At 37.8% G+C, this 72089-nt stretch overlaps 1 protein-coding gene across 1 annotated transcript; it reads left to right on the forward strand.

Moving 5' to 3' along the window:
* Positions 1 to 1455: 1455 nt before the first annotated feature.
* On the forward strand, positions 1456 to 33326 carry LOC100377051 (sideroflexin-5-like). Its single transcript, XM_085504707.1, has 12 exons — positions 1456 to 1538; positions 4087 to 4155; positions 4447 to 4551; positions 6155 to 6209; positions 6490 to 6569; positions 8127 to 8183; positions 8436 to 8501; positions 9379 to 9469; positions 9823 to 9938; positions 10408 to 10493; positions 11563 to 11680; positions 32608 to 33326. The coding sequence occupies exons 1-12, from the start codon at positions 1467 to 1469 to the stop codon at positions 32683 to 32685; spliced, it is 993 nt and encodes a 330-aa protein (XP_085360833.1). The 5' UTR covers positions 1456 to 1466; the 3' UTR covers positions 32686 to 33326.
* Positions 33327 to 72089: the final 38763 nt, after the last annotated feature.

The following is a 72089-nucleotide window of genomic DNA, read 5'->3' on the forward strand; positions in this document are numbered from 1 at the left end:
AGTCCCGGCTAAATGGTCAAAATAATGCAAGTGTGGGGCCAGGATTACAAAGCCCCATGACTCTGTCGAAATCAAAACTGGCATAAATTATACCCCGCTATACTATACTATATGATATAGTATATCATAGACAATATTTATCTGCCATACAGAACGTAATCCTAATCGTGTTAATATGGCCGTTTACTGTACGCGTTTACTGGTTTTGGGAACATTAGTTGAAACGTCCACAGAGTGGCCAATATTTTATCTCAGTCCCTACACTCGCAGCCCAGTATGGTCATTCGTTTTTATTTCAGAGCAAACTGCATGGTCTCCCGACGTCGATGGAGATCGAGAACAATTATGTCAAAAATAATTCTAGATTAATTGAAGAATTGATGTTAGTGCACTATGGATCCATGACATACTAGTACATGGCCGTAAAGTCGTGGTCAAGACAAAGTTCGATTCGGACAGGCTTTATATACGGCTTTCATGAAAACGAATCACCATGTCGTTGATGGCGCCCTAAAATACACCAACCAGTGGACAATGTTCCTCGCCACAGCGGCAGCAGATTACCTCCGTCTAAATGCAGTAACGATATTTTCTTCTCACTTTAAATATCATAGATTTATGATAACAATAATAAATAAAAATGAGATCGTCTGACTACTGAAAAAGGATTAATTAAGGTTTTAATTTTGCCTACTTCGCTGACTGGGAAATGCGCTAAATTAAAACCCAGCGAATATGTAAAATTTAGCATAGAACACATTATCTAAATGATAAAACCGTGAATTTAAAACCAACTGAATATGCCTGAAATGGTAAATCAGCTAAATTTAAACCCATTGAAAATTAGTCATTTTACAGTATTTTTAAGAAAACAACAAGAGTCCGAAATTGTATTGGCAAATCGCAAAATTTGAATTGTATCCGTCTATTTTCATTGGTTTCTATGCAAAAAATAGAGATATATTACTTCCCGGGTAGTGCTGCTATCTGTTTTTTTTAGCTTTCCTTCTCATGTTTCATGTGTAATTTTTTGCTTTTCAAATTTGTCATCTTCCCACAGTTCCTGGCCACCACTAATCCGCGATTTAACATTTATTATTATTAATCCAAGTTTTCGTGGCTTAGGGTTATAGAGTTGGGTATAAGGCATGGTAACCTGTACCGCACTATATTCTTTTTCTATTCCTAGGGTACGCAAACCACTATAAATCAAGTTACAATTTGTATAATTTTATTTTTACTGCCTTGAATTTAATTCAAGGGCAAAGATTATGACGTTAAACAGATTTTAAATTCATATATTGGCTCCTGAAGATCATGATTACTAAACTTGTATAGACTTGAGATGTCTAAAATTACTCGGTCCACAAATATGTTTGCCCTGATAGGCTTTCGACTTCGACCAGAAAAAGTTTTGTTTGCCGAAATGTATTCTGGGTATTTTATATGCGTTTAACAAGACCAAGATGGCTTCCTATTCACAGGTTGATGTCGATGGCTATCCCGCATTTCAGTTAGGAGGATCACGCTTCGACCAGGTACCACCCTATTCTTAACTTAGGCATACTTAGCTCATAAATCGGTAGACTGTGCGAACATCGACTGTAAATGTCGATGGCGTCAACCCGTTGAAAACGTGCCTGTGTCAACACAACTAGGCCATGTCTGCCCCGCCCCGGTTCATAGTATGTTTAGCGTACTGGGGTGTACTGACTAAACGTGATTTTTATCACTATTACGCTCTTCTTTTCAGCAATTGTAGCATTTTATATTTTTTGTTTAACTGTCACAATAAGTTGTTCTTTTTCCCCCTACATTCATTTCATGTAAGGGACGACGTCAAAAGATCGATGTCGGATAAAAAACTTAATTCCTTTAGTTTTTTTCCAAACCCGGGCCCCCTACCCCCCACTGAAACTTAATTGATAAATATTGGTCATGGCGTCAGACTACATTCACCATTAAATGCAAATTGATAATCGGACAGTAGTATTGCATAGCAGTTGGTTGTCGGGTGGGTGTAAAAAGATTTTACAAATGCACCTCATTTGACGCACAGATTTACACTCGAACCAAACCATTTTTCTGTTTTTTTTCCCTTTTCGGTTATTTCTGTCCATGATTGGATAGAAAAAAAACGAACTACAAATACTCCAAGTTTTTCTTGACTTCATTAAAAAATAAAATTGTTTTTGTAGGATGGAAACTTTTTGAGGTTAAAACCCCCCACCCCCAAACTAAAGGAAATAAGTTTTTTATCCGACATCGTCCTAAGTTGTTTAAATAGTAATACATATTTTTGCAAATTCAACTATTTTTAACGAAAAAATGAAACAAAAAATGGGATTTAGATAAAAAAACAAAACGTTAATGGATTGTTTTGTTTGTTTCATGAACCCTTTTCACTAACTGCATTTTTTAATGAACTTTACTCCAAAATACATATGTAAACTGAGAACAGACTTCTCAAGGTAGAGTGAACCAAGTGAGTATTGGTCACCAGATCCGGGAAGAGAATAACACACTGGAGAGGAGCACTTGTAGCCAAGGTGTTTACTGCTCAACTGCTAGGCCCCGAACTGAGTCTAAATACTCATGAGATGTTCCATACAATGTATCAATATCATTATGCAAATAACTAAACTAAATGTCATAGCCTCAAATCATTACAACACACTTTATATAGATGTGTTAATGCTTCTCTACACACCATTGGCTTTGGCTGTCCGTGGAGGTTTCTCATGTATTATGTTTTTCATCCACAAATGTGTGTACTGTAGAATACTTTATTTTAGCTGGAATTAATTTCCACTGAAAAGACTTTTGGTGTCTTTTGTATGGAATTTATTTTGTCTGCTATTTGACAAGTTGAATGTAAAATACAATATGTATAAGAAAGAAAGTATATTCGCTAGATTTTATTTTCACTTCAGCGAAAATAGCAGAAATAAAACCTAAGCGATAATTAAGTATTTTACAAAAAATCTTAATATATTCATTTTCAAGATGTCTCAGCTGGCATTTTTATTTCAGAGTTCATAAACAGAAAAAAAAAAAAAATGTAATCTAGATTTTAATCTCATATAGCCATGGAATATGTTGACAAAAATACAATGGGGGGAGGGTTAAATACGATATAACATACACAGACGAAAAAGCAAACATATTCTAGATTCTAATCTGATTGGACAGTAACCTCATTTAGCCATGCTCTACTTGCTCTCTGAATCACAAGATTACTATCAGGGATGGACCATTTAAAATTTTAGGGAAATTCTGTAGTGTTACTTGAATGACATTGCCCCCTTTTGATGTGATACAATCTATTTGTTAATTTAGTATCAAAGGTTTGGATTTAGGAAAATACAAATTTTTTAGTTACTTTTCCATTTAAAGAGTTAAAATTTTTATTTTATGTATTTCTCCGAGGTATGCGCAGTTTGAACCAAATTCAAATTTTGTCCTACTGAGCATGTTACTGCACATATATTCAATGCATTATGGGATAGAAAATTCAAATTTTACTCTACTGAGCATGTTACTGCACATATATTCAATGCATTATGGGATAGAAATTCAAATTTTACTCTACTGAGCATGTTACTGCACATATATTCAATGCATTATGGGATAGAAATTCAAATTTTACTCTACTGAGCATGTTACTGCACATATATTCAATGCATTATGGGATAGAAATTCAAATTTTACTCTACTGAGCATGTTACTGCACATATAGACAATGCATTATGGGATAGAAATTCACATTACATATAATGCAAACTAAAAATACCATACCAGAAACTCACTCATTTAAATCTCAATTATGTGACTACAATTTTGTTCTCTTTTTCAGTATTTTAAACCATAATGATCAAAACATGAAGACGATAGCAAAATGTCTTTAATTCAGTTCTCAAACTAAATAATTTTAATCGAGAAAATTTCCAACACCCAGAATTACAAGTGCAGACCCTAATTAGTTTAAACTCGTGTCTAATAGAGAAATATTATTTAAAATCATTGTAGTTTTCCAATTTTGTTCATTTTTGTGGTAATTAACAAAATTATAATTTTATTTTCTAGTCAACTGTTCTAGGTCGATACAGACATTTTCTTGACGTTGTAGATCCCCGAACCTTATTCACAAGCAAGGTAAGTCTGTAAGTGGTACTCAGTAAATCCTTTTTTCCACTTTTCCACTTTTGACAATTTTCCTGGTCTTCTTTTGACCAGGAATGACAGCTAGTGACTTTCAGGAAACTGGATTTAAATAAATAGAATGGACCTAGATGCTATCAATGCAGTGTGGAAATTTGGCAGATCAAGATCAAATAGCGCCCCCAACATCATCCTTGCCCCTAAAATCATTTAGGAGTACTTGTACTGTTGACCTTACCATTATTAGAGGAAAGACTAATTGTGCTATTTGTTTTTCTTCAACAGACGCAACTACAGAATTCAATACAATTGTTAGAAGATTACAAAAGTGGGACCCTGTCCTCAGACACAACAAACAGACAACTATGGCAAGCACAGAAAGTCAAACAGGTATATTAGTACATGTAACCGCAAAAAAGTTCTGTTCCTATTTGTTCCCTCTCATTGAAGGGGGTTGGTCGTTGCGGCACGCATGGGTCTCATATGAACAATGATGGCGATTTTGACTGTTACGCAGACCACAAGTAGAAACTTAGACTTGGTAATTATTTTGGTGATTCGAAGGTATCGAATGAGTCATCGATAGTACTTAGTGCATGTCGCGTTCAAAACTATTATTCATGAATTCCATTGGAATAGCGCATTGGATTGTGGGAATATCAATGTTTATAAACACAAATGTCACACATGCGCGGTACAACGACCACCACGATGATCACCGTCCTTTACAGTTGCATTCTGAGAGCATTTATTCAGGTCTTGATTATTATACGAAATGTTTAATGGTCTGAATGTGTACAGGAAAAAACAACAAGCTCTCCCCAGGATTCCAACAACACCTCACAGTAATTTAGAAATCCATGTACATTGAAAGCGGATGAAATTCAAACAAACAATCAAATGGAAATCAAAATGAGTGCCAGCATTCAGAATGCCACTCTTTGTGTGTCCAATGTTAATTTGTATTTTATAAATTCAGGCTTAAAAAAAATATTTTTAACATAATTATAGTATTTTTTTGTTTTTGATGCACCAAAAGTTAAAACATCGCTAGAGGGCGATCTATTGCAGTGGGCAATGTTTCTAATAAATACAATATATATTTGCCACATTTAATCCACACTATTAAGTAAACATGTTACATAATAGTCCCAAGACTCCAATTATGTTTTTAGAGTACAATGTCAGGAGGATTCACTTTTTGTTCGTAATATTTTTAGTATGGTAACATAAATACGCAGGTGTTAGAGTTCTCAAGGTGCATGTCATGCATGATATAGTGTTTATGTGCAAAGTGCACCGTCATCATCAACAACAACAACTAAATAACTAAATAAATAACTAAATAAATAAATAAATTAATTGCACTATTAATTATTTAATAGTTAATTAATTATTTAATATTTCATTCATTCATTCATTCATTCATTCATTCATTCATTCATTCATTCATTCATTCATTCATTCATTCCCTTTTACCAGATCAGTTTTATACAGTTGGTTTTCTATGACAAATGTGAAGTCAAATTCAAAAGGAGATAATTGTCATGCAGTGTGTGTTGAAATTTTTGTGTAAACATTAGTCATTAATATGTCAGATAAAGGACAGTGCATGTACATGTAGCTGACTTTTGAACTTTGGAAGGTGACACAACTGATGATGAACTTTGACCTACTTGAAACTCTTGTTCAAACCAAGCAAAATGTGAACTTTGTTTTGTTTGTAGTTAGCTGAACTTTAAATTACTGGTATTTCAGAAAATCTTTTAATTTTCAGGTCAGGTTTCTTCTTCCTTCATGATAAATTTTTACAATTGAATATTAATATTATGAAAATTATTAGGGACGTGATTAGATGCATAATTTGCAGAGACACTTTGATTAATGGTTTTAGGAACATTCACTGACTCTAGTTTTCAGTGGAGTATGAAGCGTAAATATTGCACAGCAGTGCCCCCATGTGGTGATGGATATGTCTACTTTGTTTTTATAGGCTATTATTCATCCGGACACTGGTGAGAAAATATTAATGCCTTTTAGAATGTCGGGTAAGTCATCTTTTTATTCTCCAGTACTGTATAGGTAGATATTATTTTTGCTTACAGAGCCTCACAAAAAAACAATGTTTCTGGTGAAATAGTTTTTCAAAAATGGGACAGTGGTAATTTTATTTTTTCTAGAATATTTGACGATACACAAATTCTGCATTCAATCTGCTAAAAATAAAATGCCCAGTGAATACATCTCCCTGCACAATATAACACTGGTTTGCCATAGGAGTTTACAAACTGACACAACCCATATTTTTATTTTTTTTTTATTTCACAGGTTTTGTCCCATTTGGTGCTCCAATTGTAGTTGGTTTACTTCTTCCAAATCTTACTCTCAAGGCAACTGTATTTTGGCAGGTGAGATATTTTTTACATGCATTGTCACTTTAATTATTATCTGGTTTTTAATTTTGTTAACTAAAATTTGCTAAATTAAATAGTAAAAATGCTAGGTTTGTAAACTTAAAACATCAAAATGCCAATGAAAATACTAAGTTTTACAGTATATATCTTCTAGAAGGTTTATTAGTCCCCGGACGAAGTCTGAAAACAGGGACTTATAATTCGGTCTCCGTGCGTCCGTGTGTCCGTCTGTCCGTGCGTCAGTCTATCCAACGTCATATTTCAGAATCCTGTGGACCGATTCCGTTCATTCTTTGCATGTGCCTAGTACCTTATGTGGGACATATACGCGTGCAGTGGTTTAGCGATTCGATTCAAAATGGCCGACTGGCAGCCATCTTGTTTTTTGAAAATGTTGTATTTTGGACATGCTTTGTCAGTTGTCATTCAAACTTGGTTCATATATTATACATGTTAGGATACATGTCCATGACGATTTATTTCGCAATTGGATCAAAGATGGTCGACTGGCAGGCTTCTTGTTTTTGTTTTTTTATGCGGTATCTTGGACGTGCTCTGTCAGTTTTCATTCAAATCTGGCTCATACATGTACTTTATACATGTTAAGATGCATGTTCATGACAATTTGTTTCAAAATCTGGTCAAGGATGGCCGATTGACAGCCATCTGACTTTTTGGCCTTACTACTATATTTCCACAATTTATGTACCATTTTCATTCGTATTTGGCACATACATCATACATATCAGTGTGTTTCATAATCAGATCAAAGATGGCTGAATAACGGCTGTTTTTATTTTGGCCATATTACTATGACACGAAACACGTGTTTTGATGTAAATAAACAATCTGTTGTATACGCCACTTGGAACTCAAGTTTCAAGGACACGCTCGCGACAACCCCTCCGCTTTAATATGACGAGCACAAAGAGAATTTAACAGGGACTGTGTCATTTTCAATGACTTGTTAATTTTAGCCTTGCGAAAAATCCAAGTTTGTCCCCTCAACACAGAATACCCTCTCAACCCTCCCACCTTCTCCAAACATAATAGACTGAATTACGGTAGTACTCACAACATTCGCAAGTTACATGTATCAGAATATGACTGATTAATTAGTCCCTGTTCAGACGCCATCTGAAAACAGAGACTTATGGATTGACCTTTGTGTGTGTGTGCGTGTGTGTGTGTGTGTCCAGATCTGTATCTTAGACATGCCTGGACCAATTACAATCAAACTTTACACATACATCATACATAATATTATACATATGCACATCAATTTGTTTCACGATCTGATTCAAGATGGCTGAATCTCAGCCATTTTTGTGCTGAAATCAAGTTTTTTATTGGGGACAACAGTTTCAGTGATTCAGTGGAATTGTTGACGTTCTGAGATCACACCTAAAGCTACATAAATGCTCGGCAATTTTCGTTTATTTGCGAACATTTTGTGACCCATAATATCTGAACGTTAATACTGTTAATTTAAAACTGAAACAGTGTATAATGTACAAAATGTAAAATAAAATAATAAATGTTTTGTTGCAGTGGTTGAATCAAAGTCATAATGCCTGCGTTAATTATTCAAATAGAAATGCAACAAAGGTAAGCCATTGATTTTTGGTAAATTCTGAGAACAATATTGCAAGCCGATACTGTCATTTTTTATGCATAAATTAGAGATTTTTCACTAGATGGCGCTCACTTCCTGTTTCTAGATGCATGCTTGACAAATTCTTCACCCGAAAGTGTCAAACTATACGGCGTATGTAATGAAATGCACCTGTATAGACCAATATTTGACAACAATTCAACTTTCAATTTTACAGTTTCCTATTTTGTTTTATTTTTAAATAGCCAACCCCGATGAGTAAATTTCTTGGAGGATATCTGGGTGCTATTACCAGTGCATGTTCCATAGCAGTAAGTACGTCCAATCATTGATCACCTGTTTATCCACTGAAGATTTCAATTATTCACATGCTAAGGCTTATTTTAGTATCCTAGACTGAAGTAATTGCATGCTAAGCCTTGCATTAACATTCAGAAGTATTCGAACACTAAAATTTGCTATTAGCATTCAGGATGTAAACATTCAAACACTAAAATTTGCTTTTAAATTTCCGGATGTAAGCATTCACATACTAAGCTCAGATAAGCAGTTGTAACACAGGACAGCTACTGAATGCTTATTTGTAGCCATTGCATTCTCTTGAATGCTTAGAAATAGTTAATTCAACATTTTTGATTATTCCTTACAGTGGATTAAGTTGAACTTTTGGGGAAATAGATTTTTTTTTCATAAATTTTGTGAAATAAGGAAATGTGTATGTTCTAGTTGGTGCAAATAATTCATTCAAATCCCTTTCTTATGTAAAACAGCTTCAACCAATATGCAAATTAAATCTATTTAGTTTCTCATTCAGTCAGGTTATGTAAATGTATGGTGAAATGTTTACACATAACTGGGTTTTGTAAAATAACTAAAATTACGCATCAAATACATTGTACGCATCAAGAGATCATCGATAAATAAAGACTACAATGTCAGTTTTTATAATCAGAGATTTTTTGAGATATGTATTTTTTCTTGTTTTATTTTCCTGATGCTTAATAGTTCATATATCAGGTTATTATAATGTATTGTACCGGTTGTAGCTTGTACCGGTAGTCATAACCAAAATGCCAGCATGAACATTTCACTAGATTCGTGTCTGTACAAATAAGACGTTCTGTAACACTGTTGTCATACATAGATATTGTTTTCATTGCCAGATGTATAATAACTATCATTATTCAGGTGGGATTGACTGTCTTGGTCGGCAAAGCACAGAAGTTTAGTCCAGCAACAAAGATGATAATACAGAAGTTTGTGCCTTTCCCTGCAGTTGGTGAGTCAGATGAAGAGAATAATAATTCTGTGGATGGTCCACATCTAATTTTGAATGGTCCACCCTTAATTTTGTATGAACTACCTCTTATAATAAAATAATAATTTTTCTTGGCCAAATTTTGGTGCAACATATGCACATTTTAATGTATATTTTTTTTATAATTATTTTGTTAATTTTGGTCAACATTCTAAATTGGGTAATGGTCTTGATCAAAAGTTTTGAAAAATATGAGAAAACTTTTAACTTCATTTTTAATTTGTGAATGATGACAACATATTGACCTCTGTGACCTTTAGGGGTTATGCACAAGGTCCTTTCCATCTAAAGTATTTTCTACATATCTATTCTAGCGACTGCTAGTGTGTGCAATGTTGTATTAATGAGAATTAGTGAACTAGGAGAAGGAATTGAAGTCAGCGATGAAGACGGCAATGTGGTTGGATGCTCCAAAATTGCTGCAAAACGTGTGAGTACAAATTAATGTTAAATGTTGATCACTTCATGGCCTTTACCTTCTGATCCCTCATCTGTTCTTTTACCCAATGACTGATACTCAGTGCTTGAACTTTACTCCTTGACCTAATTTCATACTTATCCTCATTCCATACTTGACCTTTACTCTCTGACCTCATTCCGTATTTGACCTTTGCCTTCTGACCCCTCATTTGTCTTTTTACCTGATGACTGCTATTCAGTGCTTGAACTTTACTCAGTGACCTCCTCCATACTTGACCGTTGTCCTCTGACCTCTCATTTGTATTTTTACCTGATGACTGCTATTCAGTGCTTGAACTTTACTCTCTGACCTCATTCCATACTTGACCTTTGCCTTCTGACCCCTCATTTGTCATTTTACTCGATGACAGCAAATCAGTGCTTGAGCTTTACCTTCTTACCTGTAAATTACTTTCAATTTTGAATTGTTTTCGTCCTAGGCCTTACAAGAAACAGCCATGACCCGTGCAGTATTACCAGCTCCTATACTCATACTACCACCCATTATTATGACACTGTTTGAAAGGTGAGGTATTCCTCTAAAAAGGTCAAACATCCAAGATTCACTATAATTTATTCCCTCTCCCCAACCCACCAAAATGCAAACAGATGTCATTCAAGTGAGAATGCTGTTTATGTTTAACATTATGGCACAAATTTAGATACAATTTTAGAAATAATTTTAGGACTACATTACCCAAATTAAATTCCAGAATGTGTAGGGTATGCAAGGTGGATATGCATAGGTACCAGGATGTGTGACCTTTGGAGGGGTCATGCATAGGTACCAGGATGTGTGACCTTTAGGGGTCATCCATAGGTACCAGGATGTGTGACCTTAAGGGGGTCATGCATATGTACCACAATGTGTGACCTTTAGGAGGTCATGCATAGGTTCCAGGATGTGTGACCTTTATGTGGCTCATATGCATAGGTACCAGGATGTGTGACCTTCAGGGGTCATGCATAAGTACCAGGATGTGTGACCCTTAGGGGGTCATGCACAAGTACCAGGATGTGTGACCCTTAGGGGTAAATGCATAAGGCCCATTTTTGCTGGGTATTTGTTTTCAATTATTTGTTTTTCTCAATAATTTGTCTCATTTTTATCCCCCTGTCAAAATGTTACAAGCATCCATTGATATGTCCGTACGTAACCAGGGAACTATTGCGGATGAAGACAAATGACACAGTGTTATATTGAAGACATTGCACACTAGATCTGATCAACATATTTAATAAACATATACGGTCAAGTAACCTCATTAAAAATAGCTATCATATCTGGAACACTATTGCAGATATAAACTTTCAACCAGTGATTACAGAGGATCTGCTATCTCTGATTGCTTTCGTGTTTAGATTTTTTGTGTTTCTTCCAATTCGTTCATATCCTTTTTTCTTTTCCACATTACATTACTTTCATCTTGTGAGTTTATGATGCAAGAATGGTTTGCGATTTTTCAAAATTGTCTTGTGTATAAAAACAAACCATTTTACAGTTTCTCCTAATTGTTCTTTGCCGTATAGCAATCACTTTCTAAAAGCTAGAATAAGTTTATCTAACAACCAAATTCAAAATTTGTTCTTGTTAGGACTAACTTTGTGAAGACAAGACCTAAGGTACATCTTCCCCTACAAGCTACGGTTTGCACGCTGTCATTTGCGTTTGCTCTGCCACTTGCACTGAGTTTATTTCCACAATTTTCTAAGGTGAGTGATGTTATTTCCTGTCCCCTATATATGATTTGGTCATTATTGAATTTAATGTTTTGTGTAATGATTGGTCAGTAGATGTTTACGTGGAAACATTGAATTCCAGATTATGTGTTGTGATTGGTCAGTTTATAGTCACATGGAAACACTGAATTCCAGATTATGTGTTGTGATTGGTCAGTATATGGACACATGGAAACACTGAATTACACTGAATATTTAATTATACTGCCCTCTGTGTTGTAATTTGCCAATCATTTGAGGTACGAGGGCGCTGTCACTTATATCACTGTGTACATACACCAAATAATAGAATTCCTTTGTAGAGATTAAATCAAACACAAATTATAAATTGTTATATTGTTATAAATTATAGATTAAACGAAAGACAAATTTACATGCTAATGTTACTGTAGACAAAATGCTTTAATTTTGCTTATTGAAATGTTATTAAATTGTTCTTTACTTCAGTACGTAGTCACCGTTTTTTTATTTTCAAAATTCTTCCCATTTTTCACTTATTGTTTCTCAGATTAGTTTTCATTGTCAACTACTTGTGAAATAAATTCTACAAAATTACAAAATAATAGCAAACAAGAAAAAAATATAAAAATAGATTACCCGTATACAAAATGAAAAATAGTGAAATAAATATCTTCAAATTTGACTTTTTTTTATTTTTTATTTATTTGTTTTTTTATTTTTTATTCCATTATTTATTTACTTGTTTATTTACTATTTATTTATTCATTCATTTAACTCACAAATTGAATCAAAATATCTTGTTTTGCCACCTCATTTCAGTTTGAATCGTCAAGGCATTTTTTATTGGTTTCTTAACCCTGTAATTTGCCACCAAGTTATTGTTGGCTGGTGTTTCCTCTACTTAATTTTTTTTTTTTTTTTTTTTTTTTTTTTAAATTAAAAAAAAAAATCTTTGAATAGTTGACATTACATCATCAGCTCAGACCAATGTTTAATAATCACAAAAATAATCATACAAATTAGTTTTTTTTGAGATGCGTTCCGGTTGATAGGAGTCCACGGCAACAACTGTAACACACTAACCTTGTTATTTGTGCACTACTTTGAAATACGTGCCTTTAGGCAAAATTTATTTATTAAATAAATGAAAATCTGTTAAAATCTAATTATTTTCCATTTAAAAAACATAAACAAATGGTACTTGTAGCAAAGAGGATTGTCGGGAAAGGCTGCTGTCTCCATTTTTTTAATATTCGATTTTTCTCCCTTTACTTTAGTATCATTGATTTGATCGTTGATTTTTTTATTAAATTCTGCTCTCTTCCTCCCTGGTTATTATGATTGTTACCTGTCACCATAAAACTGAATGCTACTATTATAGCTTTTAAAAAAGGCTTAAATGAAAGCTGACACAGGTGGTCACATCCCCTGTTAAACAATGGGTTAGCCAGGGTTGATTAATTTTCTATATTTGATATCTCAATTTTATTTTTAAAATTATTTTTTTTTGCAAAAATATTAAACAAAACAAAAATATAATTATGTAGTATTTTCATTTTGCAATGTTTCAGTTTACTTGATATGCAAATAGACTGATTAATATGCATCATTTCTTTTCTGAAGTTGATTTACGACTGTTTTCCCATGTTACACCTGATTTGAAAGCTATCAAATCATTATGTTTTCTTGTGGTGGACGGGGGTCTGTGTGTCTGTCTTCTTGTATGGTTTCCATGGCAATCCATGCTTTAGATTACAATCAGTTTTGGATTGCAGAAGCCAGTTGTAAGAGTTGATAGGGATATCAAATACCATCTGAAAATCAGCAATTTTTTTTTAAAACTGAACATTACTGTGAATAATGTGGATGAACTATTATTAAGGGAGCTAGGACCCCCCCCCCCCCCGACAATTCATCTTGTTGTCAACTTATTATAAATTCACGTAATCAATTGTTTGCCGACGACCGGTAATAGTCAAAATCACTGCAAAAAATAACAAATAATAATTGTGTGTGTGGGGGGGGGGGGCATTTGTCCTGCGGGGACAGTTGTGGGGGGGGGGAATTGTCCCCAGGGGGGATTCTCCTAATACCATAATTAAGACTTGTACAATTTATGAATTCTTGAATTTTCAAGATTTCCCATCAAATTTCTTTTCCTTCAGAAATTTTCAGATAAGGTGGAAATGTGTGTCACATGATGTACTGTCACATTTCATCCGTGTTTGATCGTATGCCATCCCTGACTATTGGAATTCACATGTTTTCCATAATCGTCTTGATACTGTAAATCACATTACTACTATGTGGGATAAAATTAAATGGCTGGATGAATCAAAGGTGACTGCTATGTGGGATAAAATTAAATGGCTGGATGAATCAAAGGTGACTGCTATGTGGGGCAAACAAACACCTCTTCTGTAATTATCTGTACCCAGCTCCTTATTCTCTTCTTTTACTCTACCGCATAAATATTTCTGCTTTTTCTGCAATATTAACTCCTAAAAAAACAAACAAGTATAAACAAGTTTCGGTGACAATTATTGGACGTTTTTGCTGACAAATAATACCAATAAACCCTATATGTAGGTTTTTTAATAGCTAGTGCTAGAAGTGTGAATTAGTTAAATTTCGTACCCATCACGGAATTGGTACCATGAAATATGTGAAGGCTTATGGTTCCATATACAGATACGATGAGCAAAATAAGACAGGGATATTTGTTTTTTTTTCATTCAACCAATTTAGATCTTTTATTTGATGGTCAATATGGATTCTGTAAATTCTTTGTCATCAAGCGTTAATTTTCAGTCCAGTTAGGTTTCTGCACACAGTTGTATGTTTGGCACGACACTAATGATATACATGACTATTGTCTTAAAGTGGAAACTTCCAAGCCCAGGGATTGCATAAAAGAATCATGGGACACTATTGTTTATGTTGTTTACAATGCTAATCTATCTTTTGTTATCCATTATTTTTAATCCAGAAAGTAAATTTGTTGTGAGATTAAGCTTAACTGGAGGTGCTCCTTTAATTGGCAATCTTTCTCGTCTGTATTCGACGAAAGATGACAACTTGAAATGTGATTGGTGCAGAAAAATTCCAGTTCTCCATACAGCTTTTTAATAATTGTTTGTTTTTACTTTTATTTGTAAAATGGCGATATATCTCACCCTGAGAAGTACAAATAGCAAAAATAACAATTTATTTACGAATGAAGAAAGAAATTTATTTGCATCGTATACTGGCAGTGAGTTCAGTGGTATTAAGTTGTCGCTAACACTTAAAATATAAAATCAGAAACATTTATAGCAACCATATATTAAAAAAATATTTTCTGATAGTATGTAATAGAAGGAAAAATTGGAAAATAAATTTTTAGATCTAGAACTATTGGATATTTTGTTAAAAGAATTTCTTTGTGCATTGTGGTACTCCCATGAAGCATCTGACCATGGACAATAGACAGATTAACACCATGTTTAGGAAGACAATAGAATGTACACATTAGAAGAGAATTTGATGTCATCAGTCCTTTATGCTCAGCTCAGAAATGTGTTATAATTCCATTGTCTTTCACGACAGGGTGCTGTACCATCTGGGAGTTCCACTGTCCACGTAGGGTTTCATACAAAATAGTGATAGTTTGATATATTTGAAGATAACATCAGTGCTGTACACCCAAAATAAGTTGTTCCAGGCATGGAGGTAAAAATGGAAGGAGTCACAGCCAAAATAATCCTCCTAAACTTCTTTTGTTTTAGACATGTTTAATCCTATAATTCCCTTTGTCTAATCGTCCTTTCACCCCAGGATCGTCGCCGACGCGTCTTTTACTCTCATGTGTTGCTGCGCACAGTACATATTCCAAAGTCTTGTTTTACGGTGTCGCAGTAAATGTCAAAGGACATAAAGCATGCGCAGATCTTTTATACGTAGAGGAATCGTGTTTGTGAGAACGGGAAAGTTGGAATTTTGAAAATCAGAGAATTTCTTGTTAAGTTTATGTAATTTTTCGTTTTTCAGCACATTTTCCGTTGTATTTTTGAATCAGCAATATTGTAATGTTTCGAAACCTTGCTAGTACTGTTTTTAGTCCACAATAAAGCTTGTTTAATGATCTTTGCAATGGTGCATGGCATGGACCGCACCGCTTTGTACCAGAGACTGAATTTTGAGGTTTGAAATGACGCTTTTTGAAGTTTATATCCCTTGTATGTCCTACTTCCTACGGCAGTGCGTCAACAAGAAATTCACTGCATTTTTTGTTTTCGAGCAATCATTTTGTTCACAGCATATGGAAAACAATTTTCATCTGTAATATGCTCCTCGATTTCGTTTACGTCTTCTGAATTGAAGGACATCGTAGTCAAACTCGTATGCGTTATCGATCGTCGCCATATTTGTTTATAAGAATTTGACAGAATTGTCACGAAAATCACAGTGCTGCCGAAGGCGTCCGTCGTATGCTAATTCACGGTAATCCTTACTGCGCTAGGAGGAAACTGTCCTCTTTGATCCGTTCGGCAAATAAACTTCTTGATCTATGTACAAACAGCGGCGACCATCCTGGTACCTTTGATCTAAGCTTGGCTGTGACTCCTTCTCTTTTTACCTCCATGTTCCAGGCGAGCTGGTCAAATTAAAACTTATCCCAATCAAGTCACGTTTCACAAAATATTTTTCATACATTTTTTAAAAAGACGTGAGATGAGAATTGGTCAAACAATTTCATAGAAAGGATAACAAAATGTATAGAAATGTACCAGTCCTTTAAGTGGTCGTATCATGTTGGTAAATACGACACAGAGTTGAATTGTTGGGGAAATTATTATTAACATCTTGTTGTGTGCATTGTTTGTATTATGTATTAGGTGAAGATCGAAAACAAAGGTTTCGTTTTTGTGTGGAAACATTTGTATTTTTGTTGCACTTACAACTTTCCAAAGTTCACAAGCAACATGGCCTGGGGTCGATAAATGCATGAAAAAACACTATCAATTCAGATTTCACCCAAAAAGCAGATCGCTCTGAAGGTGACAATTTTGGCTAAACATATCTGTAAAAGCATTTATTTTTCTCAATACAGAAAAACAAACGTAATCTACACTAAAATATTTTCAAAAAGTAGAATGAACACTTCCCCAATTCTAAAACTATATCAAAATTATTGCTTGAATAATTCAGAAACTCAGGTGATGCAAATTAAAAAAAAAACAATAAACTAAAAATGAAATATTTTCAAAAAGTAGAATGAACACTTCCCCAATTCTAAACCTATATCAAAATTATTGCTTGAATAATTCAGAAACTCAGGTGATGCAAATTAAAAAAAAAACAATAAACTAAAAATGAATCTGCTTCCTTTTTTTTCTATTTTTGTTAATAAATTCAGTGATATATAATTTACTGTCATTTATTTTCACTGACATTTAATTTCACTATTTTGATGTTTTGAGCATGTTCACTGTGTTTTAATTTAACAAAGTTGTCAAAAAAACAATCAGTTTTAATGTTATTTTATGTTCACGTAGATTTAATTTAGCAGATTTTACTTATCAGCGAAAATAGCGAAATTAAAACCCAGTGAATAATTAATGCATTTACAGTAACAATGACAAAATAAAGGTACAGGAAATCTGAGAATATTTGCTGAAAAATATTTTTGATATCAGCTAAAAAATCAAAGGCTGAAAAGCTGACTCTGTTGCCTAGCAGAAGTCACATAATATTAAATAATAAGCCGATCTGAGGTAATATTACAATTTTCATATGTGCATGTGCATAAGCCAGGGTTTGGCAAAAAACAAATTAAATTCCGCCAGACTTGTATAACAGGATTAAAATATATACATTTGTATGATGATAGTCAATTTATTTTGACAAACTTTGGGTTTTCGCTTTTCACCCAAAATTCAATTTTGCCTGAAATTAAAAAGATGGAAATTGCTAGCATATTTGGACAATTTGTTTTTTTTGTAGGATTCATAACATTATAGAGTAATATAATCTGATGTAATATTGTAGTTAACTTAAATTAAAAAAACAAATAGATTAAATTCAACAGATTTTGATTCTGGAAATGATGAATTTCACAAAAGTATATTGTATTTAGTCGGATATTTTATTTTTAAATTTTCATATATTTTTCTTCTAAATACTAGCTAGTATGAGTGAACGAAGACCAGCTACGGTTTAATCTAAAATTAATGCAGAAATCAGACAAAATTGATAAACATTTGCACCAACTTTTTTTGGTGCTATGCAATTGGCAGTCAAAATATCAAGTACCAAAATATATACTGTGCAGCCTTGCACCGGCAAAGGCATGAAATATTAAATAATAATCCCTTCTGAAGTAATATTACAGTTTTCATATCTTTATAAGCCCTTGGTTTGACAAAAAGACAAATTAAATTCCCCCAGACGTTTAAACCGATTACCCGTTCGAATAGCGATGATGAGTTTGACAAGAATGATCCCATAACAAAAAACAACTCCATTTGAAAAGGATTGAAAATCCTTTTTTGTGAAAATTGACACAAATTGTCAGGAAATGACATCCTTAACTACTTCAATTGGTGAAATTGTTACAGCTTGCTCAGTATACGCTGTTTAGATAAAAACAAATATGGATTAGTCTTTGTTTATTCCTCGCACCATGCAGCCTATTGGTGCTATTGTTACCAATATCGTATTGAGAAATGCGGCTCATTCAACCTTTAGTTCTTAATTTGTTAAGAATTTGCTCTGACCCTGGCCTCCTTCTGACATTTTATGTGCAATCTGTGTACCTTTCCTTTCATCGGATCACAAGTTTTTCAGTTGAAGCTTAGACAGACTGCTCGTCACAGATGTTATACACTTTCTGTTAACACATTCTGTTGGATGTTGTCTATTTAAAATAACAGTGGGGAGTGGTGTGTTTTATTCTGATAGCTTTATCATTACGTATTCAGTATTACTGGTACAACAAAATGAAATTCCTTTCGTTATTTGTGACTGTCCGCAATTTACTTCCGGTCGGCTTTTATTTTGTTTACGAAATCATTATTATAGTTTATTTATTCCATTATGTTCATCGTTACATGTGATTATGTACAGAAGCGATGATTGACAGTCTTCTATGTTGCCATTTGAATCCAAAGTGCAAGTGACCTTCATTTCAGAGGCACTGCGATGATTTACAATGTTGAACTACTTTTATTTGTTCGAAACAAATCCAAAAAACAGACAGGATTTAATAGAGTTTTAACAGTCTCTGTGTGTGCATGGATGTGTCCGGAACTGTAACTCAGACACCCATAGATCAATTCTTTTAATCCTCGTACATACGTGATATGATTTCTTGATTTGGTCAAAGACGGCCGACTGTCTGCCATTTCAGTCATAAAAAAGCACTAAATTCACTTCTGACATGTGTTGTCTGTTTTTCTTCCGGTTTTTCTCCAAAATTAGTGGAAGGTTAAACCATTGCATGTCATTTTGTTTTGTAAATTTGACTCAAGATGGCTGACTGGTGGCCATTTTGCTTCTGTCAAATTCTGTTTCAGACAAACATGTATATCTCGTACAAGCAATTCACTTCAAACTTTATAGCTAGATTGTCCATCATACGATAATGTTGTCACCTGATCAAAGACTGCTGACTGTTTTAGTTGTATAGATCTGCTAAAATCATGACATGTCAAGTACAAGACACTTGACATGTGTTGTATAGATCTACTAAAATAATGACATGTCAAGTACAAGACACTTGACATGTGTTGTATAGATCTACTAAAATAATGACATGTCAAGTACAAGACACTTGACATGTGTTGTATAGATCTACTAAAATCATGACATGTCAAGTACAAGACACTTGACATGTGTTGTATAGATCTACTAAAATAATGACATGTCAAGTACAAGACACTTGACATGTGTTGTATAGATCTACTAAAATCATGACATGTCAAGTACAAGACACTTGACATGTGTTGTATAGATCTACTAAAATAATGACATGTCAAGTACAAGACACTTGACATGTGTTGTATAAATCTACTAAAATCATGACATGTCAAGTACAAGACACTTGACATGTGTTGTATAGATCTACTAAAATCATGACATGTCAAGTACAAGACACTTGACATGTGTTGTATAGATCTACTAAAATAATGACATGTCAAGTACAAGATACTTGACATGTGTTGTATAGATCTACTAAAATCATGACATGTCAAGTACAAGACTCTTGACATGTGTTGTATAGATCTACTAAAATCATGACATGTCCAGTACAAGACACTTGACATGTGTTGTATAAATCTACTTAAATAATGACATGTCAAGTACAAGACACTTGACATGTGTTGTATAGATCTACTAAAATCATGACATGTCAAGTACAAGACACTTGACATGTGTTGTATAGATCTACTAAAATCATGACATGTCAAGTACAAGACTCTTGACATGTGTTGTATAGATCTACTAAAATCATGACATGTCCAGTACAAGACACTTGACATGTGTTGTATAAATCTACTTAAATAATGACATGTCAAGTACAAGACACTTGACATGTGTTGTATAGATCTACTAAAATCATGACATGTCAAGTACAAGACACTTGACATGTGTTGTATAGATCTACTAAAATCATGACATGTCAAGTACAAGACTCTTGACATGTGTTGTATAGATCTGCTAAAATCATGACATGTCAAGTACAAGACACTTGACATGTGTTGTATAGATCTACTAAAATCATGACATGTCAAGTACAAGACTCTTGACATGTGTTGTATAGATCTGCTAAAATCATGACATGTCAAGTACAAGACACTTGACATGTGTTGTATAGATCTACTAAAATCATGACATGTCAAGTACAAGACTCTTGACATGTGTTGTATAGATCTGCTAAAATCATGACATGTCAAGTACAAGACACTTGACATGTGTTGTATAGATCTACTAAAATCATGACATGTCAAGTACAAGACTCTTGACATGTGTTGTATAGATCTGCTAAAATCATGACATGTCAAGTACAAGACACTTGACATGTGTTGTATAGATCTACTAAAATCATGACATGTCAAGTACAAGACTCTTGACATGTGTTGTATAGATCTGCTAAAATCATGACATGTCAAGTACAAGACACTTGACATGTGTTGTATAGATCTACTAAAATCATGACATGTCAAGTACAAGACTCTTGACATGTGTTGTATAGATCTGCTAAAATCATGACATGTCAAGTACAAGACACTTGACATGTGTTGTATAAATCTACTAAAATCATGACATGTCAAGTACAAGACACTTGACATGTGTTGTATAGATCTACTAAAATCATGACATGTCAAGTACAAGACACTTGACATGTGTTGTATAGATCTACTAAAATAATGACATGTCAAGTACAAGATACTTGACATGTGTTGTATAGATCTACTAAAATCATGACATGTCAAGTACAAGACACTTGACATGTGTTGTATAGATCTACTAAAATCATGACATGTCAAGTACAAGACACTTGACATGTGTTGTATAGATCTACTAAAATCATGACATGTCAAGTACAAGATACTTGACATGTGTTGTATAGATCTACTAAAATCATGACATGTCAAGTACAAGACTCTTGACATGTGTTGTATAGATCTACTAAAATCATGACATGTCCAGTACAAGACACTTGACATGTGTTGTATAAATCTACTTAAATAATGACATGTCAAGTACAAGACACTTGACATGTGTTGTATAGATCTACTAAAATCATGACATGTCAAGTACAAGACACTTGACATGTGTTATATAGATCTACTAAAATCATGACATGTCAAGTACAAGACTCTTGACATGTGTTGTATAGATCTACTAAAATCATGACATGTCCAGTACAAGACACTTGACATGTGTTGTATAAATCTACTTAAATAATGACATGTCAAGTACAAGACACTTGACATGTGTTGTATAGATCTACTAAAATCTTGACATGTCAAGTACAAGACACTTGACATGTGTTGTATAGATCTACTAAAATCATGACATGTCAAGTACAAGACTCTTGACATGTGTTGTATAGATCTGCTAAAATCATGACATGTCAAGTACAAGACACTTGACATGTGTTGTATAGATCTACTAAAATCATGACATGTCAAGTACAAGACTCTTGACATGTGTTGTATAGATCTGCTAAAATCATGACATGTCAAGTACAAGACACTTGACATGTGTTGTATAGATCTACTAAAATCATGACATGTCAAGTACAAGACTCTTGACATGTGTTGTATAGATCTGCTAAAATCATGACATGTCAAGTACAAGACACTTGACATGTGTTGTATAGATCTACTAAAATCATGACATGTCAAGTACAAGACTCTTGACATGTGTTGTATAGATCTGCTAAAATCATGACATGTCAAGTACAAGACACTTGACATGTGTTGTATAGATCTGCTAAAATCATGACATGTCAAGTACAAGACACTTGACATGTGTTGTATAAATCTACTAAAATCATGACATGTCAAGTACAAGACACTTGACATGTGTTGTATAGATCTACTAAAATCATGACATGTCAAGTACAAGACACTTGACATGTGTTGTATAGATCTACTAAAATCATGACATGTCAAGTACAAGACACTTGACATGTGTTGTATAGATCTACTAAAATCATGACATGTCAAGTACAAGACACTTGACATGTGTTGTATAGATCTACTAAAATCATGACATGTCAAGTACAAGACACTTGACATGTGTTGTATAGATCTACTAAAATCATGACATGTCAAGTACAAGACACTTGACATGTGTTGTATAGATCTACTAAAATCATGACATGTCAAGTACAAGACACTTGACATGTGTTGTATAGATCTACTAAAATCATGACATGTCAAGTACAAGACACTTGACATGTGTTGTATAGATCTACTAAAATCATGACATGTCAAGTACAAGACACTTGACATGTGTTGTATAGATCTACTAAAATCATGACATGTCAAGTACAAGACACTTGACATGTGTTGTATAGATCTACTAAAATCATGACATGTCAAGTACAAGACACTTGACATGTGTTGTATAGATCTACTAAAATCATGACATGTCAAGTACAAGACACTTGACATGTGTTGTATAGATCTACTAAAATCATGACATGTCAAGTACAAGACACTTGACATGTGTTGTATAGGTCTACTAAAATCATGACATGTCAAGTACAAGACACTTGACATGTGTTGTATAGATCTGCTAAAATAATGACATGTCAAGTACAAGACACTTGACATGTGTTGTATAGATCTAAAATCATGACATGTCAAGTACAAGACACTTGACATGTGTTGTATAGCTCTACTAAAATCATGACATGTCAAGTACAAGACACTTGACATGTGTTGTGTAGCTCTACTAAAATCATGACATGTCAAGTACAAGACACTTGACATGTGTTGTATAGATCTACTAAAATCATGACATGTCAAGTACAAGACTCTTGACATGTGTTGTATAGATCTACTAAAATCATGACATGTCATGTACAAGACACTTGACATGTGTTGTATAGATCTACTAAAATCATGACATGTCAAGTACAAGACACTTGACATGTGTTGTATAGATCTACTAAAATCATGACATGTCAAGTACAAGACACTTGACATGTGTTGTATAGATCTACTAAAATAATGACATGTCAAGTACAAGACACAACATGTGTTGTATAGATCTACTAAAATCATGACATGTCAAGTACAAGACACTTGACATGTGTTGTATAGATCTACTAAAATCATGACATGTCAAGTACAAGATACTTGACATGTGTTGTATAGATCTACTAAAATCATGACATGTCAAGTACAAGACACTTGACATGTGTTGTATAGATCTACTAAAATCATGACATGTCAAGTACAAGACACTTGACATGTTTTGTATAGATCTGCTAAAATCATGACATGTCAAGTACAAGACTCTTGACATGTGTTGTATAGATCTACTAAAATAATGACATGTCAAGTACAAGACACTTGACATGTGTTGTATAGATCTGCTAAATCATGACATGTCAAGTACAAGACACTTGACATGTGTTGTATAGATCTACTAAATCATGACATGTCAAGTACAAGACACTTGACATGTGTTGTATAGATCTACTAAAATCATGACATGTCAAGTACAAGACTCTTGACATGTGTTGTATAGATCTACTAAAATCATGACATGTCATGTACAAGACACTTGACATGTGTTGTATAGATCTGCTAAAATAATGATATGTCAAGTACAAGACACTTGACATGTGTTGTATAGATCTACTAAAATAATGACATGTCAAGTACAAGACACTTGACATGTGTTGTATAGATCTGCTAAAATAATGACATGTCAAGTACAAGACACTTGACATGTGTTGTATAGATCTACTAAAATAATGACATGTCAAGTACAAGACACTTGACATGTGTTGTATAGATCTACTAAAATCATGACATGTCCAGTACAAGACTCTTGACATGTGTTGTATAGATCTACTAAAATCATGACATGTCCAGTACAAGACACTTGACATGTGTTGTATAAATCTGCTAAAATAATGACATGTCCAGTACAAGACACTTGACATGTGTTGTATAAATCTGCTAAAATAATGACATGTCCAGTACAAGACTCTTGACATGTGTTGTATAGATCTACTAAAATCATGACATGTCCAGTACAAGACACTTGACATGTGTTGTATAAATCTGCTAAAATAATGACATGTCCAGTACAAGACACTTGACATGTGTTGTATAGATCTACTAAAATCATGACATGTCAAGTACAAGACTCTTGACATGTGTTGTATAGATCTACTAAAATCATGACATGTCCAGTACAAGACACTTGACATGTGTTGTATAGATCTACTAAAATAATGACATGTCAAGTACAAGACACTTGACATGTGTTGTATAGATCTGCTAAATCATGACATGTCAAGTACAAGACACTTGACATGTGTTGTATAGATCTACTAAAATCATGACATGTCAAGTACAAGACTCTTGACATGTGTTGTATAGATCTACTAAAATCATGACATGTCATGTACAAGACACTTGACATGTGTTGTATAGATCTGCTAAAATAATGATATGTCAAGTACAAGACACTTGACATGTGTTGTATAGGTCTACTAAAATCATGACATGTCAAGTACAAGACACTTGACATGTGTTGTATAGATCTGCTAAAATAATGACATGTCAAGTACAAGACACTTGACATGTGTTGTATAGATCTACTAAAATCATGACATGTCAAGTACAAGACACTTGACATGTGTTGTATAGCTCTACTAAAATCATGACATGTCAAGTACAAGACACTTGACATGTGTTGTGTAGCTCTACTAAAATCATGACATGTCAAGTACAAGACACTTGACATGTGTTGTATAGATCTACTAAAATCATGACATGTCAAGTACAAGACTCTTGACATGTGTTGTATAGATCTACTAAAATCATGACATGTCATGTACAAGACACTTGACATGTGTTGTATAGATCTACTAAAATCATGACATGTCAAGTACAAGACACTTGACATGTGTTGTATAGATCTACTAAAATCATGACATGTCAAGTACAAGACACTTGACATGTGTTGTATAGATCTACTAAAATAATGACATGTCAAGTACAAGACACAACATGTGTTGTATAGATCTACTAAAATCATGACATGTCAAGTACAAGACACTTGACATGTGTTGTATAGATCTACTAAAATCATGACATGTCAAGTACAAGATACTTGACATGTGTTGTATAGATCTACTAAAATCATGACATGTCAAGTACAAGACACTTGACATGTGTTGTATAGATCTACTAAAATCATGACATGTCAAGTACAAGACACTTGACATGTTTTGTATAGATCTGCTAAAATCATGACATGTCAAGTACAAGACTCTTGACATGTGTTGTATAGATCTACTAAAATAATGACATGTCAAGTACAAGACACTTGACATGTGTTGTATAGATCTGCTAAATCATGACATGTCAAGTACAAGACACTTGACATGTGTTGTATAGATCTACTAAAATCATGACATGTCAAGTACAAGACTCTTGACATGTGTTGTATAGATCTACTAAAATCATGACATGTCATGTACAAGACACTTGACATGTGTTGTATAGATCTGCTAAAATAATGATATGTCAAGTACAAGACACTTGACATGTGTTGTATAGATCTACTAAAATCATGACATGTCAAGTACAAGACTCTTGACATGTGTTGTATAGATCTACTAAAATCATGACATGTCATGTACAAGACACTTGACATGTGTTGTATAGATCTGCTAAAATAATGATATGTCAAGTACAAGACACTTGACATGTGTTGTATAGATCTGCTAAAATAATGACATGTCAAGTACAAGACACTTGACATGTGTTGTATAGATCTACTAAAATAATGACATGTCAAGTACAAGACACTTGACATGTGTTGTATAGATCTACTAAAATCATGACATGTCCAGTACAAGACTCTTGACATGTGTTGTATAGATCTACTAAAATCATGACATGTCCAGTACAAGACACTTGACATGTGTTGTATAAATCTGCTAAAATAATGACATGTCCAGTACAAGACACTTGACATGTGTTGTATAAATCTGCTAAAATAATGACATGTCCAGTACAAGACACTTGACATGTGTTGTATAGATCTACTAAAATCATGACATGTTCAGTACAAGACTCTTGACATGTGTTGTATAGATCTACTAAAATCATGACATGTCCAGTACAAGACACTTGACATGTGTTGTATAAATCTGCTAAAATAATGACATGTCCAGTACAAGACACTTGACATGTGTTGTATAGATCTACTAAAATCATGACATGTCAAGTACAAGACTCTTGACATGTGTTGTATAGATCTACTAAAATCATGACATGTCCAGTACAAGACACTTGACATGTGTTGTATAGATCTACTAAAATAATGACATGTCAAGTACAAGACACTTGACATGTGTTGTATAGATCTGCTAAATCATGACATGTCAAGTACAAGACACTTGACATGTGTTGTATAGATCTACTAAAATCATGACATGTCAAGTACAAGACTCTTGACATGTGTTGTATAGATCTACTAAAATCATGACATGTCATGTACAAGACACTTGACATGTGTTGTATAGATCTGCTAAAATAATGATATGTCAAGTACAAGACACTTGACATGTGTTGTATAGATCTACTAAAATAATGACATGTCAAGTACAAGACACTTGACATGTGTTGTATAGATCTGCTAAAATAATGACATGTCAAGTACAAGACACTTGACATGTGTTGTATAGATCTACTAAAATAATGACATGTCAAGTACAAGACACTTGACATGTGTTGTATAAATCTGCTAAAATAATGACATGTCCAGTACAAGACACTTGACATGTGTTGTATAAATCTGCTAAAATAATGACATGTCCAGTACAAGACACTTGACATGTGTTGTATAAATCTGCTAAAATAATGACATGTCCAGTACAAGACACTTGACATGTGTTGTATAGATCTACTAAAATCATGACATGTCCAGTACAAGACTCTTGACATGTGTTGTATAGATCTACTAAAATCATGACATGTCCAGTACAAGACACTTGACATGTGTTGTATAAATCTGCTAAAATAATGACATGTCCAGTACAAGACACTTGACATGTGTTGTATAGATCTACTAAAATCATGACATGTCAAGTACAAGACTCTTGACATGTGTTGTATAGATCTACTAAAATCATGACATGTCCAGTACAAGACACTTGACATGTGTTGTATAAATCTGCTAAAATAATGACATGTCCAGTACAAGACACTTGACATGTGTTGTATAAATCTGCTAAAATAATGACATGTCCAGTACAAGACACTTGACATGTGTTGTATAAATCTGCTAAAATAATGACATGTCCAGTACAAGACACTTGACATGTGTTGTATAGATCTACTAAAATCATGACATGTCCAGTACAAGACACTTGACATGTGTTGTATAAATCTGCTAAAATAATGACATGTCAAGTACAAGACACTTGACATGTGTTGTATAGATCTACTAAAATAATGACATGTCAAGTACAAGACACTTGACATGTGTTGTATAGATCTGCTAAAATAGTGACATGTCAAGTACAAGACTCTTGACATGTGTTGTATAGATCTACTAAAATAATGACATGTCAAGTACAAGACACTTGACATGTGTTGTATAGATCTGCTAAAATAATGACATGTCAAGTACAAGACTCTTGACATGTGTTGTATAGATCTACTAAAATAATGACATGTCAAGTACAAGACACTTGACATGTGTTGTATAGATCTACTAAAATAATGACATGTCAAGTACAAGACACTTGACATGTGTTGTATAGATCTACTAAAATAATGACATGTCAAGTACAAGACACTTGACATGTGTTGTATAGATCTACTAAAATAATGACATGTCAAGTACAAGACACTTGACATGTGTTGTATAGATCTACTAAAATCATGACATGTCAAGTACAAGACACTTGACATGTGTTGTATAGATCTACTAAAATCATGACATGTCAAGTACAAGACACTTGACATGTGTTGTATAGATCTACTAAAATCATGACATGTCAAGTACAAGACCTTTGACATGTGTTGTATAGATCTACTAAAATCATGACATGTCAAGTACAAGACACTTGACATGTGTTGTATAGATCTACTAAAATCATGACATGTCCAGTACAAGACTCTTGACATGTGTTGTATAGATCTGCTAAAATAATGACATGTCAAGTACAAGACTCTTGACATGTGTTGTATAGATCTACTAAAATCATGACATGTCAAGTACAAGACGCTTGACATGTGTTGTATAGATCTACTAAAATCATTATATGTCAAGTACAAGACACTTGACATGTGTTGTATAGATCTGCTAAAATAATGACATGTCAAGTACAAGACACTTGACATGTGTTGTATAGATCTACTAAAATAATGACATGTCAAGTACAAGACACTTGACATGTGTTGTATAAATCTGCTAAAATAATGACATGTCCAGTACAAGACACTTGACATGTGTTGTATAAATCTGCTAAAATAATGACATGTCCAGTACAAGACACTTGACATGTGTTGTATAAATCTGCTAAAATAATGACATGTCCAGTACAAGACACTTGACATGTGTTGTATAGATCTACTAAAATCATGACATGTCCAGTACAAGACACTTGACATGTGTTGTATAAATCTGCTAAAATAATGACATGTCAAGTACAAGACACTTGACATGTGTTGTATAGATCTACTAAAATAATGACATGTCAAGTACAAGACACTTGACATGTGTTGTATAGATCTGCTAAAATAATGACATGTCAAGTACAAGACTCTTGACATGTGTTGTATAGATCTACTAAAATAATGACATGTCAAGTACAAGACACTTGACATGTGTTGTATAGATCTGCTAAAATAATGACATGTCAAGTACAAGACTCTTGACATGTGTTGTATAGATCTACTAAAATAATGACATGTCAAGTACAAGACACTTGACATGTGTTGTATAGATCTACTAAAATAATGACATGTCAAGTACAAGACACTTGACATGTGTTGTATAGATCTACTAAAATAATGACATGTCAAGTACAAGACTCTTGACATGTGTTGCATAGATCTGCTAAAATAATGACATGTCAAGTACAAGACACTTGACATGTGTTGTATAGATCTACTAAAATAATGACATGTCAAGTACAAGACACTTGACATGTGTTGTATAGATCTACTAAAATCATGACATGTCAAGTACAAGACCTTTGACATGTGTTGTATAGATCTACTAAAATCATGACATGTCAAGTACAAGACTCTTGACATGTGTTGTATAGATCTATTAAATTCATGACATGTCAAGTACAAGACACTTGACATGTGTTGTATAGATCTACTAAAATCATGACATGTCCAGTACAAGACTCTTGACATGTGTTGTATAGATCTGCTAAAATAATGACATGTCAAGTACAAGACTCTTGACATGTGTTGTATAGATCTACTAAAATCTTGACATGTCAAGTACAAGACACTTGACATGTGTTGTATAGATCTACTAAAATCATTATATGTCAAGTACAAGACACTTGACATGTGTTGTATAGATCTACTAAAATAATGACATGTCAAGTACAAGACACTTGACATGTGTTGTATAGATCTGCTAAAATAATGACATGTCAAGTACAAGATACTTGACATGTGTTGTATAGATCTACTAAAATAATGACATGTCAAGTACAAGACACTTGACATGTGTTGTATAGATCTACTAAAATAATGACATGTCAAGTACAAGATACTTGACATGTGTTGTATAGATCTACTAAAATAGTGACATGTCAAGTACAAGACACTTGACATGTGTTGTATAGATCTACTAAAATAATGACATGTCAAGTACAAGACTCTTGACATGTGTTGTTTGAATTCCTTGGTGGACGGGTAACCATTACTGGAGGTTGTTATACATGTACGTCACTTTAATTTGTAAAGTCTACTCAAAATGGCTAATTCAACCCGTCTAATAAACACTACTCAAAATGGCTGATTCGATTCGTCTATCTCGTCACTCAAGTACAGCATCATTATATGCATTTTGCAATTACCAGTATTGAAGCTATAAAATAGAAATGTAAAAAATGTTATTACTATGCACAGGACTAGGAGCTAAATTATCCTTAAATGTTTAGAGATTGAACACAAATAAAGTATGTGAAATGGTCATTTTATGAGACACAATGATTATGAATAGGAACCTTTACACTAATAATTTGTGCTATGATGTTAACATTTGCTTTCTTGCTATAAACGTATAAATTTTATTACTTAGATAGATTTTTTGGTCTTTAACATTATTTTTAACCAAAGTACCAGTTCCACCATACTTAATAATTTAAAAGTGATTAAAGGCCTAATGGTACAACTGAATATTTTGAAATATTCCATTGCATTGTGGGTAGATCTTTACTGAATACAATTGCATTATGGGCAATACACTGATCATACTATTGCATACCATTGCATTGTGGGTAATATACTGATCAGACTTATGCTGAATACCATTGTATTATAGGTAGTGGAAGTTCTTTTTAAGCTTTTTGACTCCCATGTGCGAAGCACAAAATGGGAGTCTTTGCAGTTAGTGTGTCCATGCTCGTTAATTTGCATGATAATTAGCTAATTTTTAGCTGTTCTATGACTGTTCCACTGATATCTAAAGAACAACTCATTGGATTTTGATGAAACTTGGTACATAGATGCTCTGAACATATGCGCAGATTTGATTAGTTTTTGGTAAAAATCTGTGCATATTAATTACCTAATTTGCATGATAATTAGCTATTTTTTAGTGGTTCCATGACTGTTCCACTGATATCTAAACAACCACTCATTGGATTTTGATGAAACTTGGTACATATATGCTCTGAACTAATGCTAGGTTTTGATTAATTTTTGGTGATAATCCGTGGATACTAATTACCTAATTTGCATAATGATTAGTCAATTTTCGGTTTTTCCACTGATATCTCAAGTACTAATCATCACATTTCAATGAAACTTGGTACATAGATGTCATATGACACTGCACAGACCTGATAGTTTTTATGGTAATATCAGTATATATAATTACCTAATTTGCATAATTAATTAATTTTCAGCTTTTGATATAAGTAGTGAGCATTACATTTCAATGAAACTTGGTACTTACATACTCAAGGACTATGCAGAGATTGATTGTTTCGGATAAATATTTGTGCATATTAATCACCCAATTTGCATAATTAGTTAATTTTCAGCTTTTCCACGGGTATCTCAAGTACTAATCATCGCATTTCAATGAAACTTGGTACATAGATCCTTTAGGACTATGCAGAGACCTGATTAGTTTCAGGGTAAATAATTGTGCATATTAATTACCTAATTTGCATAATCAATTTTCAGCTTTTCTACTGATATCTAAAGTACTAATCATCACATTTCAATGAATCTAGAATTATGCAGAGACTCAATTAGTTTTTGGTAAATATTTGTGCATATTAATCACCTAATTTGCATAATTAACCAATTTCCAACTTTCACTCTGATATCTCAGGTACTAATCATCACATATCAATGAATGTTTATACATGGATGCTGTAGGACAATAGACAGACCTGGATAATTGTGGGTTAAAATCTGTACATATTAATTACCCAATTTGCATAATTAACCAATTTTAAGCTTTCACACTGATATCTAAAGTACTAATTTCCATTTTAATGAAACTTAGTACAAAGATGCTCTAGGACAATGTACAAACCTAATTAGTTTGGGGTAAAACTCTGTTCATATTATTTCCCTAATTAGCATAATAATTCATAATTTTTTGGTTCTAATCACATTTCAATTAAACTTGGTACATAGAGTTTTTTGTTACATTGCGCAGACCTCATTAGTTTTACAATCAAATCTGTTCATGTTAATTTTCTGATTTGCATAATTAGTTTTCAGCTAAGTAATTTCGAATTATATTTAATGTGTCTCCAATACTCTCAGCACATGGGAGTTCTTTCTAAGCTTTCTTTGATTGTGCTTAACACTGAACATCAAAGATATAAAAATGTATGTAACAGTAAATTTGACAGTTAATTGGAGGGCATTTTTCAAGGTACATAATTTACACTCATTCTTTATGTTGCAAGGATAATAAAATCCTGTAATCAACCAAAATAGTGAAAATACAACTTTATTTTAATGTCTCCACAGATAGCGACAACTAAGCTTGAACCTGAGATTCAAGCTGTCACATCAGCTACAACACTGTACTATAACAAAGGACTCTAGTAACTTGGTGTAATGCAGATTGAGGTAATCAGCATTGTGGGAAAACTGTCTTCACTAGTAAAGAAGAGAAATATACATCAACGGAAATTAATACATCATCTTACGTGATAGAGATGAACCAATTGTTAACCTTATATTATTTAAAGCGCGGTAGTCGTCGTTTGTGTTGATAAACATTGATTTTCCCACAATCCAATGCGCTCTTCAAATGAAAATCACGAGTATGAGGTTTGACCTTGGCGCGACATGCACTGATTACCGCCGGCGACTCCTTCGATGCCTTCCAATAACATGAAAATTACGTAATTAAAGCTTGGAAACGTCTCAGTTCATACTCGTTGATCTGCGCAACAGTCAAAGTCGCCATCTTTTTTTATACAAGACCCATATATCTCACACATGCGCAGCACAACGACTACCGCGCTTTAAGGTAGAGGCCTAATCATAAATTTATTCATTTTGCAATAAATTGTATACCAGGGATATAAAGATATTTACTTAAAAAAAGATTGGAGTCACCAGCCTAATTTAGGAGAAAATGCCGGTTGTATTCTAGTGGATAGTTGCCATTTTTATAGTGATTTTACCATAAATTCCTATGCCATATCTCAAATTGTAGGCTTGTCACATAAACTGAAAAATCATATATTGGTCATTTTTAGATACTTTTTGTTGTTGTCCTGGATTATTTCAAAATCTGGTCTGTTTTTCTTCAATATTAGGACATGTTTCATAAAACACTACTGTAACAGACAAAAAAATGCTAATTTTATTGTGCCATGGGACAATAGCTCCTTGATTTACATAATAAACAAATGAACATTGTCATGTGATTTATGACCAACTTTCTCAAAAATTATGAGTAGGCTACTACCTTAAGAGACAATATTTTTAATCCAGAAATATTTTTAATTATTGTAGAACAAAACAAAAAAATTTTTCATCCCAGCATGCCTCTGGGAACTTTCTAGTCATCTCATGATTTATACTTGATTACTTCATAAACTTCTATATTTAATAATTAACTTAATTATGAAGAAAATCTTAAATTTTTAATATTTGTAATTTACAAGAATGGACATAATGGGGTCAGATGTGTTTTTGTTTTCTATTTCTGTTTGTAGCGTAATTTTTATGAAAAGTTGTGCAGGCATTTTGGCAAATCCAGCGATGTTCACACATAGCATACATATTTCAGGAATCAGATGATGTAAAACAGTGCTGCTTCTTCAGATTGAGGATCCATCCCATTCATCGCCCTCCACATACCATCTTTGCCTCTGGTGCATTTTAAAATCCTGCCTTGTATAATTAGTTAAGGAATGTTAGAAATTTCATAAACTCCCAGGAAATGATGATATTTCATGAGGTTGTCATCATAGATTTATAAAGTAATGTAATTGCATGTTGATAAATGATGTGAAGATCAAATTTTAAGTCACACATGAATTGAACATAAGAGATAACTGGAAAATCACATGATAAATATGATCCCATTGGTCTGTCCACTGTGTTCTGTGATCCCATTGGTCTGTCCACTGTGTTCTGTGATGCCAATGGTCAGTTCACTGTGTTCTGTGATCCCATTGGTCAGTCCACTGTGTTCTGTGATGCCATTGGTCTGTCCACTGTGTTCTGTGATCCCATTGGTCTGTCCACTGTGTTCTGTGATCCCATTGGTCTGTCCACTGTGTTCTGTGGTGCCATTGGTCTGTCCACTGTGTTCTGTGGTGCCAATGGTCAGTCCGCTGTGTTCTGTGATGCCAATGGTCAGTCCACTGTGTTTTGTGATGCCAATGGTCAGTCCACTGTGTTCTGTGATCCCATTCGTCTGTCCACTGTGTTCTGTGATCCCATTGGTCTGTCCACTGTGTTCTGTGATCCCATTGGTCTGTCCACTGTGTTCTGTGGTGCCAATGGTCAGTCCGCTGTGTTCTGTGATGCCAATGGTCAGTCCACTGTGTTTTGTGATGCCATTGGTCTGTCCACTGTGTTCTGTGATCCCATTGGTCTGTCCACTGTGTTCTGTGATCCCATTGGTCTGTCCACTGTGTTCTGTGATCCCATTGGTCTGTCCACTGTGTTCTGTGGTGCCAATGGTCAGTCCGCTGTGTTCTGTGATGCCAATGGTCAGTCCACTGTGTTCTGTGATGCCATTGGTCTGTCCACTGTGTTCTGTGATCCCATTGGTCTGTCCACTGTGTTCTGTGATCCCATTGGTCTGTCCACTGTGTTCTGTGGTGCCAATGGTCAGTCCGCTGTGTTCTGTGATGCCAATGGTCAGTCCACTGTGTTTTGTGATGCCAATGGTCAGTCCACTGTGTTCTGTGATCCCATTGGTCTGTCCACTGTGTTCTGTGGTGCCACTGGTCAGTCCGCTGTGTTCTGTGATGCCAATAGTCAGTCCACTGTGTTCTGTGATCCTATTGGTCTGTCCACTGTGTTCTGTGATGCCAATGGTCAGTCCACTGTGTTCTGTGGTGCCAATGGTCAGTCCGCTGTGTTCTGTGATGCCAATGGTCAGTCAACTGTGTTTTGTGATGCCAATGGTCAGTCCACTGAGTTCTGTAATCCCATTGGCCAGTCCACTGTGTTCTGTGATCCTATTGGTTGTCAACTGTGTTCTCTGGTGCCATTGATCAGTTTATTGTGTTCTGTGATGCCATTGGTCAGTCCACTGTGTTCTGTGATGCCATTTGTCAGTCCACTGTGTTCTGTGATTCCATTGACCAGTCCACTGTGTTCTGTGATCCCATTGGTCAGTCCACTGTTTTCTGTGATGCCAATGGTCAGTCCATTTTGTTTTGTGATGCCATTGGTCAGTCCACTGTATTTTGTGGTGCCAATGGTCAGTCTACTGTATTTTGTGATGCCAATGGTCAGTCTACTGTGTTTTGTGATGCCAATGGTCAGTCCACTGTTTTCTGTGATGTCAATGGTCAGTCCATTTTGTTTTGTGATGCCATTGGTCAGTCCATTGTGTTTTGTGATGCAATTGGTCAGTCCACTGTGTTCTGTGATGCCAATGGTCTGTCCACTGTGTTCTGTGATGCCAATGGTCAGTTCACTGTGTTCTGTGATGCCAATGGTCAGTCCACTGTGTTCTGTGATCCCATTGGCCAGTCCACTGTGTTCTGTGATCCTATTGGTCTGTCCACCGTGTTCTGTGATGCCAATGATCAGTCCACTGTTTTCTGTGATGTCAATGGTCAGTCCATTTTGTTTTGTGATGCCATTGGTCAGTCCACTTTGTTTTGTGATGCCATTGGTCAGTCCACTGTGTTTTGTGATGCAATTGGTCAGTTCACTGTGTTCTGTGATGCAAATGGTCAGTCCACTGTGTTCTGTGATGCCAATGGTCAGTCCACTGTGTTCTATGATGCCAATGGTCAGTCCACTGTGTTCTGTGATCCCATTGGTCAGTCCACTGTGTTCTGTGGTGCCAATTGGTCAGTCCACTGTGTTCTGTGGTGCCAATGGTCAGTCCGCTGTGTTCTGTGATGCCAATGGTCAGTCAACTGTGTTTTGTGATGCCAATGGTCAGTCCACTGAGTTCTGTAATCCCATTGGCCAGTCCACTGTGTTCTGTGATCCTATTGGTCTGTCAACTGTGTTCTCTGGTGCCATTGATCAGTTCATTGTGTTCTGTGATGCCATTGGTCAGTCAACTGTGTTCTGTGATGCCATTTGTCAGTCCACTGTGTTCTGTGATTCCATTGACCAGTCCACTGTGTTCTGTGATCCCATTGGTCTGTCCACCGTGTTCTGTGATGCCAATGGTCAGTCCACTGTTTTCTGTGATGTCAATGGTCAGTCCATTTTTTTTTGTGATGCCATTGGTCAGTCCACTGTGTTTTGTGGTGCCAATGGTCAGTCTACTGTATTTTGTGATGCCAATGGTCAGTCTACTGTGTTTTGTGATGCCAATGGTCAGTCCACTGTTTTCTGTGATGTCAATGGTCAGTCCATTTTGTTTTGTGATGCCATTGGTCAGTCCACTGTGTTCTGTGATGCCAATGGTCTGTCCACTGTGTTTTGTGATGCAATTGGTCAGTCCACTGTGTTCTGTGATGCCAATGGTCTGTCCACTGTGTTCTGTGATGCCAATGGTCAGTTCACTGCGTTCTGTGATGCCAATGGTCAGTCCACTGTGTTCTGTGATCCCATTGGCCAGTCCACTGTGTTCTGTGATCCCATTGGTCTGTCCACCGTGTTCTGTGATGCCAATGATCAGTCCATTTTGTTTTGTGATGCCATAGGTCAGTCCACTTTGTTTTGTGATGCCATTGGTCAGTCCACTGTGTTTTGTGATGCAATTGGTCAGTTCACTGTGTTCTGTGATGCAAATGGTCAGTCCACTGTGTTCTGTGATGCCAATGGTCAGTCCACTGTGTTCTGTGATGCCAATGGTCAGTCCACTGTGTTCTGTGATGCCAATGGTCTGTCCACTGTGTTCTGTGATCCCATTGGTCTGTCCACTGTGTTCTGTGATCCCATTGGTCTGTCAACTGTGTTCTGTGATGCCATTGGTCAGTCCACTGTGTTTTGTGATGCCATTGGTCAGTCCACTGTGTTTTGTGATGCAATTGGTCAGTTCACTGTGTTCTGTGATGCAAATGGTCAGTCCACTGTGTTCTGTGATGCCAATGGTCAGTCCACTGTGTTCTGTGATGCTATTGGTCTGTCCACTGTGTTCTGTGATCCCATTGGTCTGTCAACTGTGTTCTGTGATGCCAATGGTCAGTCTACTGTGTTTTGTGATGCCAATGGTCAGTCCACTGTTTTCTGTGATGTCAATGGTCAGTCCATTTTGTTTTGTGATGCCATTGGTCAGTCCACTGTGTTTTGTGATGCAATTGGTCAGTCCACTGTGTTCTGTGATGCCAATGGTCTGTCCACTGTGTTTTGTGATGCAATTGGTCAGTCCGCTGTGTTCTGTGATGCCAATGGTCTGTCCACTGTGTTCTGTGATGCCAATGGTCAGTTCACTGCGTTCTGTGATGCCAATGGTCAGTCCACTGTGTTCTGTGATCCCATTGGCCAGTCCACTGTGTTCTGTGATCCCATTGGTCTGTCCACCGTGTTCTGTGATGCCAATGATCAGTCCATTTTGTTTTGTGATGCCATAGGTCAGTCCACTTTGTTTTGTGATGCCATTGGTCAGTTCACTGTGTTCTGTGATGCAAATGGTCAGTCCACTGTGTTCTGTGATGCCAATGGTCAGTCCACTGTGTTCTGTGATGCCAATGGTCAGTCCACTGTGTTATGTGATGCCAATGGTCTGTCCACTGTGTTCTGTGATCCCATTGGTTTGTCCACTGTGTTCTGTGATCCCATTGGTCTGTCAACTGTGTTCTGTGATGCCAATGGTCAGTCTACTGTGTTCTGTGATGCAAATGGTCAGTCCACTGTGTTCTGTGATGCCAGTGGTCAGTCCACTGTGTTCTGTGATACCAATGTTCTGTCCACTGTGTTCTGTGATGCCAATGGTCAGTTCACTGTGTTCTGTGATGCCAATGGTCAGTTCACTGTGTTCTGTGATGCCAATGGTCAGTTCACTGTGTTCTGTGATCCCATTGGTCTGTCCACTGTGTTCTGTGATCCCATTGGTCAGAGTAAGTTTGTTTGATGTGTGCATGCATGGAAAGTAGACCGATATTTGATTGCATATCACTGTACATGCTTAGTCTTATCTTATGAATCCTTATGTCATGCATTAACCACTCTGGTATTGGTATTGGTTGGGTTGAAATTGTCATCTTTATACTCATGTGAACACCTTTTCAACACTAGACTTCTAGTCCAAATTTGTCTGCACTTTTTTTTTTCTTATATTCTTCAATATTTCTGGAAATGAACCCTAATTTTTGGGCCAGCAAGAAAAACTTGAGTCAATTTTCAGTTTTTACTCAAAAAATTTTGTTAATTTTTTCCCAACCTTTTTAAGGAAAGTGCATACTATAAATTTTCTTTCTTCCTGAACAGCTTTGCGGGTTTTTTTGTACCAGGATGTGTGACCTTTAGGGGGTCATACAAAGTACCAGGATGTGTGACCTTTAGGGGTCATACAAAGTACCAGGATGTGTGAAGTTTCATTTCAAAGCATTACTGTTTATTTTCTACTTTCTGCCATGTAGAGAGTAGTGAGCCTGTGCCCCTCGGCAGAACAAGCTACTCACATCTATCAGGGTATTATATAATAAAATCTTCCAAATATTGATACATGTACATGTATGATTGATATATATATATAATAAACAACAGAAGACTAGTCCTCTCTATTGTAATTTTTAACTAAAGTTACTTATTTTTCACCAAAAATTATCAAACATTTTCACCAGATTTTCACCAAATGTTTAATAATAATATCATTTATAAATCTGGATAATTGTACAATTTTGGTGCATGAGGAGTTGGGAGTCATCTTTCCGCTTTACCAGTTGCTAGGCTACTATGTGCGTGATAGTGTTAATTATGTATGGGAAGGTGAACAGCGTTGTTAAATGTATACCTTCACTCACAAATAGACAGTTTATCATAGTATACCTGAATTAGTTTCAGTACAAACATTTTTTCCTTGCACATATATTTTTTATAAAATCACAGCTTTTTCTTATAATAAGAAACATAATTATTAGATTACAGATATTGACATAAAATTGTATAAACAAAACCAATATTGCGATTATATACAGGCATAAAGTATGAAGAACCATCAAGCATTGGTATGGCATATGCAATGCTATATTAAAGAAAAAATGACTTAAAATAAACTTCTTTTTTTAAATCCATGAAAATTAAATGCAAAGCGGGTTGCACCGTCACACTGAGATCACCTTCAAAACATAAAAAGAAATATTTGTACAATATGATAAAAGCAATTCTGCATTTACGCACACTTTTGAAGTATATTGAATAAAATGATTTTTATCATTTTGGTATCAATATGTCCTAAAATTGTATGTTTTAAAATTGTGAAAATTGCATCAAGTGATCTGGCAACCTTTAATTTCTATCATTGAATCAACACTAGCACTCTTTATATCAACAGTGAAGTCAAAACTATTATCACTTTTCTGTGTCCTACTTTACTGAATATCAATTTGCTTTTAAGTATGCCATATTTTCATTGTTTTGACAATTATAAACATTTTTTTTTTCATTCAATTCTTGTAATATTTTGATTTAACTACATATAAGCATTGAAAGTACCAATAACCGTGGTTAAAACCCTAATCTAAAAACATCATCTGTTGGTTTTTTGGCACTGTGACACATGCCGTTATGATGTTACTATGGAAACCGGCAATAATAATCAAATAGCCCCCTGTACATCTCTCAAAGAACTAAGGGCCGGCAATACTATACGAAAAATACAGTAAGGTTCGCTTGAAACATCAAGGACGTACACAGGTCAGGAATGTAATCCATCTAAATCTAAATCTAGACCGATCAACTATGGTAGGTCGGTTACGATCGGACAGATCAAATACATGTGCAAGGTTTGTATCAGATGGAATATTCACAGATTAGTCACAGTTCATTGATTTTGATGTTGAGTGTTGAACTTAGCCGTTAGTTGTCGCTTTGACAACAGCATCGCTTGACAACATCTCAACCATATATGGCCTTCACCGAGGCTCATCCTAAAAAAAATTTATTCATCTACATCAGCAGCGGCCCAGGGGAATGAACCAGAAAAAAAATTCCATTCATAGGGCTAGGCATTTTTGTGAGTGTACTTGTCCCAGCATATTGACTCGCTTTTAAATTTGTTTAAAATTATTTAGTTTGACTACAGAAATAAAGAAACATGATAATCATGATTACAAACTTTTGAACAATATCAAATTCATTGCCATTAATTAAGAAAGTTTAGGCTGACTCGAAGATTGAATGTCTTCTTCTTCATGTTTTATTTTTTAACGATATAATTTGCATATCAAAATGAAAAAAACAAATTAGGGTAACTTTTTTAGTAAAAGAGTCTGAAATGCTGTGTCATTTTTTACCGATTTTGTCTTGTGAAAATTATTTTTTCATAAGAAAAGTTCTTAATGACAAAGTCACACATGCATATCATTGATATGAATCCTAACAGGAGAAAAATGACATTTAATTTAGTGAGTTTCAAGTGTGATATGTGTCTCACTATCAACAGTACATGCATCTTTCACAATGTCAGTGATGTGCTCAGTAGTAAAAAAAAATTGAATTAAACTGCCTTATATGGGAAGTATAGGTTAACAACATAACACACCCTGATAAAAGAATTCAAAAATTGTAATGTACATTTTTTTTTGTATCACTTTTCATTCTCTCTATATTTAATTAAAGATATATAGAGCAACTGACGTTTTATAGGATCAGAAAGTATGATAAATGAAACCTTTGTAGTATTCACAATATTTTAAACACTTTCACGTTTCTGAAAAACGGAACGCAAGAACAATGTTTTTCTGTGAGGCTTTATTGTTCATTGTCAGTGAGACAACAAAAGTGATGCGATCAGGGTGTATGAAATGGAATATCAGCAACTATTGTCTCTGTATTTCAGAGTAAAGGGACAGCATAGCAAAAGGTTGAACTTTTCAATACAGTTCAGACAATAATTACAAAATCCCTGTGACTCATGTATATTTTGACTGCTGTCTGATTCAATAACTAAGTTATGTGCTGATATTCACAATTTGCAAAGTGGCCTCCTTAAGTCAGCCCTTTCGAGATTATGTAAATATCTTCCACGTCCAAAAGTTGTTTTGAATGATAAGTGTGTTTAAAGTTTAGGACTTTCATTCATGTCTGCTGACCGTTCCTGTGCATCAATGTCTCCACAACGCTGTTAAGGATATTCAAAAACAGTTTCATTCCCTGCTTCTTGACCTAACCACGCCTCTCCTGAATAATTAACTTTTTAGTAGTATATGCTGTACACCATTTTGATTTCCCGGTAAGAAAGAGAACGATTTAATGCTTCTAGAAATCTGTGAAACTGGCTTCAAAAATAACATGTTACGATTGAATGTTTCTTGAAAATCTACCACCTCAATACACATATGTAAATACCGTTGATAATCAATTATAATAATAGTTTAAAATAAACTTGACTTTGCGCTGATATTTACAAATTGGTCTAAAATGTTAAAACATCTGTTACGGAGCGCCACGGACGTCGCGCGTTAGAATGCGACGCGAGAAGAGTGAACAATTCCGTCGTAAACTTGAAGTTGGACTGTTGTGATTTGAATCTGTTCCACGTGATATATTTCGTCATGTGATATATTTTATCTCGTAAGTGCTCGTTCTTCTGTGATGGTGAACGGTGTTCTAGTCCGGGGGCATGTTCGTTCACCGTGCTGATGTTGAAAAGTGGAACCAACCGGGTTTAGGAGCCATGCTTAGAAAAATTTGTCGCCAGTGTGTTCGATAGTGACTATGTAGAAATATGATTTAGTTCGTCGGCGACTACTTAGGGGGTTCAAAACAATAACAGCCGTCGTCAGGATCAATGATTCCCCATGCGCGATTAATACAGACTCTCTAGGTTACCGAACCATAATTTTATTCAAAGCCGCACGGTTGGTTACTGCGCCCGCAGTAATTCTACTCGACGTTGAATACCGCCATAATTCCTGCGTATTTCCTGATATGTCGATATTCGCGCGTTCAATTTGTCATTTACTATAATTCTAATACACAGATATATATAAATCACAATATACCAAGATGATAAAAAGAGTCACACTACTCACAGTTGTCGCTGTGCGTCGTCTTTTAAGATAGACCCAACGCGTGTAAAATACTTCATCTGTTTGTTTGTTTTTCGCCACGTATCGACTGTGTTGCATTATTTAACACAATGGTGCAATTGTCTTTATATCTAACGGTCTGGAATACTAGTAGCGCACATACAAACTATAATCGCTGAGCTGAAAAAAAAACAAACTCCTAGATTCTTTGAATATTGAATAAATCAAATGAATCGACAATGATTATAAGTTTAAAGCGTCATTCCCGTCACACGACGCACGTTCGAAATAATGAAATTTACACCCCTTGCATGGGACCCATTCCGCATACGACGCGGACTTGTGCTTTGATTAATTGCCGGCCTGTCTTCAAGTTCAAGTTGAAAGTCTCTGAACGGTCCATGTTTTATAGCATTATCTGGGAAAAAATAATCATAGTTTTCGGGTTATATTATATTTTAGAATATTAATTTGAAATGTTACGAAAGACGTGAAGTGTGAATACGCGTACGCTACATTAGTCACAGTTAAAAATGCAGAAAATGGTGTTAATCGAAGAGCAACTTTAACCTGTTTTGCATAAGCTTAATCTTAATAGATTATCTACTTATAGATTATGATACCAGGTGTCGACAGACAAAATTGAAGTACAAAACACTCAAACATGAACGATGGTTCCCTGGATTGACAGCAATTTCATTTCGCGAGTTGCCAATATTCTTTATATACAACCGGTGGCGCTATACAGAATTTTGACAATTGTAGATATTACAAATGATGAAATTTTGGATGTGTAAATGATATAATAAAAAAGTGGTATGAATATTAATATCACAATGCTCCGTTGAAATCAGTGGTTACCCTGGCAACAGTAGTTTATGAATCTATTACAAAAACAAAACTATCTAATTTTGTATTTGGGGGAATTTATACTAATTGTCGTTATTGATATATACTACACATGTCACAAATTATGTTATTTGTTATTTAGTTGTACTGATTACTAGGCCAGGAGCCCGGGAACATGTTTACAACAAACAAGTCATGATACTTGGATTGCTTCAGCATAACACGTGACAATTGTATAAAGAATTCAAAATAAACTAGTTTCCTGTCTACGCCGTCGCCGTCTCGTGCTATGATGCTCGCCTTCAGGGTGATTCTAGTTTGATGCCTCCTGATTTTTAATATTTGAATTTTTGATCACATTTCTTTGATCACTGCGTAGTTACGTAGGATGCCCTGCCATAAACTGTGTTCAGTTGTTTCACGGCGATTTGCTTTGTTTTTATATTCATTTCATTAATCATGGAAACCGTAATTCATGATTGGTGTTGGCCTCGGCACAGGGCTGCAGTGCATTTGGATTGTACTATGTTCAAATTAGTAGTGACTCTCTGCACAGGGCTGCAGTGCATTTGGATTGTACTAGGTTCAAATTAGTAGTGACTCTCTGCACAGGGCAGCAGTGCATTTGGATAGTACTAGTTTCAAATTAGTAGTGACTCTCTGCACAGGGCTGCAGTGCATTTGAATTGTACTAGGTTCAAATTAGTAGTGACTCTCTGCACAGGGCTGCAGTGCATTTGAATTGTACTAGGTTCAAATTAGTAGTGACTCTCTGCACAGGGCTGCAGTGCATTTGGATAGTACTAGTTTCAAATTAGTAGTGACTCTCTGCACAGGGCTGCAGTGCATTTGAATTGTACTAGGTTCAAATTAGTAGTGACTCTCTGCACAGGGCTGCAGTGCATTTGAATTGTACTAGGTTCAAATTAGTAGTGACTCTCTGCACAGGGCAGCAGTGCATTTGGATTGTACTACGTTCAAATTAGTGGTAATTCTACACAGGGCTGCAGTGCATTTGGATAGTACTAGGTTCAAATTAGTAGTGACTCTCTGCACAGGACTGCAGTGAATTTGGATTGTACTAGGTTCAAATTAGTAGTGACTCTCTGCACAGGGATGCAGTGCATTTGAATTGTACTAGGTTCAAATTAGTAGTGACTCTCTGGTCAGGGCTGCAGTGCATTTGGATAGTACTAGGTTCAAATTAGCAGTGACTCTGCACAGGACTGCAGTGCATTTGGATAGTACTAGGTTCAAATTAGTAGTCACTCTCTGCACAGGGCTGCAGTGCATTTGGATAGTACTAGGTTCAAATTAGTAGTCACTCTCTGCACAGGGCTGCAGTGCATTTGGATTGTACTAGGTTCAAATTAGTAGTGACTCTCTACACAGGGCTGCAGTGCATTTGGATTGTACTAGGTTCAAATTAGTAGTGACTCTCTGCACAGGACTGCAGTGCATTTGGATTGTACTAGGTTCAAATTAGTAGTGACTCTCTGCACAGGGCTGTAGTGCATTTGAATTGTACTAGGTTCAAATTAGTAGTGACTCTCTGCACAGGGCAGCAGTGTATTTGGATTGCACTAGGTTCAAATTAGTAGTGACTCTCTGCACAGGACTGCAGTGCATTTGGATTGTACTAGGTTCAAATTAGTAGTGACTCTCTGCTGGAAGCGCATGTTATTTTAATAGTCATGTAAGTCATACTGTTTTCAAATAGATACATAACTAACACTGTGTTGTTTGTACTTAATAGATCTTATTCAGTTTCTAATTAATTCTATTCTATTCCAGTGACTCTCTGCACAGGACTGCAGTGCATTTGGATTGTACTAGGTTCAAATTAGTAGTGACTCTCTGCACAGGGATGCAGTGCATTTGAATTGTACTAGGTTCAAATTAGTAGTGACTCTCTGGTCAGGGCTGCAGTGCATTTGGATAGTACTAGGTTCAAATTAGTAGTGACTCTGCGCAGGACTGCAGTGCATTTGGATAGTACTAGGTTCAAATTAGTAGTCACTCTCTGCACAGGGCTGCAGTGCATTTGGATAGTACTAGGTTCAAATAAGTAGTCACTCTCTGCACAGGGCTGCAGTGCATTTGGATTGTACTAGGTTCAAATTAGTAGTGACTCTCTACACAGGGCTGCAGTGCATTTGGATTGTACTAGGTTCAAATTAGTAGTGACTCTCTGCACAGGACTGCAGTGCATTTGGATTGTACTAGGTTCAAATTAGTATTGACTCTCTGCACAGGGCTGCAGTGCATTTGGATAGTACTAGGTTCAAATTAGTATTGACTCTCTGCACAGGGCTGCAGTGCATTTGGATAGTACTAGGTTCAAATTAGAAGTGACTGCACAGGACTGCAGTGCATTTGGATAGTACTAGGTTCAAATTAGTAGTCACTCTCTGCACAGGGCTGCAGTGCATTTGGATAGTACTAGGTTCAAATTAGTAGTCACTCTCTGCACAGGGCTGCAGTGCATTTGGATTGTACTAGGTTCAAATTAGTAGTGACTCTCTACACAGGGCTGCAGTGCATTTGGATTGTACTTGGTTCAAATTAGTAGTGACTCTCTACACAGGGCTGCAGTGCATTTGGATTGTACTAGGTTCAAATTAGTAGTGACTCTCTGCTCAGGGCTGCAGTGCATTTGGATAGTACTAGGTTCAAAATAGTAGTGACACTCTGCACAGGGCTGTAGTGCATTTGAATTGTACTAGGTTCAAATTAGTATTGACTCTCTGCACAGGGCTGCAGTGCATTTGGATAGTACTAGGTTCAAATTAGTAGTGACTCTGCACAGGACTGCAGTGCATTTGGATAGTACTAGGTTCAAATTAGTAGTCACTCTCTGCACAGGGCTGCAGTGCATTTGGATAGTACTAGGTTCAAATTAGTAGTCACTCTCTGCACAGGGCTGCAGTGCATTTGGATAGTACTAGGTTCAAATTAGTAGTCACTCTCTGCACAAAGCTGCAGTGTATTTGGATTGTACTAGGTTCAAATTAGTAGTCACTCTCTACACAGGGCTGCAGTGCATTTGGATTGTACTAGGTTCAAATTAGTAGTGACTCTCTACACAGGGCTGCAGTGCATTTGGATTGTACTAGGTTCAAATTAGTAGTGACTCTCTGCACAGGACTGCAGTGCATTTGGATTGTACTAGGTTCAAATTAGTAGTGACTCTCTGCACATGGCTGCAGTGCATTTGGATTGTACTAGGTTCAAATTAGTAGTGACTCTCTGCACAGGGCAGCAGTGCATTTGGATAGTACTAGTTTCAAATTAGTAGTGACTCTCTGCACAGGGCTGCAGTGCATTTGAATTGTACTAGGTTCAAATTAGTAGTGACTCTCTGCACAGGGCTGCAGTGCATTTGAATTGTACTAGGTTCAAATTAGTAGTGACTCTCTGCACAGGGCAGCAGTGCATTTGGATTGTACTACGTTCAAATTAGTGGTAACTCTACACAGGGCTGCAGTGCATTTGGATAGTACTAGGTTCAAATTAGTAGTGACTCTCTGCACAGGACTGCAGTGAATTTGGATTGTACTAGGTTCAAATTAGTAGTGACTCTCTGCACAGGGATGCAGTGCATTTGAATTGTACTAGGTTCAAATTAGTAGTGACTCTCTGGTCAGGGCTGCAGTGCATTTGGATAGTACTAGGTTCAAATTAGTAGTGACTCTGCACAGGACTGCAGTGCATTTGGATAGTACTAGGTTCAAATTAGTAGACACTCTCTGCACAGGGCTGCAGTGCATTTGGATAGTACTAGGTTCAAATTAGTAGTCACTCTCTGCACAGGGCTGCAGTGCATTTGGATTGTACTAGGTTCAAATTAGTAGTGACTCTCTACACAGGGCTGCAGTGCATTTGGATTGTACTAGGTTCAAATTAGTAGTGACTCTCTGCACAGGACTGCAGTGCATTTGGATTGTACTAGGTTCAAATTAGTAGTGACTCTCTGCACAGGGCTGTAGTGCATTTGAATTGTACTAGGTTCAATTTAGTAGTGACTCTCTGCACAGGGCAGCAGTGTATTTGGATTGTACTAGGTTCAAATTAGTAGTGACTCTCTGCACAGGACTGCAGTGCATTTGGATTGTACTAGGTTCAAATTAGTAGTGACTCTCTGCTGGAAGCGCATGTTATTTTAATAGTCATGTAAGTCATACTGTTTTCAAATAGATACATAACTAACACTGTGTTGTTTGTACTTAATAGATCTTATTCAGTTTCTAATTAATTCTATTCTATTCCAGTGACTCTCTGCACAGGACTGCAGTGCATTTGGATTGTACTAGGTTCAAATTAGTAGTGACTCTCTGCACAGGGATGCAGTGCATTTGAATTGTACTAGGTTCAAATTAGTAGTGACTCTCTGGTCAGGGCTGCAGTGCATTTGGATAGTACTAGGTTCAAATTAGTAGTGACTCTGCACAGGACTGCAGTGCATTTGTATAGTACTAGGTTCAAATTAGTAGTCACTCTCTGCACAGGGCTGCAGTGCATTTGGATAGTACTAGGTTCAAATTAGTAGTCACTCTCTGCACAGGGCTGCAGTGCATTTGGTTTGTACTAGGTTCAAATTAGTAGTGACTCTCTACACAGGGCTGCAGTGCATTTGGATTGTACTAGGTTCAAATTAGTAGTGACTCTCTGCACAGGGATGCAGTGCATTTGAATTGTACTAGGTTCAAATTAGTAGTGACTCTCTGGTCAGGGCTGCAGTGCATTTGGATAGTACTAGGTTCAAATTAGTAGTGACTCTGCACAGGACTGCAGTGCATTTGTATAGTACTAGGTTCAAATTAGTAGTCACTCTCTGCACAGGGCTGCAGTGCATTTGGATAGTACTAGGTTCAAATTAGTAGTCACTCTCTGCACAGGGCTGCAGTGCATTTGGTTTGTACTAGGTTCAAATTAGTAGTGACTCTCTACACAGGGCTGCAGTGCATTTGGATTGTACTAGGTTCAAATTAGTAGTGACTCTCTGCACAGGACTGCAGTGCATTTGGATTGTACTAGGTTCAAATTAGTATTGACTCTCTGCACAGGGCTGCAGTGCATTTGGATAGTACTAGGTTCAAATTAGTAGTCACTCTCTGCACAGGGCTGCAGTGCATTTGGATTGTACTAGGTTCAAATTAGTAGTGACTCTCTACACAGGGCTGCAGTGCATTTGGATTGTACTTGGTTCAAATTAGTAGTGACTCTCTACACAGGGCTGCAGTGCATTTGGATTGTACTTGGTTCAAATTAGTAGTGACTCTCTACACAGGGCTGCAGTGCATTTGGATTGTACTAGGTTCAAATTAGTAGTGACTCTCTGCTCAGGGCTGCAGTGCATTTGGATAGTACTAGGTTCAAAATAGTAGTGACACTCTGCATAGGGCTGTAGTGCATTTGAATTGTACTAGGTTCAAATTAGTAGTGACTCTCTGCACAGGGCAGCAGTGTATTTGGATTGTACTAGGTTCAAATTAGTAGTGACTCTCTGCACAGGACTGCAGTGCATTTGCATTGTACTAGGTTCAAATTAGTAGTGACTCTCTGCACAGGGCTGCAGTGTATTTGGATAGTACTAGGTTCAAATTAGTAGTGACTCTCTGCACAGGGCAGCAGTACATTTGGACAGTACTTGGTTCAAATTAGTAGGGACTCTCTGCACAGGACTGCAGTGCATTTGAATTGTACTAGGTTCAAATTAGTAGTGACTCTCTGCACAGGGCTGCAGTGTATTTGGATTGTACTAGGTTCAAATTTGTAGTGACTCTCTGCACAAGACTGCAGTGCATTTGAATTGTACTAGGTTCAAATTAGTAGTGACTCTCTGCACAGGGCAGCAGTGCATTTGAATTGTACTAGGTTCAAATTAGTAGTGACTCTCTGCACAGGGCTGCAGTGTATTTGGATTGTACTAGGTTCAAATTAGTAGTGACTCTCTGCATAGGACTGCAGAGCATTTGAATTGTACTAGGTTCAACTTAGTAGGGACTCTCTGCACAGGACTGCAGTGTATTTGGATTGTACTAGGTTCAAATTAGTAGTGTCTCTCTGCACAGGGCAGCAGTGCATTTGGATTGTACTAGGTTCAAATTAGTAATGACTCTCTGCACAGGGCTGCAGTGCATTTGGATAGTACTAGGTTCAAATTAGTAGTGACTCTCTGCACAGGACTGCAGTGCATTTGGATAGTACTAGGTTCAAATTAGTAGTGACTCTCTGCACAGGGCAGCAGTGCATTTGGATTGTACTAGGTTCAAATTAGTAGTGACTCTCTGCACAGGGCTGCAGTGCATTTGGATAGTACTAGGTTCAAATTAGTAGTCACTCTCTGCACAGGGCTGCAGTGCATTTGGATAGTACTAGGTTCAAATTAGTAGTCACTCTCTGCACAAAGCTGCAGTGTATTTGGATTGTACTAGGTTCAAATTAGTAGTCACTCTCTACACAGGGCTGCAGTGCATTTGGATAGTACTAGGTTCAAATTAGTATTGACTCTCTGCACAGGGCTGCAGTGCATTTGGATAGTACTAGGTTCAAATTAGTAGTGACTGCACAGGACTGCAGTGCATTTGGATAGTACTAGGTTCAAATTAGTAGTCACTCTCTGCACAGGGCTGCAGTGCATTTGGATAGTACTAGGTTCAAATTAGTAGTCACTCTCTGCACAGGGCTGCAGTGCATTTGGATTGTACTAGGTTCAAATTAGTAGTGACTCTCTACACAGGGCTGCAGTGCATTTGGATTGTACTTGGTTCAAATTAGTAGTGACTCTCTACACAGGGCTGCAGTGCATTTGGATTGTACTAGGTTCAAATTAGTAGTGACTCTCTGCTCAGGGCTGCAGTGCATTTGGATAGTACTAGGTTCAAAATAGTAGTGACACTCTGCATAGGGCTGTAGTGCATTTGAATTGTACTAGGTTCAAATTAGTAGTGACTCTCTGCACAGGGCAGCAGTGTATTTGGATTGTACTAGGTTCAAATTAGTAGTGACTCTCTGCACAGGACTGCAGTGCATTTGCATTGTACTAGGTTCAAATTAGTAGTGACTCTCTGCACAGGGCTGCAGTGTATTTGGATAGTACTAGGTTCAAATTAGTAGTGACTCTCTGCACAGGGCAGCAGTACATTTGGACAGTACTTGGTTCAAATTAGTAGGGACTCTCTGCACAGGACTGCAGTGCATTTGAATTGTACTAGGTTCAAATTAGTAGTGACTCTCTGCACAGGGCTGCAGTGTATTTGGATTGTACTAGGTTCAAATTTGTAGTGACTCTCTGCACAAGACTGCAGTGCATTTGAATTGTACTAGGTTCAAATTAGTAGTGACTCTCTGCACAGGGCAGCAGTGCATTTGAATTGTACTAGGTTCAAATTAGTAGTGACTCTCTGCACAGGGCTGCAGTGTATTTGGATTGTACTAGGTTCAAATTAGTAGTGACTCTCTGCATAGGACTGCAGAGCATTTGAATTGTACTAGGTTCAACTTAGTAGGGACTCTCTGCACAGGACTGCAGTGTATTTGGATTGTACTAGGTTCAAATTAGTAGTGTCTCTCTGCACAGGGCAGCAGTGCATTTGGATTGTACTAGGTTCAAATTAGTAATGACTCTCTGCACAGGGCTGCAGTGCATTTGGATAGTACTAGGTTCAAATTAGTAGTGACTCTCTGCACAGGACTGCAGTGCATTTGGATAGTACTAGGTTCAAATTAGTAGTGACTCTCTGCACAGGGCAGCAGTGCATTTGGATTGTACTAGGTTCAAATTAGTAGTGACTCTCTGCACAGGGCTGCAGTGCATTTGGATAGTACTAGGTTCAAATTAGTAGTGACTCTCTGCACAGGACTGCAGTGTATTTGGACAGTACTAGGTTCAAATTAGTAGTGACTCTCTGCACAGGACTGCAGTGTATTTGGACAGTACTAGGTTCAAATTAGTAGTGACTCTCTGCACAGGACTGCAGTGCGTTTGGATAGTACTAGGTTCAAATTAGTAGTGACTCTCTGTCCAGGGCTGCAGTGCATTTGGATTGTACTAGGTTCAAATTAGTAGTGACTCTCTGCACAGGACTGCAGTGTATTTGGATAGTACTAGGTTCGAATTAGTAGTGACTCTCTGTCCAGGACTGCAGTGCATTTGGATTGTACTAGGTTCAAATTAGTAGTGACTCTCTGCACAGGGCTGCAGTGCATTTGAATTGTACTAGGTTCAAATTAGTAGTGACTCTCTGCACAGGGCAGTAGTGCACTTGGATAGTACTAGGTTCAAAATAGTAGTGACACTCTGCACAGGGCTGCAGTGCATTTGGATAGTACTAGGTTCAAATTAGTAGTCACTCTCTGCACAGGGCTGCAGTGCATTTGGATTGTACTAGGTTCAAATTAGTAGTGACTCTCTACACAGGGCTGCAGTGCATTTGGATTGTACTAGGTTCAAATTAGTAGTGACTCTCTACACAGGGCTGCAGTGCATTTGGATTATACTAGGTTCAAATTAGTAGTGACTCTCTGCACAGGACTGCAGTGCATTTGGATTGTACTAGGTTCAAATTAGTAGTGACTCTCTGTCCAGGGCTGCAGTGTATTTGGATTGTACTAGGTTCAAATTAGTAGTGACTCTCTACACAGGGCTACAGTGTATTTGGATTGTACTAGGTTCAAATTGGTAGTGACTCTCTGCACAGGGCAGCAATGCATTTGGATTGTACTAGGTTGAAATTAGGAGTGACTCTCTGCACAGGGCTGCAGTGCATTTGGATAGTACTAGGTTCAAATTAGTATTGACTCTCTGCACAGGGCTGCAGTGCATTTGAATTGTACTAGGTTCAAATTAGTAGTGACTCTCTGCACAGGGCTGCAGTGCATTTGGATAGTACTAGGTTCAAAATAGTAGTGACACTCTGCACAGGGCTGCAGAGCATTTGGATTGTACTAGGTTCAAATTAGTTGTGACTCTCTGCACAGGGCAGCAGTGCATTTGGATTGTACTAGGTTCAAATTAGTAGGGACTCTCTGCACAGGGCTGCAGTGCATTTGGATAGTACTAGGTTCAAATTAGTATTGACTCTCTGCACAGGGCTGCAGTGCATTTGAATTGTACTAGGTTCAAATTTGTAGTGACTCTCTGCACAGGGCTGCAGTGCATTTGGATAGTACTAGGTTCAAAATAGTAGTGACACTCTGCACAGGGCTGCAGTGTATTTGGATTGTACTAGGTTCAAATTAGTAGTGACTCTCTGCACAGGGCAGCAGTGCATTTGGATTGTACTAGGTTCAAATTAGTAGTGACTCTCTGCACAGGGCTGCAGTGCATTTGGATTGTACTAGGTTCAAATTAGTAGTGACTCTGCTTGAAGCGCATGTTATTTTAATAGTCATGTAAGTCGTACTGTTTTCAAATTGTACTAGGATCAAATTAGTAGTGACTCTCTGCACAGGACTGCAGTGCATTTGGATTGTACTTGGTTCAAATTAGTAGTGACTCTCTGCACAGGGCAGTAGTGCATTTGGATAGTACTAGGTTCAAAATAGTAGTGACACTCTGCACAGGGCTGCAGTGTATTTGGATTGTACTAGGTTCAAATTAGTAGTGACTCTCTGCACAGGGCAGCAGTGCATTTGGATTGTACTTGGTTCAAATTAGTATTGACTCTCTGCACAGGGCTGCAGTGCATTTGAATTGTACTAGGTTCAAATTAGTAGTGACTCTCTGCACAGGGCTGCAGTGCATTTGGATAGTACTAGGTTCAAAATAGTAGTGACACTCTGCAGAGGGCTGTAGTGTATTTGGATTGTACTAGGTTCAAATTAGTAGTGACTCTCTGCACATGGCAGCAGTGCATTTGGATTGTACTAGGTTCAAATTAGTAGTGACTCTCTGCACACGGCTGCAGTGCATTTGGATTGTACTAGGTTCAAATTAGTAGTGACTCTCTGCACAGAGCTGCAGTGCATTTGGATAGTACTAGGTTCAAATTTGTAGTGACTCTCTGCACAGGGCTGCAGTGCATTTGGATAGTACTAGGTTCAAATTAGTAGTGACGCTCTGCACAGGGCTGCAGTCTATTTGGATTGTACTAGGTTCAAATTAGTAGTGACTCTCTGCATAGGACTGCAGAGCATTTGAATTGTACTAGGTTCAAATTAGTAGTGACTCTCTGCTGGAAGCGCATGTTAATTTAATAGTCATGTAAGTCATACTGTTTTCAAATAGATACATAACTAACACTGTGTTGTTTGTACTTAATAGATCTTATTCAGTTACTAATTAATTCTATTCTATTCCAGTGACTCTCTGCACAGGACTGCAGTGCATTTGGATAGTACTAGTTTCAAATTAGTAGTGACTCTCTTCACAGGGTAGCAGTGCATTTGGATTGTACTAGGTTCAAATTAGTAGTGACTCTCTGCACAGGGCTGCAGTGCATTTGGATAGTACTAGGTTCAAATTAGTATTGACTCTCTGCACAGGGCAGCAGTGCATTTGAATTGTACTAGGTTCAAATTAGTAGTGACTCTCTGCACAGGGCTGCAGTGCATTTGGACAGTACTAGGTTCAAAATAGTAGTGACACTCTGCACAGGGCTGCAGTGTATTTGGATTGTACTAGGTTCAAATTAGTAGTGACTCTCTGCACAGGGCAGCAGTGCATTTGGATTGTACTAGGTTCAAATTAGTAGTGACTCTCTGCACAGGGCTGCAGTGCATTTGGATTGTACTATGTTCAAATTAGAAGTGACTCTCTGCACAGGACTGCAGTGCATTTGGATTGTACTAGGTTCAAATTAGTAGTGACTCTCTGCACAGGGCTGCAGTGCATTTGAATTGTACTAGGTTCAAATTAGTAGTGACTCTCTGCACAGGGCTGCAGTGTATTTGGATTGTACTAGGTTCAAATTAGTAGTGACTCTCTTCACAGGGCTGCAGTACATTTGGATAGTACTAGGTTCAAATTAGTAGTGACTCTCTGCACAGGGCTGCAGTGTATTTGGATTGTACTAGGTTCAAATTAGTAGTGACTCTCTGCACAGGGCTGCAGTGTATTTGGATAGTACTAGGTTCAAATTAGTAGTGACTCTCTGCACAGGGCAGCAGTACATTTGGACAGTACTTGGTTCAAATTAGTAGGGAATCTCTGCACAGGACTGCAGTGCATTTGAATTGTACTAGGTTCAAATTAGTAGTGACTCTCTGCACAGGGCAGCAGTGCATTTGGATTGTACTAGGTTCAAATTAGTATTGACTCTCTGCACAGGGCTGCAGTGCATTTGAATTGTACTAGGTTCAAATTAGTAGTGACTCTCTGCACAGGGCTGCAGTGCATTTGGACAGTACTAGGTTCAAAATAGTAGTGACACTCTGCACAGGGCTGCAGTGTATTTGGATTGTACTAGGTTCAAATTAGTAGTGACTCTCTGCACAGGGCAGCAGTGCATTTGGATTGTACTAGGTTCAAATTAGTAGTGACTCTCTGCACAGGGCTGCAGTGCATTTGGATTGTACTATGTTCAAATTAGAAGTGACTCTCTGCACAGGACTGCAGTGCATTTGGATTGTACTAGGTTCAAATTAGTAGTGACTCTCTGCACAGGGCTGCAGTGCATTTGAATTGTACTAGGTTCAAATTAGTAGTGACTCTCTGCACAGGGCTGCAGTGTATTTGGATTGTACTAGGTTCAAATTAGTAGTGACTCTCTTCACAGGGCTGCAGTACATTTGGATAGTACTAGGTTCAAATTAGTAGTGACTCTCTGCACAGGGCTGCAGTGTATTTGGATTGTACTAGGTTCAAATTAGTAGTGACACTCTGCACAGGGCTGCAGTGTATTTGGATAGTACTAGGTTCAAATTAGTAGTGACTCTCTGCACAGGGCAGCAGTACATTTGGACAGTACTTGGTTCAAATTAGTAGGGACTCTCTGCACAGGACTGCAGTGCATTTGAATTGTACTAGGTTCAAATTAGTAGTGACTCTCTGCACAGGGCAGCAGTGCATTTGGATTGTACTAGGTTCAAATTAGTAGTGACTCTCTGCACAGGGCTGCAGTGCATTTGGATAGTACTAGGTTCAAATTAGTAGTGACTCTCTGCACAGGACTGCAGTGCATTTGGACAGTACTAGGTTCAAATTAGTAGTGACTCTCTGCACAGGACTGCAGTGTATTTGGACAGTACTAGGTTCAAATTAGTAGTGACTCTCTGCACAGGACTGCAGTGCGTTTGGATAGTACTAGGTTCAAATTAGTAGTGACTCTCTGTCCAGGGCTGCAGTGCATTTGGATTGTACTAGGTTCAAATTAGTAGTGACTCTCTGCACAGGACTGCAGTGTATTTGGATAGTACTAGGTTCGAATTAGTAGTGACTCTCTGTCCAGGACTGCAGTGCATTTGGATTGTACTAGGTTCAAATTAGTAGTGACTCTCTGCACAGGGCTGCAGTGCATTTGAATTGTACTAGGTTCAAATTAGTAGTGACTCTCTGCACAGGGCAGTAGTGCATTTAGATAGTACTAGGTTCAAAATAGTAGTGACACTCTGCACAGGGCTGCAGTGTATTTGGATTGTACTAGGTTCAAATTAGTAGTGACTCTCTACACAGGGCTGCAGTGTATTTGGATTGTACTAGGTTCAAATTAGTAGTGACTCTCTGCACAGGGCAGCAGTGCATTTGGATTGTACTAGGTTCAAATTAGTAGTGACTCTCTGCATAGGACTGCAGAGCATTTGAATTGTACTAGGTTCAAATTAGTAGTGACTCTCTGCTGGAAGCGCATGTTAATTTAATAGTCATGTAAGTCATACTGTTTTCAAATAGATACATAACTAACACTGTGTTGTTTGTACTTAATAGATCTTATTCAGTTACTAATTAATTCTATTCTATTCCAGTGACTCTCTGCACATGACTGCAGTGCATTTGGATAGTACTAGTTTCAAATTAGTAGTGACTCTCTTCACAGGGTAGCAGTGCATTTGGATTGTACTAGGTTCAAATTAGTAGTGACTCTCTGCACAGGGCTGCAGTGCATTTGGATAGTACTAGGTTCAAATTAGTATTGACTCTCTGCACAGGGCTGCAGTGCATTTGAATTGTACTAGGTTCAAATTAGCAGTGACTCTCTGCACAGGGCTGCAGTGCATTTGGACAGTACTAGGTTCAAAATAGTAGTGACACTCTGCATAGGGCTGCAGTGTATTTGGATTGTACTAGGTTCAAATTAGTAGTGACTCTCTGCACAGGGCAGCAGTGCATTTGGATTGTACTAGGTTCAAATTAGTAGTGACTCTCTGCACAGGGCTGCAGTGCATTTGGATTGTACTATGTTCAAATTAGAAGTGACTCTCTGCACAGGACTGCAGTGCATTTGGATTGTACTAGGTTCAAATTAGTAGTGACTCTCTGCACAGGGCAGCAGTGCATTTGAGTTGTACTAGGTTCAAATTAGTAGTGACTCTCTGCACAGGGCTGCAGTGTATTTAGATTGTACTAGGTTCAAATTAGTAGTGACTCTCTGCACAGGGCTGCAGTGTATTTGGATTGTACTAGGTTCAAATTAGTAGTGACTCTCTGCACAGGGCGCAGTGCATTTGGATAGTACTAGGTTCAAATTAGTAGTGACTCTCTGCACAGGGCTGCAGTGCATTTGAATTGTACTAGGTTCAAATTAGTAGTGACTCTCTGCACAGGGCTGCAGTGTATTTGGATTGTACTAGGTTCAAATTAGTAGTGACTCTCTTCACAGGGCTGCAATACATTTGGATAGTACTAGGTTCAAATTAGTAGTGACTCTCTGCACAGGGCTGCAGTGTATTTGGATTGTACTAGGTTCAAATTAGTAGTGACTCTCTGCACAGGGCTGCAGTGTATTTGGATAGTACTAGGTTCAAATTAGTAGTGACTCTCTGCACAGGGCAGCAGTACATTTGGACAGTACTTGGTTCAAATTAGTAGGGACTCTCTGCACAGGACTGCAGTGCATTTGAATTGTACTAGGTTCAAATTAGTAGTGACTCTCTGCACAGGGCAGCAGTGCATTTGGATTGTACTAGGTTCAAATTAGTAGTGACTCTCTGCACAGGGCTGCAGTGCATTTGGATAGTACTAGGTTCAAATTAGTAGTGACTCTCTGCACAGGACTGCAGTGCATTTGGACAGTACTAGGTTCAAATTAGTAGTGACTCTCTGCACAGGACTGCAGTGTATTTGGACAGTACTAGGTTCAAATTAGTAGTGACTCTCTGCACAGGACTGCAGTGCGTTTGGATAGTACTAGGTTCAAATTAGTAGTGACTCTCTGTCCAGGGCTGCAGTGCATTTGGATTGTACTAGGTTCAAATTAGTAGTGACTCTCTGCACAGGACTGCAGTGTATTTGGATAGTACTAGGTTCGAATTAGTAGTGACTCTCTGTCCAGGACTGCAGTGCATTTGGATTGTACTAGGTTCAAATTAGTAGTGACTCTCTGCACAGGGCTGCAGTGCATTTGAATTGTACTAGGTTCAAATTAGTAGTGACTCTCTGCACAGGGCAGTAGTGCATTTGGATAGTACTAGGTTCAAAATAGTAGTGACACTCTGCACAGGGCTGCAGTGCATTTGGATAGTACTAGGTTCAAATTAGTAGTGACTCTCTGTCCAGGGCTGCAGTGTATTTGGATTGTACTAGGTTCAAATTAGTAGTGACTCTCTACACAGGGCTGCAGTGTATTTGGATTGTACTAGGTTCAAATTAGTAGTGACTCTCTGCACAGGGCAGCAGTGCATTTGGATTGTACTAGGTTCAAATTAGTAGTGACTCTCTGCACAGGGCTGCAGTGCATTTGGATTGTACTAGGTTCAAATTAGTAGTGACTCTGCTTGAAGCGCATGTTATTTTAATAGTCATGTAAGTCGTACTGTTTTCAAATTGTACTAGGATCAAATTAGTAGTGACTCTCTGCACAGGACTGCAGTGCATTTGGATTGTACTTGGTTCAAATTAGTAGTGACTCTCTGCACAGGGCAGTAGTGCATTTGGATAGTACTAGGTTCAAAATAGTAGTGACACTCTGCACAGGGCTGCAGTGTATTTGGATTGTACTAGGTTCAAATTAGTAGTGACTCTCTGCACAGGGCAGCAGTGCATTTGGATTGTACTTGGTTCAAATTAGTATTGACTCTCTGCACAGGGCTGCAGTGCATTTGAATTGTACTAGGTTCAAATTAGTAGTGACTCTCTGCACAGGGCTGCAGTGCATTTGGATAGTACTAGGTTGAAAATAGTAGTGACACTCTGCAGAGGGCTGTAGTGTATTTGGATTGTACTAGGTTCAAATTAGTAGTGACTCTCTGCACATGGCAGCAGTGCATTTGGATTGTACTAGGTTCAAATTAGTAGTGACTCTCTGCACACGGCTGCAGTGCATTTGGATTGTACTAGGTTCAAATTAGTAGTGACTCTCTGCACAGGGCTGCAGTGCATTTGGATAGTACTAGGTTCAAATTTGTAGTGACTCTCTGCACAGGGCTGCAGTGCATTTGAATTGTACTAGGTTCAAATTAGTAGTGACTCTCTACACAGGGCTGCAGTGCATTTGGATTGTACTAGGTTCAAATTAGTAGTGACTCTCTGCACAGGGCTGCAGTGCATTTGAATTGTACTAGGTTCAAATTAGTAGTGACTCTCTGCACAGGGCTGCAGTGTATTTGGATAGTACTAGGTTCAAATTAGTAGTGACTCTCTGCACAGGACTGCAGTGTATTTGGATAGTACTAGGTTCAAATTAGTAGTGACTCTCTGCACAGGGCTGCAGTGTATTTGGATTGTACTAGGTTCAAATTAGTAGTGACTCTCTGCATAGGACTGCAGAGCATTTGAATTGTACTAGGTTCAAATTAGTAGTGACTCTCTGCTGGAAGCGCATGTTAATTTAATAGTCATGTAAGTCATACTGTTTTCAAATAGATACATAACTAACACTGTGTTGTTTGTACTTAATAGATCTTATTCAGTTACTAATTAATTCTATTCTATTCCAGTGACTCTCTGCACAGGACTGCAGTGCATTTGGATAGTACTAGTTTCAAATTAGTAGTGACTCTCTTCACAGGGTAGCAGTGCATTTGGATTGTACTAGGTTCAAATTAGTAGTGACTCTCTGCACAGGGCTGCAGTGCATTTGGATAGTACTAGGTTCAAATTAGTATTGACTCTCTGCACAGGGCTGCAGTGCATTTGAATTGTACTAGGTTCAAATTAGTAGTGACTCTCTGCACAGGGCTGCAGTGCATTTGGACAGTACTAGGTTCAAAATAGTAGTGACACTCTGCACAGGGCTGCAGTGTATTTGGATTGTACTAGGTTCAAATTAGTAGTGACTCTCTGCACAGGGCAGCAGTGCATTTGGATTGTACTAAGTTCAAATTAGTAGTGACTCTCTGCACAGGGCTGCAGTGCATTTGGATTGTACTATGTTCAAATTAGAAGTGACTCTCTGCACAGGACTGCAGTGCATTTGGATAGTACTAGGTTCAAATTAGAAGTGACTCTCTGCACAGGACTGCAGTGCATTTGGATAGTACTAGGTTCAAATTAGTAGTGACTCTCTGCACAGGGCTGCAGTGTATTTGGATTGTACTAGGTTCAAATTAGTAGTGACACTCTTCACAGGGCTGCAGTACATTTGGATAGTACTAGGTTCAAATTAGTAGTGACTCTCTGCACAGGGCTGCAGTGTATTTGGATTGTACTAGGTTCAAATTAGTAGTGACTCTCTGCACAGGGCTGCAGTGTATTTGGATAGTACTAGGTTCAAATTAGTAGTGACTCTCTGCACAGGGCAGCAGTACATTTGGACAGTACTTGGTTCAAATTAGTAGGGACTCTCTGCACAGGACTGCAGTGCATTTGAATTGTACTAGGTTCAAATTAGTAGTGACTCTCTGCACAGGGCTGCAGTGTATTTGGATTGTACTCGGTTCAAATTAGTAGTGACTCTCTGCACAAGACTGCAGTGCATTTGAATTGTACTAGGTTCAAATTAGTAGTGACTCTCTGCACAGGGCAGCAGTGCATTTGAATTGTACTAGGTTCAAATTAGTAGTGACTCTCTGCACAGGGCTGCAGTGTATTTGGATTGTACTAGGTTCAAATTAGTAGTGACTCTCTGCATAGGACTGCAGAGCATTTGAATTGTACTAGGTTCAACTTAGTAGGGACTCTCTGCACAGGACTGCAGTGTATTTGGATTGTACTAGGTTCAAATTAGTAGTGTCTCTCTGCACAGGGCAGCAGTGCATTTGGATTGTACTAGGTTCAAATTAGTAATGACTCTCTGCACAGGGCTGCAGTGCATTTGGATAGTACTAGGTTCAAATTAGTAGTGACTCTCTGCACAGGACTGCAGTGCATTTGGATAGTACTAGGTTCAAATTAGTAGTGACTCTCTGCACAGGGCAGCAGTGCATTTGGATTGTACTAGGTTCAAATTAGTAGTGACTCTCTGCACAGGGCTGCAGTGCATTTGGATAGTACTAGGTTCAAATTAGTAGTGACTCTCTGCACAGGACTGCAGTGCATTTGGACAGTACTAGGTTCAAAGTAGTAGTGACTCTCTGCACAGGACTGCAGTGTATTTGGACAGTACTAGGTTCAAATTAGTAGTGACTCTCTGCACAGGACTGCAGTGCGTTTGGATAGTACTAGGTTCAAATTAGTAGTGACTCTCTGTCCAGGGCTGCAGTGCATTTGGATTGTACTAGGTTCAAATTAGTAGTGACTCTCTGCACAGGACTGCAGTGTATTTGGATAGTACTAGGTTCGAATTAGTAGTGACTCTCTGTCCAGGACTGCAGTGCATTTGGATTGTACTAGGTTCAAATTAGTAGTGACTCTCTGCACAGGGCTGCAGTGCATTTGAATTGTACTAGGTTCAAATTAGTAGTGACTCTCTGCACAGGGCAGTAGTGCATTTGGATAGTACTAGGTTCAAAATAGTAGTGACACTCTGCACAGGGCTGCAGTGCATTTGGATAGTACTAGGTTCAAATTAGTAGTGACTCTCTGTCCAGGGCTGCAGTGTATTTGGATTGTACTAGGTTCAAATTAGTAGTGACTCTCTACACAGGGCTGCAGTGTATTTGGATTGTACTAGGTTCAAATTAGTAGTGACTCTCTGCACAGGGCAGCAGTGCATTTGGATTGTACTAGGTTGAAATTAGGAGTGACTATCTGCACAGGGCTGCAGTGCATTTGGATAGTACTAGGTTCAAATTAGTATTGACTCTCTGCACAGGACTGCAGTGCATTTGGATAGTACTAGGTTCAAATTAGTAGTGACTCTCTGCACAGGGCTGCAGTGCATTTGAATTGTACTAGGTTCAAATTAGTAGTGACTCTCTGCACAGGGCTGCAGTGCATTTGGATAGTACTAGGTTCAAAATAGTAGTGACACTCTGCACAGGGCTGCAGTGTATTTGGATTGTACTAGGTTCAAATTAGTAGTGACTCTGCACAGGGCAGCAGTGCATTTGGATTGTACTAGGTTCAAATTAGTAGTGACTCTCTGCACAGGGCTGTAGTGCATTTGGATTGTACTAGGTTCAAATTAGTAGTGACTCTGCTTGAAGCGCATGTTATTTTAATAGTCATGTAAGTCGTACTGTTTTCAAATTGTACTAGGTTCAAATTAGTAGTGACTCTCTGCACAGGACTGCAGTGCATTTGGATTGTACTAGGTTCAAATTAGTAGTGACTTTCTGCACAGGGCAGTAGTGCATTTGGATAGTACTAGGTTCAAAATAGTAGTGACACTCTGCACAGGGCTGCAGTGTATATTTATTGTACTAGGTTCAAATTAGTAGTGACTCTCTAAACAGGGCAGCAGTGCATTTGGATTGTAGTAGGTTCAAATTAGTATTGACTCTCTGCACAGGGCTGCAGTGCATTTGAATTGTACTAGGTTCAAATTAGTAGTGACTCTCTGCACAGGGCTGCAGTGCATTTGGATAGTACTAGGTTCAAAATAGTAGTGACACTCTGCAGAGGGCTGTAGTGTATTTGGATTGTACTAGGTTCAAATTAGTAGTGACTCTCTGCACAGGGCAGCAGTGCATTTGGATTGTACTAGGTTCAAATTAGTAGTGACTCTCTGCACACGGCTGCAGTGCATTTGGATTGTACTAGGTTCAAATTAGTAGTGACTCTCTGCACAGGACTGCAGTGCATTTGGATTGTACTAGGTTCAAATTAGTAGTGACTCTCTGCACAGGGCTGCAGTGCATTTGAATTGTACTAGGTTCAAATTAATAGTGACTCTCTGCTGGATGCGCATGTTATTTTAATAGTCATGTAAGTCATACTGTTTTCAAATAGATACATAACTAACACTGTGTTGTTTGTACTTAATAGATCTTATTCAGTTTCTAATTAATTCTATTCTATTCCAGTGACTCTCTGCACAGGACTGCAGTGCATTTGGATAGTACTAGGTTCAAATTAGTAGTGACTCTCTGCACAGGGCTGCAATGCATTTGGATAGTACTAGGTTCAAAATAGTAGTGACACTCTGCACAGGGCTGCAGTGTATTTGGATTGTACTAGGTTCAAATTAGTAGTGACTCTCTGCACAGGGCAGCAGTGCATTTGGATTGTACTAGGTTCAAATTAGTAGTGACTCTCTGCACAGGGCTGCAGTGCATTTGGATTGTACTAGGTTCAAATTAGTAGTGACTCTGCTTGAAGCGCATGTTATTTTAATAGTCATGTAAGTCGTACTGTTTTCAAATTGTACTAGGTTCAAATTAGTAGTGACTCTCTGCACAGGACTGCAGTGCATTTGGATTGTACTAGGTTCAAATTAGTAGTGACTCTCTGCACAGGGCAGTAGTGCATTTGGATAGTACTAGGTTCAAAATAGTAGTGACACTCTGCACAGGGCTGCAGTGTATTTGGATTGTACTAGGTTCAAATTAGTAGTGACTCTCTAAACAGGGCAGCAGTGCATTTGGATTGTAGTAGGTTCAAATTAGTAGTGACTCTCTGCACAGGGCTGCAGTGCATTTGGATAGTACTAGGTTCAAAATAGTAGTGACACTCTGCAGAGGGCTGTAGTGTATTTGGATTGTACTAGGTTCAAATTAGTAGTGACTCTCTGCACAGGGCAGCAGTGCATTTGGATTGTACTAGGTTCAAATTAGTAGTGACTCTCTGCACACGGCTGCAGTGCATTTGGATTGTACTAGGTTCAAATTAGTAGTGACTCTCTGCACAGGACTGCAGTGCATTTGGATTGTACTAGGTTCAAATTAGTAGTGACTCTCTGCACAGGACTGCAGTGTATTTGGACAGTACTAGGTTCAAATTAGTAGTGACTCTCTGCACAGGACTGCAGTGTATTTGGACAGTACTAGGTTCAAATTAGTAGTGACTCTCTGCACAGGACTGCAGTGCGTTTGGATAGTACTAGGTTCAAATTAGTAGTGACTCTCTGTCCAGGGCTGCAGTGCATTTGGATTGTACTAGGTTCAAATTAGTAGTGACTCTCTGCACAGGGCAGTAGTGCATTTGGATAGTACTAGGTTCAAAATAGTAGTGACACTCTGCACAGGGCTGCAGTGTATTTGGATTGTACTAGGTTCAAATTAGTAGTGACTCTCTAAACAGGGCAGCAGTGCATTTGGATTGTAGTAGGTTCAAATTAGTATTGACTCTCTGCACAGGGCTGCAGTGCATTTGAATTGTACTAGGTTCAAATTAGTAGTGACTCTCTGCACAGGGCTGCAGTGCATTTGGATAGTACTAGGTTCAAAATAGTAGTGACACTCTGCAGAGGGCTGTAGTGTATTTGGATTGTACTAGGTTCAAATTAGTAGTGACTCTCTGCACAGGGCAGCAGTGCATTTGGATTGTACTAGGTTCAAATTAGTAGTGACTCTCTGCACACGGCTGCAGTGCATTTGGATTGTACTAGGTTCAAATTAGTAGTGACTCTCTGCACAGGACTGCAGTGCATTTGGATTGTACTAGGTTCAAATTAGTAGTGACTCTCTGCACAGGGCTGCAGTGCATTTGAATTGTACTAGGTTCAAATTAGTAGTGACTCTCTGCTGGAAGCGCATGTTATTTTAATAGTCATGTAAGTCATACTGTTTTCAAATAGATACATAACTAACACTGTGTTGTTTGTACTTAATAGATCTTATTCAGTTTCTAATTAATTCTATTCTATTCCAGTGACTCTCTGCACAGGACTGCAGTGCATTTGGATAGTACTACGTTCAAATTAGTAGTGACGCTCTGCACAGGGCTGCAGTGTATTTGGATTGTACTAGGTTCAAATTAGTAGTGACTCTCTGCACAGGGCTGCAGTGCATTTGGATAGTACTAGGTTCAAAATAGTAGTGACGCTCTGCACAGGGCTGCAGTGTATTTGGATTGTACTAGGTTCAAATAAGTAGTGACTCTCTGCACAGGGCAGCAGTGCATTTGGATTGTACTAGGTTCAAATTAGTAGTGACTCTCTGCACAGGGCTGCAGTGCATTTGGATAGTACTAGGTTCAAATTAGTAGTGACTCTCTGCACAGGGCTGCAGTGCATATGAATTGTACTAGGTTCAAATTAGTAGTGACTCTCTGCACAGGGCAGCAGTGCATTTGAGTTGTACTAGGTTCAAATTAGTAGTGACTCTCTGCACAGGGCTGCAGTGTATTTAGATTGTACTAGGTTCAAATTAGTAGTGACTCTCTGCACAGGGCTGCAGTACATTTGGATAGTACTAGGTTCAAATTAGTAGTGACTCTCTGCACAGGGCTGCAGTGTATTTGGATTGTACTAGGTTCAAATTAGTAGTGACTCTCTGCACAGGGCTGCAGTGTATTTGGATAGTACTAGGTTCAAATTAGTAGTGACTCTCTGCACAGGGCAGCAGTACATTTGGACAGTACTTGGTTCAAATTAGTAGGGGCTCTCTGCACAGGACTGCAGTGCATTTGAATTGTACTAGGTTCAAATTAGTAGTGACTCTCTGCACAGGACTGCAGTGCATTTGAATTGTACTAGGTTCAAATTAGTAGTGACTCTCTGCACAGGGCAGCAGTGCATTTGAATTGTACTAGGTTCAAATTAGTAGTGACTCTCTGCACAGGACTGCAGTGCATTTGAATTGTACTAGGTTCAAATTAGTAGTGACTCTCTGCACAGGGCTGCAGTGCATTTGAATTGTACTAGGTTCAAATTAGTAGTGACTCTCTGCACAGGGCTGCAGTGTATTTGGATAGTACTAGGTTCAAATTAGTAGTGACTCTCTGCATAGGACTGCAGAGCATTTGAATTGTACTAGGTTCAACTTAGTAGGGACTCTCTGCACAGGACTGCAGTGTATTTGGATTGTACTAGGTTCAAATTAGTAGTGTCTCTCTGCACAGGGCAGCAGTGCATTTGGATTGTACTAGGTTCAAATTAGTAATGACTCTCTGCACAGGGCTGCAGTGCATTTTGATAGTACTAGGTTCAAATTAGTAGTGACTCTCTGCACAGGACTGCAGTGCATTTTGATAGTACTAGGTTCAAATTAGTAGTGACTCTCTGCACAGGGCAGCAGTGCATTTGGATTGTACTAGGTTCAAATTAGTAGTGACTCTCTGCACAGGGCTGCAGTGCATTTGGATAGTACTAGGTTCAAATTAGTAGTGACTCTCTGCACAGGACTGCAGTGCATTTGGACAGTACTAGGTTCAAATTAGTAGTGACTCTCTGCACAGGACTGCAGTGTATTTGGACAGTACTAGGTTCAAATTAGTAGTGACTCTCTGCACAGGACTGCAGTGCGTTTGGATAGTACTAGGTTCAAATTAGTAGTGACTCTCTGTCCAGGGCTGCAGTGCATTTGGATTGTACTAGGTTCAAATTAGTAGTGACTCTCTGCACAGGACTGCAGTGTATTTGGATAGTACTAGGTTCAAATTAGTAGTGACTCTCTGTCCAGGGCTGCAGTGCATTTGGATTGTACTAGTTTCGAATTAGTAGTGACTCTCTGCACAGGACTGCAGTGTATTTGGATAGTACTAGGTTCAAATTAGTAGTGACTCTCTGCACAGGGCTGCAGTGCATTTGGATAGTACTAGGTTCAAATTAGTATTGACTCTCTGCACAGGGCTGCAGTACATTTGAATTGTACTAGGTTCAAATTAGTAGTGACTCTCTGCACAGGGCTGCAGTGCATTTGGATAGTACTAGGTTCAAAATAGTAATGACACTCTGCACAGGGCTGCAGTGTATTTGGATTGTACTAGGTTCAAATTAGTAGTGACTCTCTGCACAGGACTGCGGTGCATTTGAGTTGTACTAGGTTCAAATTAGTAGTGACTCCCTGCACAGGGCAGCAGTGCATTTGGATAGTACTAGGTTCAAATTAGTAGTCACTCTCTGCACAGGGCTGCAGTGCATTTGGATTGTACTAGGTTCAAATTAGTAGTGACTCTCTGCACAGGACTGCAGTGCATTTGGATAGTACTAGGTTCAAATTAGTAGTGACTCTCTGTCCAGGGCTGCAGTGCATTTGGATTGTACTAGGTTCAAATTAGTAGTGACTCTCTGCTTGAAGCGCATGTTATTTTAATAGTCATGTAAGTCGTACTGTTTTCAAATTGTACTAGGTTCAAATTAGTAGTGACTCCCTACACATGACTGCAGTGCATTTGGATTGTACTAGGTTCAAATTAGTAGTGACTCTCTGCACAGGACTGCAGTGCATTCGGATAGTACTAGGTTCACATTAGTAGTGACTCTCTACACAGGACTGCAGTGCATTTGGATTGTACTAGGTTCAAATTAGTAGTGACTCTCTGCACAGGGCTGCAGTGCATTTGGATTTTACTAGGTTCAAATTAGTAGTGACTCTCTACACAGGGCTGCAGTGCATTTGGATTGTACTAGGTTCAAATTAGTAGTGACTCACTACACAGGGCTGCAGTGCATTTGGATTGTACTAGGTTCAAATTAGTAGTGACTCTCTGCACAGGGCTTCAGTGTATTTGGATTGTACTAGGTTCAAATTAGTAGTGACTCTCTGCACAGGGCAGCAGTGCATTTGGATTGTACTAGGTTCAAATTAGTAGTGACTCTCTACACAGGGCTGCAGTGCATTTGAATTGTACTAGGTTCAAATTAGTAGTGACTCTCTGCACAGGGCAGCAGTGCATTTGGATTGTACTAGGTTCAAATTAGTAGTGACTCTCTACACAGGGCTGCAGTGCATTTGAATTGTACTAGGTTCAAATTAGTAGTGACTCTCTACACAGGGCTGCAGTGCATTTGGATTGTACTAGGTTCAAATTAGTAGTGACTCTCTGCACAGGGCTGCAGTGTATTTGGATTGTACTAGGTTCAAATTAGTAGTGACTCTCTGCACAGGACTGCGGTGCATTTGAGTTGTACTAGGTTCAAATTAGTAGTGACTCCCTGCACAGGGCAGCAGTGCATTTGGATAGTACTAGGTTCATATTAGTAGTGACTCTCTGCACAGGGCTGCAGTGCATTTGGATAGTACTAGGTTCAAATTAGTAGTCACTCTCTGCACAGGGCTGCAGTGCATTTGGATTGTACCAGGTTCAAATTAGTAGTCACTCTCTGCTTGAAGCGCATGTTATTTTAATAGTCATGTAAGTCGTACTGTTTTCAAATTGTACTAGGTTCAAATTAGTAGTGACTCTCTGCACAGGACTGCAGTGCATTTGGATAGTACTAGGTTCAAATTAGTAGTGACTCTCTGTCCAGGGCTGCAGTGCATTTGGATTGTACTAGGTTCAAATTAGTAGTGACTCTCTGCTTGAAGCGCATGTTATTTTAATAGTCATGTAAGTCGTACTGTTTTCAAATTGTACTAGGTTCAAATTAGTAGTGACTCTCTACACATGGCTGCAGTGCATTTGGATTGTACTAGGTTCAAATTAGTAGTGACTCTCTGCACAGGACTGCAGTGCATTTGGATAGTACTAGGTTCACATTAGTAGTGACTCTCTACACAGGACTGCAGTGCATTTGGATTGTACTAGGTTCAAATTAGTTGTGACTCTCTGCACAGGGCTGCAGTGCATTTGGATTTTACTAGGTTCAAATTAGTAGTGACTCTCTACACAGGGCTGCAGTGCATTTGGATTGTACTAGGTTCAAATTAGTAGTGACTCTTTACACAGGGCTGCAGTGCATTTGGATTGTACTAGGTTCAAATTAGTAGTGACTCTCTGCACAGGGCTGCAGTGTATTTGGATTGTACTAGGTTCAAATTAGTAGTGACTCTCTGCACAGGACTGCAGTGCATTTGGACAGTACTAGGTTCAAATTAGTAGTGACTCTCTGCACAGGGCAGCAGTGCATTTGAATTGTACAGGTTCAAATTAGTAGTGACTCTCTACACAGGGCTTCAGTGCATTTGAATTGTACTAGGTTCAAATTAGTAGTGACTCTCTGCACAGGGCTGCAGTGTATTTGGATTGTACTAGGTTCAAATTAGTAGTGACTCTCTGCACAGGACTGCAGTGCATTTGGACAGTACTAGGTTCAAATTAGTAGTGACTCTCTGCACAGGGCAGCAGTGCATTTGAATTGTACAGGTTCAAATTAGTAGTGACTCTCTGCACAGGGGTGCAGTGCATTTGAATTGTACTAGGTTCAAATTAGTAGTGACTCTCTGCACAGGGCAGCAGTGCATTTGGATTGTACTAGGTTCAAATTAGTAGTGACTCTCTACACAGGGCTGCAGTGCATTTGGATTGTACTAGGTTCAAATTAGTAGTGACTCTCTACACATGGCAGCAGTGCATTTGAATTGTACAGGTTCAAATTAGTAGTCAGTCCCTGCTTGAAGCGCATGTTATTTTAATAGTCATGTAAGTCGTACTGTTTTCAAATTGTACTAGGTTCAAATTAGTAGTGACTCTCTGCACAGGACTGCAGTGCATTTGGATAGTACTAGGTTCAAATTAGTAGTGACTCTCTGTCCAGGGCTGCAGTGCATTTGGATTGTACTAGGTTCAAATTAGTAGTGACTCTCTGCTTGAAGCGCATGTTATTTTAATAGTCATGTAAGTCGTACTGTTTTCAAATTGTACTAGGTTCAAATTAGTAGTGACTCTCTACACATGACTGCAGTGCATTTGGATTGTACTAGGTTCAAATTAGTAGTGACTCTCTGCACAGGACTGCAGTGCATTTGGATAGTACTAGGTTCACATTAGTAGTGACTCTCTACACAGGACTGCAGTGCATTTGGATTGTACTAGGTTCAAATTAGTAGTGACTCTCTGCACAGGGCTGCAGTGCATTTGGATTTTACTAGGTTCAAATTAGTAGTAACTCTCTACACAGGGCTGCAGTGCATTTGGATTGTACTAGGTTCAAATTAGTAGTGACTCTTTACACAGGGCTGCAGTGCATTTGGATTGTACTAGGTTCAAATTAGTAGTGACTCTCTGCACAGGGCTGCAGTGTATTTGGATTGTACTAGGTTCAAATTAGTAGTGACTCTCTGCACAGGACTGCAGTGCATTTGGACAGTACTAGGTTCAAATTAGTAGTGACTCTCTGCACAGGGCAGCAGTGCATTTGAATTGTACAGGTTCAAATTAGTAGTGACTCTCTACACAGGGCTTCAGTGCATTTGAATTGTACTAGGTTCAAATTAGTAGTGACTCTCTGCACAGGGCTGCAGTGTATTTGGATTGTACTAGGTTCAAATTAGTAGTGACTCTCTGCACAGGACTGCAGTGCATTTGGGCAGTACTAGGTTCAAATTAGTAGTGACTCTCTGCACAGGGCAGCAGTGCATTTGAATTGTACAGGTTCAAATTAGTAGTGACTCTCTGCACTGGGGTGCAGTGCATTTGAATTGTACTAGGTTCAAATAAGTAGTGACTCTCTGCACAGGGCAGCAGTGCATTTGGATTGTCCTAGGTTCAAATTAGTAGTGACTCTCTACACAGGGCTGCAGTGCATTTGGATTGTACTAGGTTCAAATTAGTAGTGACTCTCTACACATGGCAGCAGTGCATTTGAATTGTACAGGTGCAAATTAGTAGTGACTCTCTACACAGGGCTGCAGTGCATTTGAATTGTACTAGGTTCAAATTAGTAGTGACTCTCTGCACAGGGCAGCAGTGCATTTGGATTGTACTAGGTTCAAATTAGTAGTGACTCTCTACACAGGGCTGCAGTGCATTTGGATTGTACTAGGTTCAAATTAGTAGTGACTCTCTGCACAGGGCTGCAGTGCATTTGAATTGTACAGGTTCAAATTAGTAGTGACTCTCTACACAGGGCTTCAGTGCATTTGAATTGTACAGGTTCAAATTAGTAGTGACTCTCTGCAGAGGGCAGCAATGCATTTGAATTGTACAGGTTCAAATTAGTAGTGACTCTCTACACAGGGCTGCAGTGCATTTGAATTTTACTAGGTTCAAATTAGTAGTGACTCTCTGCACAGGGCAGCAGTGCATTTGGATTGTACTAGGTTCAAATTAGTAGTGACTCTCTACACAGGGCTGCAGTGCATTTGGATTGTACTAGGTTCAAATTAGTAGTGACTCTCTGCACAGGACTGCAGTGCATTTGGACAGTACTAGGTTCAAATTAGTAGTGACTCTCTGCACAGGGCAGCAGTGCATTTGAATTGTACAGGTTCAAATTAGTAGTGACTCTCTGCACTGGGGTGCAGTGCATTTGAATTGTACTAGGTTCAAATAAGTAGTGACTCTCTGCACAGGGCAGCAGTGCATTTGGATTGTCCTAGGTTCAAATTAGTAGTGACTCTCTACACAGGGCTGCAGTGCATTTGGATTGTACTAGGTTCAAATTAGTAGTGACTCTCTACACATGGCAGCAGTGCATTTGAATTGTACAGGTTCAAATTAGTAGTGACTCTCTACACAGGGCTGCAGTGCATTTGAATTGTACTAGGTTCAAATTAGTAGTGACTCTCTGCACAGGGCAGCAGTGCATTTGGATTGTACTAGGTTCAAATTAGTAGTGACTCTCTACACAGGGCTGCAGTGCATTTGGATTGTACTAGGTTCAAATTAGTAGTGACTCTCTGCACAGAACTGCAGTGCATTTGAATTGTACAGGTTCAAATTAGTAGTGACTCTCTACACAGGGCTTCAGTGCATTTGAATTGTACAGGTTCAAATTAGTAGTGACTCTCTGCACAGGGCAGCAATGCATTTGAATTTACAGGTTCAAATTAGTAGTGACTCTCTACACAGGGCTGCAGTGCATTTGAATTTTACTAGGTTCAAATTAGTAGTGACTCTCTGCACAGGGCAGCAGTGCATTTGGATTGTACTAGGTTCAAATTAGTAGTGACTCTCTACACAGGGCTGCAGTGCATTTGGATTGTACTAGGTTCAAATTAGTAGTGACTCTCTGCACAGGGCTGCAGTGCATTTGAATTGTACAGGTTCAAATTAGTAGTGACTCTCTACACAGGGCTTCAGTGCATTTGAATTGTACTAGGTTCAAATTAGTAGTGACTCTCTGCACAGGGCAGCAGTGCATTTGGATTGTACTAGGTTCAAATTAGTAGTGACTCTCTACACAGGGCTGCAGTGCATTTGAATTGTACTAGGTTCAAATTAGTAGTGACTCTCTGCACAGGGCAGCAGTGCATTTGGATTGTACTAGGTTCAAATTAGTAGTGACTCTCTACACAGGGCTGCAGTGCATTTGAATTGTACTAGGTTCAAATTAGTAGTGACTCTCCACACAGGGCTGCAGTGCATTTGGATAGTACTAGGTTCAGATTAGTAGTGACTCTCTG

Source organism: Saccoglossus kowalevskii, chromosome 10 (assembly GCF_978046115.1).
Source record: "Saccoglossus kowalevskii chromosome 10, keSacKowa6.1, whole genome shotgun sequence".
Lineage (NCBI taxonomy): Eukaryota > Metazoa > Hemichordata > Enteropneusta > Harrimaniidae > Saccoglossus > Saccoglossus kowalevskii.

Bases quoted from the DNA above. Each gene is read 5' to 3' on its own strand.
- LOC100377051 (XM_085504707.1), top strand. From the start codon at position 1,467: ATGGCTTCCTATTCACAGGTTGATGTCGATGGCTATCCCGCATTTCAG. The intron at 1,539-4,086 runs GTACCACCCTAT...TTTATTTTCTAG, and splicing joins GAGGATCACGCTTCGACCAG to TCAACTGTTCTAGGTCGATA. The intron at 4,156-4,446 runs GTAAGTCTGTAA...TTTCTTCAACAG, and splicing joins GAACCTTATTCACAAGCAAG to ACGCAACTACAGAATTCAAT.